This window comes from Bombina bombina, chromosome 6 (genome assembly GCF_027579735.1).
Source record: "Bombina bombina isolate aBomBom1 chromosome 6, aBomBom1.pri, whole genome shotgun sequence".
NCBI classification, from domain to species: Eukaryota; Metazoa; Chordata; class Amphibia; order Anura; family Bombinatoridae; genus Bombina; species Bombina bombina.
In genome coordinates this window covers 617,821,079-617,893,167 of record NC_069504.1, presented here as the reverse complement: position 1 = coordinate 617,893,167, position 72,089 = coordinate 617,821,079, and the positions used below count along the sequence as shown (strand labels likewise).

The 72,089-nt window shown below is 37.1% G+C and overlaps 1 long non-coding RNA gene across 1 annotated transcript; it reads left to right on the top strand.

Moving 5' to 3' along the window:
- Positions 1-17,891: 17,891 nt before the first annotated feature.
- Positions 17,892-48,291, top strand: LOC128665195 (uncharacterized). The gene is made up of 3 exons (XR_008403029.1): positions 17,892-18,088; positions 47,927-48,115; positions 48,230-48,291. It is a non-coding gene; the product is annotated as an uncharacterized LOC128665195 (long non-coding RNA).
- The last annotated feature ends 23,798 nt before the right edge of the window (positions 48,292-72,089 follow it).

Sequence of the window (72,089 nt, the reverse complement as noted above, 5' to 3'; positions counted from 1 at the left end):
GTAGTGTAGCTTCCCCCCCCCCAAGACCAATCCCCCACCCGCTCCCAGATCACTTAGATTTCCAAGTATAAATATTTTGCACCCCTTTCTCCCACTTATAAAAACATTTTTTTCTGTAGTGTAGCAGTTCCCACCTGCTCCCTCCCCGTGCACGCACCCACCCGCCTCCTCCCGTGCACGCGTGCGCGCCCCCGGTGATCCCGCCCCCAATCCTGCCCACTCTCTGAAAAGGACCGCATCGATGGCCGCCCACCTGCCTCCCACTTCAGCTCCCACCCACCAACGAATGCGGCCATCGATGCCCGGTGCAGAGAGGGCCACAGAGTGGCTCTCTCTGCACCGGAGGGGAAAAATTTGTTATTGCAGGATGCCTCGATATCGAGGCATCCTGCAATAACCGGAAAGCAGCTGGAAGCGATCAGGATCGCTTCCAGCTGCTTTCCAAACCGAGGACGTACGCCATATGTCCTCAGGCGTTAATTGTATTTTTTCTGAGGATGTATTGCGTACGTCCTCTGTCATTAAGGGGTTAAAAAAAACTAGAAATTTGACTGTGAAATAATAGCAGTCAGTTTCCTTCACACGTGTGCATTTCAGGGCCTGCCAGGGCACAGTGTCACACCAGTGCAACTCATATCTGATGTAACAGTAGTGTACATTTAAAAAAAAAAATACAATTTTGACTGTAATAGATTGAATAGCAGTTAGTTGTCTGCAAGCATGTGTGTCAGGCCTACAGAGTCTACTCTGCCAACTTCTGCCAGTGCACAGTGCCACTCATATCTGTTGTCACAGTAGCTTGCACGCATAGTACCACTAATCGGAAAAAAAATGACAGGCAGAAGCAGGCCACCCCGCAGGGGCCATCATGGTTGTGGTGCTGTGATTCCCTTTGGCCCTAGAATAATGCCCAGTGTTCAGAGGCCACGTACCCTGAACTCGAAAAGTTCTGAGGACATAGTTGACTGGCTAACACAGGACACCCAATCTTCTACAGCTTCCGCTCGAACCTTGACGCACCATCCTCCTCCAGCTTAGCTTCGGGCACCTCTCAAGTTAACACTCGCCCGCCTGCCGCCACCACCAACACTAGCACCACAGCCGCTTCACTTGATCTGTCAGAGGAGTTATTTACACATCAGTTGGAAGAAATGAGTGATGCACAACCATTATTGCCAGAGGATGTAGATAATAGGGATATGTCTCAGTCAGGCAGCATTACACACATGGACGTACGGTGTGATGATGATGATGTTGTACCCGCTGCTGCTTCCTTTGCTGAGTTGTCAGATACAAGTGAAGCGGTTGATGATGACGATGCATCTGTGGATGTCACGTGGGTGCCCGCTAGAAGAGAATAAGAACAGGGGGAACGTTCAGATAGGGAGACAGAGAGGAGGAGGAGACAAGTTGGAAGCAAGGGGAGGTCATCACAAGGAGCTAGTGGCACAGTCAGACAGCATGCATCGGCACCCGGGGTCAGCCAGACAGCACGCCAATCAACGCATGCTGTTGCCACCACCAGAATGCCGTCATTGCAGAGCTCAGCAGTGTGGCATTTTTTTTGTGTGTGTCTGCCTCTGACAACAGCGATGCCATTTGCAACCTGTGCCAAAAGAAACTGAGTCGTGGGAAGTCCAACACCCACCTAGGTACAACTGCTTTGCGAAGGCACATAATTGCACATCACAAATGCCTATGGGATCAACACATGAGTACAAGCAGCACACAAACTCAAAGCCGCCATCCTCCTCCTGGTCCAGCATCTTCAGCCACGTCAACCACTGCTGTCCTCCTTGCCCCCTCTCAACCATCTGCCACTCTGTCTCTTGCCTTGAGCAGTTCCTGATCATCTGCCCACAGTCAGGTGTCTGTCAAGGACATGTTTGAGCATAAGAAGCCAATGTCACAAAGTCACCCCCTTGCCCGGCATCTGACAGCTGGCTTGTCTGAACTCTTAGCCCGCCAGCTTTTACCATACAAGCTGGTGGATTCTGAGGCGTTCCAAAAATTGTAGCTATTGGGACACCGCAGTGGAAGGTACCCGGCCGAAATTTCTTTGCACAAAAGGCAATCCCCAACCTGTACTCGATTGTGCAAAGGAAGTAATGGCATGTCTGGCACACAGTGTTGGGGCAAGGGTCCATCTGACCACTGATACCTGGTCTGCAAAGCATGGTCAGGGCAGGTATATCATCTACACTGTGCATTGGGTAAACCTGCTGATGGCTGCCAAGCATGGAATGCGTGACTCTGCAGAGGAGTTTGAAGACAGAGTCAGAGGAGGAAGAGGAGGAAGGTGGCTTTGAGGAGGTGGAAGACCAAACACAGCAGGCGTCCCAGGGGGCTTGTTGTCACCTTTTGGGGACCTTTGGTGTTGTACGTGGCTGGGTGGAGAAAAAGACCTTCAATGACATCAGTGAGGACAAGGAACGGGACATGGCTAGCTTGGTATCCAACCTTATGCAAATGGGGAGTTTGCGGTTGTGCAAATGGACTGTTTGCGGTTGTTTGCGGTGTATTAAACGGGAAGTTTGGTCTGTCACTGTGAAGCAGGCGTAACCCTTACACTACCTGATCGATACAGCATCATACCTGATGTTTTAAAGCACGTTATTCCAAACAATTTAGGAATGTTAGGTGATTTATGCCCTTTATGGATTAAAACCAGACTCTGCATCAACTATGTAATTTTCCATGGGAGTTTTGCCATGGATCCCCCTCCGGCATGCCACAGTCCAGGTGTTAGTCCCCTTGAAACAACTTTTCCATCACTATTGTGGCCAGAAAGAGTCTCTGTGGGTTTTAAAATTCGCCTACCTATTGAAGTCTATGGCGGTTTGCCTGGTTCGCCCATTCGCGAACATTTGTGGAAGTTCGTGTTTGCCGTTCGCGAACCCAAATTTTTATGTTTGCGACATCACTATTAAACACAGATTACTGGGGTCAATTTATCAAGCTGAGTTTGCAGCTTCTCTGGCTATGTGAAGCAGTTTCACATAAGTGAGCCTGCTCCCACATAGTTAAAGGGACACTGAACACAACTTTTTTCTTTCATGATTCAGATAGAGCGTGTAATTTTAAGCAACTTTCTAATTTACTCCTATTATCAAAATTTCTTCATTCTCTTGATATCTTTATTTGAAATGCAAGAATGTAAGTTTAGATGCCGGCCCATTTTTGGTGAACAACCTGGGTTGTCCTTGCTGAACAAGTGCTGTCCAGTGTTCTCAACCAAAATGTGTCTGGCTCCTTAGCTTTCAAATAAAGATAGTAAGAGAGCAAAGAAAAATTGATAATAGGAGTAAGTTAGAAAGTTGCTTAAAATTGCATGCTCTATCTGAACCATGAAAGAAAAATTGGGGTTTAGTGTCCCTTTAAGAAGAAGAAAAAAATGCCCCTATATGACACCTCAGAACTGGCGAGATCAATCTCATTCGCTCGTTCTGGGTGATTTACATGCTCTGCTTTAGCGCAATTGGTTGCGCCAGGGCATGGAGTGGCATTGCACACAAATCCTCTTGTGCAATGATAAATTTCACCGTGAGATGAAACATCGCAAGTGGCGATTGCCGGCAGACAGGTTCACTAATTGCAAACCGGTTCTCCTGAAGGATGGCAAATTTACCCCAGATTATAGATATCTGTACTATATAAGATACCCTTAAGGAGACATACAACTAAAAAAATGTCATGATTTAGAGATAGCATACAATTGTAAAAAAAAGTATGTTACTTCTATAATCAAATGTATTATGTTCTATTGGTATCCTTTGTTGAAGAGCATACCTACGTAGGCTCTGGTGTGTGCATATGTGTGGAGAACTATATGGCAATAGTGCTTTTAGCAATGTTATACATGATGCAAACTCTGCCATCTTGTGCTCAAAAGTGTATAAAATTTATAAAAGCATTGCTGTATAACTGCTGCCATATAGTGCTCAAAACAGGTGCAGAATCCTGTGCCTATGTATGCTGTTCAACAAAGACTTTGGGCCCCATTACATATGCGGCGTTGCCCGCAAAAGCCGGCGATGCCGATTTTTGCGAGGGTTTGGTATCCTATATACAGCGCCGCATATGAATGCAGCACGTATATATTTTACCCGTCGGCTGCAATTTTTACTCCCATAGGCTAACATAGGAACGCGTCACAAATCGGTATCCAATATTCAGCGCAAGGACTTACGTGGTGAAAATAGAGAAATCTTACTCCATTTTCACCTCGCCATACAAGGCAGCCGCAGAAGGCCTTGCACTGAGTATGGGAGCTCCGTAACTCCCGAAACTGGCTGCAAAAATAAACTAAAAAAATAAATAAACACCTAACGCATGAGCAATATCTATCTGAATAGAACAGTAAATGAGGGGGCGCTCTAAGAATCTATATAAAATATAGTAAACAACCATTGTAATATACATTAACAAATTGTGTATATTAAAAAACATATATTTAAACTAAATATTTCAAACCATATCATCCAATATTCGTGGGTGATGAGAGTCCCAACAAATAAGTCCCAATTGCCAATACCAATATATGCTAATAAAATACCAACATAAAATGATTCACTACTGGGGACTATTTTTCCCTAATAGTTACGTGTATTAATACATCAAAATAAATGTAGTCCAAACATAAACCCAAAGTGTAATATATAATATGGCATGACTGGAGAATAAACATAAGAATCAAAATGCAGCTAAGTCAATAACTTTGTTTAGTCCAGAGGGAAAGAGGGAGTGGAAACGATAAATCCAGTGTGTCTCCCTCTGACGTAAACAAGTATATCTATTTCCTTTATTTGAGCACGGGATGCTCTCAAGTGGAGTGATCACAAAAGAATTTTGTTTGCCATGTTGTAAAACACTGTGTCATGATACACTATGCTTTAATGAGCCAATTCTCAAATCTCTATTGTGCTCACTCCATCTCATGAGCACCTTTCTACAGGTACGCCCTATATATTGTATTCCACATTCGCATGTGAGGACGTAAATAACACAGTCTATATGTGTCTTGATATTACAAATGTCACAAGTGGTATAGCTTGTGATGGAATTACTGCTACAAGTTATTGATTTACACATATGACACCTTTTCTTATTACATTTAAAGTTTCTTTTTGTTTACAATGGTTTTAATATATAATTCACTATATATATTAGACATATATGCATTATCATATTCTCACACTATTGTAGAGTCTTATTACTACACACATATCTAATCTATACACACACTTTACGATACACACATTTAACGAGATCCGAAGTTACCAGTACAGTGTACACTAAAAATACTCACTATCATTATCTTTAGGCCACGCCCTGCTTAGGGGCGCTAGCAATTACTATAATTCACTGCACTTAGAAACATTACATCCATTTAGGCTTAATACAAACTGTTTTAGAATCACTAATACAAATCCACTTCACACTGATTGGCATACACCCCCCCACGTGACATAATAGTTGTTCAACATCATACGATTGGTTAAACACAGTGATGTCAGAAAGTGTAACACTAGGATTGGTTAGATATCTTAACAATTACGGATCTGAGGAAGTATCATTATGTGCAGATCTTACAACTCACGCAATTTATAACAGCTCAATCTTTAAGGATTACAGACGTATTTTGAACACACATCAAAAGCTAACTACGAATGAGAGCTACTAATAAAAATGCTAACCGTAAGTACGGCAAAAACGAAAGTATGAGCATAATAAATAAATATATTCCCTATGAGGGATGATATAAATATATAGGTACATAAACAAACGAACAACAGAAATGGAGATAGGTGGTTAATATGGTAAAAACAAAGGGATTATGAATAGTACTCTTATGCATATAACCATACATGTGTCCAATACTACACATTTATATTTGTGTTGGTTTATACCAGTGTTTTTCAACCAGTGTGCCGTGGCACTCTAGTGTGCCGTGAGAGATCCTCAGGTGTGCCACGGCAGACTGACAACAGTGTAACATATTTTTAAAACTTTGCTTGTTTTTTACTCCCAGTGCAGGGGTAGTTTGTAGGAGGCATGGCATAACAGCACAATACATACAGTATGTGTGTGTTTGTGTGTATGTGTATATATATATGCTGTATTAGGCTACAATGTGTGATTTTTTTTTAAATTTTGGGATGGTGGTGTGCCACAGGATTTTTTAATGTAAAAAAGTGTGCCACAGCAAAGAAAAGGTTAAAAATCACTGGTTTATACCATATTCCTGCATCTTAGATGGTGCATACATAGATCTACATTTCATATGAAGTTTGATATATATATATGTTTATACCTGTTGGGTATTATTGTGTTCCACATATGTGCTATGTCTTTTGCTTTTTTCTTCACATTGTATAACAATGTATATGTATTTACTCTAACTATAGATTTGTTGTTAGTTACCAATTAATCAATTAATGATGTATGGTTATTCACATGCCCCTTTGAGGGTGTGTACTTGTCCACCATTGGCCAGAAGTAGTTTAAATAGGATGTCAGTTAGAAGGTGCTTTATGCCTGATGAAACAGCCAATGCTAAGGCTGAGAAACGCGTTGTATTTTTTATTCTTTTGTAACCATTGCTTGTCACTTGTTTTTATTTGTTTTTAATAAACAGCTTGTTTTAATACAAGCATTGGTTTAGCACCTTATTGAGTAGCATAGCTACTGCACCTGACATTCTACGGTTTGGAACATACCACTCACTGAGTGGGACAAGACACACCTGCATTGGTTCCAGTTTGCTTGGAGAGGGTTAGCTGGTACACCCCAAGCTACCAGCCTGCTTCTACCACTACATAAATGTTCTTGGGCTAAATGTGAGTATCCATTTGGCTTTGTCCACTTCTAATCATCATATTTGATTTGCTGATATACACATGAGGCGCCCCTCTGTTCTCTATTTTCTTCTATAGCAATATCTATCTACCTGTCACCCGCAATCCCCCACCGCAATAACTAATAAACTCTATTAACCCCTAAATCCGCCATCAAACCCACATCGGAACTAATAAATGTATTAACCCCTTAACCGACAACCCCCCCACAATGCAATAAGCCTAATTAAACTATTAACCCCTATATCTGCCATCAAACCCACACCTCAAGTAATAACTAAATTATTAACCCCTAAATCCGCCAACCCCAACACCCCAAACTACCTATTAAAATTATTAACCCCGTATCCGCCATTAACCCACAATGCAAACTACCTATTAAAATATTAACCCCTAAACCCCCAAAACCCACAACGCAATAAACCTAACAAAAGTATTAACCCCTAAACCGCCAAAGCCCACAACGCAAATAAATAAATTACTAAGACCCCTAGTCTAACACCCCATAACCTAACACCGCCTAAATTAACCAAAATTACCTAAATTACAAAATACTAAAGTTACTATTAAAATAAAAAAACTAGCACTACTTTAAAAATAAAAATAATAATAAACTAAGTATAAATTAAAGGGACAGTCTAATCAAAATTAAAATTCTGGTGTAGACTGTCCCTTTAAGCTAAAATTACAGAAAATAAAAAAATCTAAGATTACATAAAATAAAAAACAAACGGCTAGATTATGAATTTTGCGTTAGAGGTTATGCGGTGCTAACGAGCAGTTTTTGCTCACCGCAAAATTTTGCTCATTACCGCACTCCAATACCAGCGCTGCTTAAGTCAGCGGTGAGCTGGTCGTACGTGCTCGTGCACAATTTCCCCATAGGAATCAACGGGGAGAGCCGGCTGGGAAAAAGTCTAACACCTGAAAAAAAGCAGCGTAAAACTCAGTAACGCAGCCCCATTGATTCCTATGGGGAAATAAAATTTATGTCTACACCTAACACCCTAACATGAACCCCGAGTCTAAACACCCCTAATCTTACACTTATTAACCCCTAATCTGCCGCCCCCAACATCGCCGACACCTGCATTATACTTATTAACCCCTAATCTGCCACTCGGGACACAGCCGCCACCTACATTATACTTATGAACCCCTAATCTGCTGCCCCCAACATCGCCGCCACCTACATTATATTTATTAACCCCTAATCTGCCGCCCCCAATGTCGCCACCACCTACCTACACCTATTAACCCCTAATCTGCCGCCCCAAACGTCGCCGCCACTATAATAAACATATTAACCCCTAAACCACCACACTCCCGCCTCGCAAACATTAGTTAAATATTATTAACCCCTAATCTGCCATCCCTAACATCTCCACCACCTACCTACATTTATAAACCCCTAATCTGCCACCCCCAACATCGCTGCCACTATACTAAATGTATTAACCCCTAAACCTAACCCTAACCCTAACACCCCCTAACTTAAACATAATTTAAATAAGTCTAAATAAAATTCCTATCATTAACTACATTATTCCTATTTAAAACAAAATACTTACCTGTAAAATAAACCCTAAGATAGCTACAGTATAACTAATAGTTACATTGTAGCTATCTTAGGGTTTATTTTAATTTTATAGGCAAGTTTGTATTTATTTTAACTAGGTACAATAGTTACTAAATAGGTATTAACTTTTTAATAACTACTTAGCTAAAATAAATACAAGAGTAACTATAAAATAAAACCTAACCTAAGTTACAATAACACCTAACACTACACTACAATTAAATAAATTAACTAAATTAAATACAATTACCTAAATTAAATTAAAATAGCTAAAGTACAAAAAAAAAACCCCAGTAAATTACAGAAAATAATAAACAAATTACAAGATATTTAAACTAATTACACCTAATCTAATAGCCCTATCAATATAAAAAAGCCCCCCCCAAAATAAAAAAACCCTAGCCTAAACTAAACTACCAATAGCCCTTAAAAGTCTCTTTTGCAGGGCATTGCCCCAAAGTAATCAGCTCTTTTACTTGTAAAAAAAAATACAAACAACCCCCCCAGCAGTAAAACCCACCACCCACACAACCAACCCCCCAAATAAAATACTATCTAAAAAAACCTAAGCTCCCCATTGCTCTGAAAAGGGCATTTGGATGGGCATTGCCCTTAAAAGGGCAGTTAGCTTTTTTGCAGGCCCAAACCCTAACCTAAAAATAAAACCCACCCAATACACCCTTAAAAAACCTAACATTAACCCCCTGAAGATCGACTAACAGTTCTGAAGATCCGACATCCATCCTCAAGGAAGCGGCAGAAGTCTTCATCCAACCCGGCCGAAGTCCTCAATGAAGCCGGGAGAAGTCTTCATCCAAGCCAGGCAAAGTGGTCCTCCAGACAGTCAGAAGTCTTCATCCAGACGGCATCTTCTATCTTCATCCATCCGACACGGAGCGACTCCATCTTCAAGACATCCGACGTGGAGCATCCTCTTCATCCGGAGTCTTCTTACTGAATGAAGGTACCTTTAAGTGACGTCATCCAAGACGGCGTCACTTAGATTCCGATTGGCTGATAGAATTCTATCAGCCAATCGGAATTAAGATAGAAAAAAATCCTATTTGCTGATGCAATCAGCCAATAGGATTGAAGTTCAATCCTATTGGCTGATCCAATCAGCCAATAGGATTGAGCTTGCATTCTATTGACTAATTGGAACAGCCAATTGAATGCAAGCTCAATTGTTTATTCTCTTTGTATCTTTATTTGAAATGCAAGAATGTAAGTTTAGATGCCGGCCTATTTTTGGTGTACAACCTGGGTTGTCCTTGCTGATTGGTGGATAAATTCATCCACCAATAAAAAAGTGCTGTCCAGAGTTCTGAACCAAGAAAAAAGCTTAGATGCCTTCTTTTTCAAATAAAGATAGCAGGAAAACGAAGAAAAATGATAATAGGAGTAAATTAGAAAGTTGCTTAAAATTGCATGCTCTATCTGAATACCGAAAGAAAAAATTTGGGTCTACACCAGAATTTAAATGTTGATTAGACTGTCCCTTTAATTTATACTTAGTTTATTTTTATTTTTAAAGTAGTGCTAGTTTTTTTTATTTTAATGGTAACGTTAGTATTTTGTAATTTAGGTAATTTTGGTTCATTTATGGGGTGTTAGGTTAGGGGTGTTAGGCTAGGGGTCTTAGTAATTTATTTATTTGCATTGTGGGCTTTGGTGGTTTAGGGGTTAATACATTTGTTAGGTTTATTGCGTTGTGGGTTTTGGTGGTTTAGGGGTTAATACTTTAATAGGTAGTTTGCGTTGTGGGTTAATGGCAGATTAGGGGTTAATACTTTTGATAGGTAGCTTGCGATGTTGGGGTTGGCGGATTTAGGTGTTAATAATTTAGTTATTACTTGCGGAGTGGGTTTGATTGCGGATATAGGGATTAATAGTTTAATTAGGCTTATTGTGTTGTGGGGTGTTGTCGGTTAAGGGGTTAATACATTCATTATTAGTTGTAAGAGGGGGGATTGCGGATATAGGGGTTTTACGTGTCAGACTTATTTTTGGGAGGCGTGTTAGACTTTTACAGGAGCTTAGATTTATTTTTTTAGTTTCTTAGGCGCTGGCAGTTTCTAAAGTGCCGTAATTCACTAGCGACTCCAGAAATTTGTATTTACGCTCATTTCTGGACATCGCTAGTTTATCCGACTTATGGCACTTTATGAACTGCCAGCGCTGTATATGTAATAGCCCGATGTGCGAGGTAAAAGTACAGGCGGTGCGGGTTGCAGCACTTGCGCTGAAGCCTTCGCCGTATATGTAATCATGCTCTTTGTTTGGTCTAACTTTTTTTCTGGTGGTTACAACAACACTTCTCAAATATTTCCTATTCAAATAATATTTACATGGCATAGTATATGATTAAAAAGGAGATCTTAAAGAAGTATAAGAGAATTCACTCACTATTGGTAATGAATTCATTTGCTTAGGATATAAATAATTAAACTATGACCAGGGGCAGGACCGTCTTTAACACAGGGCAAAAGGGGCAGCTGCCCAGGGCCCAGTTTCTGTTGAGGGGCCCAAGAGTCCTAAAAAAAAAAAAAAATTTTTTTTTTTTTTTTTTTTTTTTATGGTTCATACCAGACTGCTGATTTGACATGGGGAACACACACATTCAGTCCTAATACTGTCACAGTCAAAAGTACTCTGCTTATATATTTTTTGTTTTTTAAACTGTGCCAGACCGTGCCGGTGTCATGTGACATGCCAAGCTATTGCCATGTGCTGTTTTAGATGTGCACTGTGCAGCACTGAATGCAAAGCCATAACTCAGCATCCAGCCATTCCCACTGCAAAAGGTCCTACTGGGGTTACCACTGTTACCAGGTAACTGCTCTGGTGGTAGGGATTGTTTCTGGGTAGGGCTGACTGTAGGCGCATGCAGCAGAAAGCTGGAGCGGCAGGCACGTGAGGATTTGAGCATCTGTGCAGCTGCATACACTGCTCTCTTCAGTCTTGAGGCTGTGTGACTCATCTCACACTGTATCCATGCAGCCTTGGACAGACAGCATCCAGTCTGCTGGTCCCCTTAGCCCTGCTCTTTCTGCTGAGGCCCTAAGATCAACTAACTGAAGTTTGTTAGGGGAACAGTGCTTTGTAGAAAGGTGTCAGTGGGAAGAATAAGTGAGTGCACCCCCCCTCCCCATGCAGCATTGTCTAGTGCAAGGTGAGAGGGAACTTGTTCCTAGCAAAGAAGTGACATGTGCTGCTGTGGCTGATGTATAGTGTCATGCTGATACTTCACACATTAATGTAAAGTTTATTTTTATAGTTTTTGTTTTCTCTCTGTCTCAGATTTTACAGCTTCCCATAGTAGTTCTGCTGTTCCAGTCAGTAAACTTATACTGCACCTCCATGCTTCCTCCTCAGTCTTTACCTTGCTTTGCTCCAGTTGGCTGCCCTAAATCTCTTTAACCAACTAACCTCACACCAGAATCAAATTCAAAATAATATTAAATGAATCCACAGTGGAGGAATTTATATATTTATTTACTTATTAGTACTGCTTAGGTCCAGTTTCACATATTGCAATTTATTTCATTTTTTTAAATGATTAGCTCAGCAGTGGATAATCCACTGTTGGGCTAATAATTAAAAAATAAATTGATTTAGTTGTTTTTTGGGATGTTGGGGTGGAGAGCGAAATTGCATGGGGGGGGGGCAAGAAAATTTTCGCCCAGGGTCCAGTCAATATTAAAGACGGCCCTGACCAGGGGGCATATTTATCAAAGGTCTGTCGGATCTGATCCGACAGTACGGATCAGGTCCGACAGACCTTGCTGAATGCGGAGAACAATACGCTCTCCATATTCAGCATTGCACCAGCAGCTCTTGTGAGCTGCTGGTGCAAGACCGCCCCCTGCAGATTCGTGGCCAATCGGACCACCAGCAGGGGGGTGTCAATCAACCCGATCGTACTCACTCGCCAGAAAACACAGGACTTCAAGCTCAGTACGGAGCTTGATAGATATGCCCCTAAAGGTTATGTTCAAAAGATGCTATATATTTTACCTATAATATTTTTTAATATAGTATTTTTTTTCCAGCAAATGAAATATTAAAAAAATAGTTGCTTAGTTCATATTAAACCTCTCCCAAGTACTTATTTCCTTTGAATGACCAAGAGAGAATATAAAATGAGAACAAAATAACATAAACTGTATAGTGGAGAAGTCAGGGTTAATAAAACAATGTAAGAGAAGGCAGATGAGATAAGGAGTTGGTGAGAAGAATAAATGATGCCCCATGCTATTGGATGAATCTGCTGTAAGAGATTTGTTTCTAACTAGTTAAAGATCATGTCAATGAAAAATGACTTCCCATTTGCAAAGCTAGTGTGAAGATAAATGAATAGAAGCTTTGCTACAAAAGATCTTGAGAAATAAACTAATTTCTCCCTTTCACTTACTCCAACCAGCTTGACTGTTCTCTCACCAAGTAACTGTGAAATCACCCTAAACCCACTGAATTTACCATAGTGTCTGGGGGGAGGGGGTATATCAAATTCCTATGTTTCAGTTAATATACAGCTGCTCTGCAAGATGTTGTGAGATGTTTGAGAATGTGGTGGGAACCTTACTGTAAAACAAGCTTGGATGACTGAGATTAATAGCTTTTTTTTAACATCCATTACTACCTATGATCATTTGCCAAAATCTATCAGTTACCCATTTCACATAAGAGACCCAGGCTTGTGGGAAGGTATTTAGATAGGATGCACTGGACGGTAAAGCAAGCCACACAAATATGTTAACTTTAAGGAACATAAAAGAGCAGAAAGAAAATGCTTTAGAGCCTTTTAGTATTGTGCTGTTGTCTGCATATACCTATGTCTTCAACACCTTAAAGCCATCTCCAGGCACAGCAATGCACTACCGGATGCTAGCTGAGCACATCTGGTGAGTCAATGATTAGAGGCATATATGCATATTATTATTATCGGTTATTTGTAGAGCGCCAACAGATTCCGCAGCACTAATAGGCACCATTTACCAGCCTGCTCCTAGTAGAGAATTGTTGCTTATGAGCGTAACTATGTATGGTTTTCAATAAAGAATACCAAAGGAACAAAGTTAATTTGATAATAGACATACATTGAAAAGGGACATTGTACACTAGATTTTTATTTGCATAAATGTTTTGTAGATGATCCATATATATAGCTTTGCTTATTTTTTAATAACATTGTGCTGATTTTCAGACTCCTAACCAAGCCCCACAGTGTCAGATGTATACATGTGTTTACAGACTACTGCTGTCTTGTTTATGTTATCTATCTTTTCATATGCAGGGAAGGGGCGGAGGGGGGGAGTGTCTGCTGTTTTTGTTTACCCAGCCCCTTTCACTGATTGTCCCAGCCTAACCTCATAAACAGTGCTAAACTGGAAGCTTCTAAGTAAGTTTTTAAAATGTTTCATACTGGGTTTTTAGATCTGTATCTGTGCATATTCTTTATAGTAGTGTCTATTACATGCCGTTATATGAAAATTGCTGTGCACTGTCCCTTTAAAGCTGCATGGTTTATCTGAAACATGAAAGTTTCATTTTGACTTTAAGTCCCTTTAAATATAATCTATATTAAATGATATTACTAGTTAGTGCCTGGTTACCAAAGCTCTCTGCTTTGATCCATTAGTGACATGAGTTACTTCACAGGATTCTGTAAAGGCAAAATTTACCTTGAGAGTTGTGCATCTTACAAAAGGACATATCCTACATATTTGTAAGTGATGGAGAAAAGTTTATTGAAAGAATAATGTCAAAATCAGAAGCATTGAAAATTGCATTATCTGTATTAATTTAAATTCATATTAAAAGTTTGCATCAGAAAATAAAAACCTATTTTACGTATGCTTTTAAAAAAAGAGTATTTTAAGGAATATCAAACAGTGTTGATTTTTTTGGGAAAAAATACATGAGCACAATAACAATCGTAGAATGAAGTAGGTAGCAATAAAAACAATCATAATTCTTATCCTTTTTTGGCAGAAAACAAAGAGTTTGGAATCTTCAGCTAAACTTAGGTTTTCTATGTGGATTGACTCACAGAGAAGTCCTCTACAGTGCATCTGCAAGACTGGGAGTTCCTGCTTGTGCTCCTGTGGAGCACTGGATAAGCACATGCACAGTGGCACAGAGCAAAAGCTTCAATTAAAGGGACATGAAACAAATTATTCTTACATGACTCAGATAAAGAATACAATTTTAAAAATGTTTCCAATTTGTTTCTTTTATCAAATTTGCTCATATTATTCTCATATTATACTTTGTTAAAGAGATATCTAGATAGGTAGTGTGCATGTTTGGAGCGTTGCATAATAGGAAATAGTGCTGCCATCTAGTGTTCTTGCTAATGTATAACATCATTGCAAAACTGCTGCCATGTAGTACTGCAGACACATGCACACTTCTTAAAGAGATGGTAAATCCTAGCATTTTTTCTAGGAGTTCCCTAGTCTAAATGGATGGTCTTCCTGGAGTCATTATGAAGTAATCAATGACTCCAGACTAGTCATCAGAAGTCATCCTGAAGGATGCCCACAGGCCAAAATATTTAAATGAGATGGCTCTAGAGTCATTCAATGGTTGTTCATGCTTGGGAAGTAATCAGTAAAGTAATCTGCTAATCATTCTGTTTTAACCTTAGCGGATGACTTTACAAGCCTGATGATGTTTGATGGTGTGCAATGACTTCTAAAGTAGTTTAATGATCATCAAATTAGCCCAGAATGGTCTCTAAAGTAATCCTGTTTGTCTCGGGATACCAGTGCTACAAATAAAGGGGACTTTCATTCATGAAGTATAAAAACTTCATGCTAAAAGTTCCTTTATTTGCAGTGAGTTTAAAGAAATGAGCTGAGTGCCTCCACCCACCCACAGCAAAATGCTATTTTTTCAATGACGTATTATGCTGAATGGCAAGCACACTATTGGCTAAGAGGTGAAAACATTACCTCATTGAGGAAATGGCATTTTAGCTTAATCGGTCAGAGGTGCTCGTTTCGGCATTTAAAGGAACTTTTGGCATGAAGCTTTTTATACTTCATGACTGAAAGTTCCCTTTAATTGTAACACTGGTAAATCCTAGCATTCCAAAAACGCTAGGATTTACCATCACTTTACTATCCTGCTTTTCAACCATGGATAACAAGAAAATTAAGACAATTTGATAAAAGAAGTACAAGAAAGTTGTTTAAAATTGTATGTTCTATGTGAATCATGAATTAAACATTTTTGGTTTTATGTCCCTTAAAGCCAATTAAACTGCTGACTATAGGATGCAATCAAGGTGTTACAGGACCTTTGTCAGCTGTCGTTAATGGGAGACTCCTTTCTTATTTCCACGTACGATTTTTTTTTAAAGTAATAGCTCTTTACATAACCACAAAACCCTGACATATCTGTTATTGGTACATTTAAATTAGCTAAATAGTACACATGCATGCACCCTCTTCTGTCTATGCATGCAGCAGCAAGCACTTCTCATTTGGCTACAGATTGCCTGTGATGTAAATGCATTTGTGTACCAAAAACTACAAATTTAAAAGCTTGCTTCATTTTCTTTTGGTAAAATAAATCTCACAACCTTGACCTGAATAGTGACGTTCCTGGGTGTGTCTAAAGTTCTCTGCCACCAAATTCTCTATGTATCTTATAGCTGCAGTTCTTTCTGTTTTATCTTTACTAATTGAAAAATAAAAATAAATATATGTGAAACAAATGCAAGGTAAAGTACACTGAAAACAGAAAATTTTATTTGTATTAAAAATATCTCTGTCACATTTGTTCTCTACTGCCAGATTCTATTTTCCAGAGACCTGCATTACTTTCTAAGGGCGGCAGCCCGCTACACACAGGGACTTTTTAGGTGCTTATTCAAAGCAATGAGTTGGGTGTGCCCATTCAATGATTAGCATGATGATTTCAATCCATTTTGGTAAATTTTAGAGAAGTGTGCACTTAGTTTTAAACCAATCAGGTATGGTTACATGTTTGTTTTATTTTCAAATACTTACTAAGGGCCAGATTACGTCTGGAGCCCAAAATTTAGCTTTTGCAAGCCCGATACTTGCGCCCCCTCATAATACCAGCACATGCAATGTGACTTTGCATTGCATGGAAGCTTTGTACTTAAAGGGACACTGAACCCAATTTTTTTCTTTCGTGATTCAGATAGTGCGTGCAATTTTAAGCAACTTTCTAATTTACACCTATTATCAATTTTTATTAGTTCTCTTGGTATCTTTATTTGAAAAAGAAGGCATCTAAGCTTTTTTATTAGTTCAGACTCTGGAGAGCACTTTTTTATTGGTGGATGAATTTATCCACCAATCAGCAAGAACAACCTAGGTTGTTCAATAAAAATGAGTCAGCATCTAAACTTAAATTCTTGCATTTCAAAAAAAGATACCAAGAAAATGAAGAACATTTGATAATAGGAGTAAATTAGAAAGTTGCTTAAAATGTCATGCTCTATCTGAATCACAAAAGAAAAAAGTTGGGTTCAGTATCCCTTTAATAGAGTGCGCTTCCATAGGCTCCATTGGGAGTCTAGTTCTCATGCCGTGAGACAATGCATGAGAACTACTGCAGTGAAGGGGGTAAGTTGCGCAGGGATGGGCAGCAGATTTAAATATGTATGTATATGCTTATATACTGTACATATATATTTATGTGTAAATATGTGTATATAAACATATTAACAGATAAATATATGTGTATATAAACATATTAACAGATAAATATATGTGTATATAAACATATTAACAGATAAATATATGTGTATATAAGCATATATATTTACATGGAATACACAGTTCCCATAGACATTAGACAACATTGTAAAGGCACTTTTCAGTGCGTTTTTTTTTCTAACACCCCACACCCACCACATTTTACCCCATAAAACTGCTTCATGCAGTTTTAAAAAAATAAAAATAAAGATTCTATTATTTTTTGTATTATTATTATTATAGAAAAAACACTAAAATTTGGGGGCAATTGGGGCACTTTTTGAAAATTAACCAGAGGCCTGACTTCTGGTTAATTTTTTGAGCACTAATGTGGTACCAATAACCATCAATATTGCTGGTTATTTATTGCGAGCCCGTAAACGGGCAAATTTGCCCTTTTTTGAGTGCGCAAAAAAATAGCGCTCCACTTGTAATATAGCCCAAAATAAGCAATGTATTAAACATCATTGAATGCAAATCTGCAATCTGTTTTTTTTTTTCATGTGTGGTTTATTCCCAAGAAGATTTATACTATAGGAGTGCTGTTATACACAATGTAGCTTCATATCACAGCATGCAAAATCCAAACCATTCATATTTAATGGAACTCATTGTTCTTATTTTTACCAGTATTACAGGGTATACTGAACCTGCAGTGTGAATAAATTCAGCCTGTGCTTCTGTTTCCTTCTGTGTTTGGTTCTACACAAGGACAAAGGGTCAAGCATGGATGGAAGAAATATTCTTCTGCTACAGAATTGATTGGTGTCATTTACACAACAGTGGCTTGGGGAATGGTTTTAGACTAGACCACCTAACCTGAAGCAGATATTTTACATTTGCATATCAGTAACAAACGGGATGTCAGTTTTTGGCAGGATTGACAAGTATATATGGATAAAGAAAAACTTCAGGTATAGCTATTAATATTTGATTATTCACCAGAGGAAAAGGAGTCATTATATCTGTATTATTATTATTTTTTTACCTCAGAGCTGTAAGACACAGATGATTAATGTATGGCATGAACAAACTGTTAAAAAAAACCTGTAACATGATGCATGTGAATTGGCAATATCTACATATCCTATATGCATATTTTATTTGAATAAAAAAAAAGTATGCAGGGTGGTTTCTAAAAAATATTGCCACGTATGAGAAAGTAAAGCCCTAAATGTATGCTGGACATTAGCCACAATAGCACAACCTTTGCATGGGAGTAAAATCTTAATTAGTCTAGAAATATTTAGGTGGTTGTTTCAAAAGGGCAGTCACGAGACAGCAGTGAGACACTTGTGTGCTGTCATTTGAGGTTCCACAGCCCTATTGGAAAAGTCCATGCCATGGTGTTGAATAACAATGTAGATAATTAATGACACTTATGAGTTACACATGCTGCAGGGTGTGCAGGGAGGAACATGTATTGTGTTTCTGGACAGTACTATTCATATTCCTCCCTGCACACCCTGCAGCATGTGTAATTTATAAGTGTTCTGTATTTTAAGGGACGGGTGGCAACCATAATTAAGACTGATGATCTGTTTGCTTTACTTACACTTGAGGTACAATACAAATAATCAATAAACAAAACTGACTACTATGGGCGAGATTACATATGCTATGTGTTATTTGCTACTGGAAGTGGGGGTAACTGATTAGTATGTGGTGCAGCTGGGGGAGCGGGTAAAATCACAGTCTAACATGTGTTAATGGCAGCTTGGGTTTATTGATCACTGTGCGTATTAACATGGAAATCAAAATTAAACTTTCATGATTCAGCTTAGTTTATTAAATTTACTTTTTTCTATTTGTTGAAGGGCATTTTGGTAGGATCAGAAGCATGCATGTGTTTGGAACACAATATGGCAGCAATGTTGCATCAATGCTTGCAACAGCTTCATACACTTTTGAGCACTAAATCAGTGTTTCTCAACTGCGTTCCTCAAGTACCCCCAACAGTCCAGGTTTTCATTATAGCTGAACTAGTGCACAGATGAATATTCAGCAGATCAGTAACCATGGTTACTAACCTGCTCTCACCCATCAGCTGATTATTTCACCTGTGCTCTAGTTCTGCTATAATGAAAACCTGGACTGTTGGGGGTACTTGAGGACTGCGGTTGAGAAACACTACAATAGATGACAGCAGTGTTTGCACAATTTTATGAACGTCAGCAAGTATTGTTGGTTTGTTTTTCAAGTGATCACAATCATAAATGGCTTCTGCCAATAATATCACTCATGCATTAAATTATTACCTTCTGAAAACAACACAAAATAATTTTAAAGACAAACAAATGGCGGTATAGCGGGTTTATTGATTACATCACTGGTTGAAGGGCCTGAATGTTAAATGATCCCTTTTAATAGTGTTTAGTGATGGAATTAAACTGTTTTCTTCAAAACATAGAGATATGAGTGTATGGGGCATATTTAACAATGTGCGAGCGGAAATGATACAAAGTATACGAAGTAGCGTATCATGTCCACTGCACATAGATAAATGCAGACAGCGTATTCTTGTGAACTGCTGGTGCAATGCCACCCCTGCAGATTTGCGGCCAATTGGCCGCTAGCAGGGGGTGTCTATCAACCCGATCATATTCAATTGGGTTGATTTCTGCCCGCTGCCTCAGAGCAGGCAGACAAATTATGGCAAGGGGCCTCAAGCTACAAATATGCCCCTATGTCTCTTGAAGGGATTTGAGCAGGAGCATTATGGGTACTGTGGGCATGTTTGTTTGTTGGGTAACAAAGTATTTTATTATTATTTTTTTAACTTTCATTTGCTGAGCAGGCAGTATATTTATCTATTTAGTGGTTGCTTATTAAAGCCTTGCAATGTGGTGGGATAATGTCAGTGTGTATTGAACATGAGCAAAACCAATATTACATCCAGAACCTTTTTGGAGTATCCAAATAAATAAGATAAACAATGTTTTATATATTCATATTTATATTATTAAAGCAATACATATATTTTCTTAATTAAAACCTACAAGCATATAACATATACAATTTGCGTTGAGAAGTTAATACAACATTTTAAATAAAAAAAACAACAATCAAAAGACAAATTTCAGAGCATAACTTTTTTCAAGTATAGACACAAACTCAACTTGTTAGAATTCTAACAAAGTGAAAGCTTTTACCCTGAATTACTATATCATTATACACACATTTCTGAATTCTAAGGCAAGATATATAGAATATGAGATCCACTTCATATTGTTGGATTTATAGCTCTAAGAAACAAACAAACAGAAAAAAACCCCAATAGATCTCTTCTCTGCTACATAAAAAGAGAGGAGAAAAAAAATACACCCTACCTTCCACCTCACACCTCTCCCTATATCAATAATGCAAGAGAAGAAAAAAAAAAAAGCAATAACTTGTGAATTCTCAAAAGGTCCTTGGATTTGAGGTTTTATTGCCTCAGGTTGAGCTGTATAAAGTCTTTCCATTTATGTAAAAACCTGTAAAATCCTGTATATACTAGGATCAGAGCAGATTTTAACATCATATTGCTCTATTACTACTTGGTCAAGGACTAGATTCTGCAGTTTTTATGGTTTGGAGCTTTTTTCTCCTTCCAACCTTTAAAATCTTATTTCTGGCCATGAGAATATTCAAATTTTCAAAAAGAGTGTTATCTCTCTATTCCTGGCCATCTTTTAGAAATATAACATATTGACATTCTAAGTTTATAGACACAACGGAAATTCTTCTAAGCAAAAAACTCACCCTTGACCAATATTGAGATTTCTTGGCTAATCAAAAAGAAAACAGTGGTGGATACCTGCTTGCGGAAAGCCACACTTAGAACAACAGCAGCTATTGCTATCCCATTTAGACAGACATGCTAGAGTGATATATGCTATATTTAATATTCTGACCTGTTACTCCCTCCATCTAGCTGAAAGTGTAGCTCTGCCTGTTCTTTGTATACTTTGTTTATCTGTGGATTTATAACACCTAATCTAAGCCATTTATGTTATCTACAGCTACTAATATCTTATAATAAAAAATAATGAGCCTTTTCCTTCTTTGTATATTTGTAGCATTTGCTAAAAAAAAACAATACATATTTAACTGCAGCCTATTGTAATACCTAATAATTATTGGCTAAATCTCTCTTGTTACACAAGTACTGGACCTAAAGTAATGCCTCACAATTATTGGCTAATTGATCTAATATTGAAAGGGCAGGCCCTAAAGTACCCCCTTTACAATGCCCCCTCACAGACCTAGGATCATTTGCATTACCTTGACATGTGTAACGGCTATTAAATTAGTGTCTTGCATTAAAATGAACGAATAGTAATTTATGAAAAATATGTATTGCTTCTTTATATCTATAAACCCTTTGAATAGTGAGGATATTCAGTTTCTAGGCAAAATGATTTCAAAATTAATGCTGAATTGTTTTAAATATGTACAAATAATCACTGAGATTCTTCAGACACACCCTAAAAATACTCACTGACTTCTCTTTATGTTATGCACAGCTAATGAACCTTCTCTTTTCTGAAGCTTGGCTGGTCTTATACAGCAAAGCATTTCTGAGAAATCTCTCCAATGATTTAAAGGTTTTCCATGTAAAGTGAAAACAATGCAAAATGCCAGCAGTTGCAATGCATCCCAGGTGCACGGTTCAAATTTGTTTTAATTGCATCATTTATCATAATGTACATTTAGATTAAAAATGTGTTTTTCTTTGCAACATGTTCACAATATATAATTCAAGTTCTGTCACTGTTTTTACTTATTCCTACAGTAAATAAAGAAATATGAATGCAGAATAGGAGCTGCCAAATTGTGTCTTGCCAGTATACTGGTTAAGCTGAATTAATGTCACAGATACTTCTGCAATAAAATTATAACAGATACAAAGGAACTCATTCAGAGTTGCAGTAAACAGAATTAATATATGAAATCCTCAATACTCCTGAGATGTGATATGGATTAGTCATACCACTGCAGCAGGGATGTGGTTAACCCTTGTTGTGCACAGACAGATAAACACATTTCTCACATCTTATGAGGCAACTAGTAATATACCAGTTTAGAATGTCATCATTGTTAATCTAGGATTAGTTTTAACATTTTTTTATATCTGGGTTAAGCTATTTTTAGCAATCAGCTTCCCACAAAAGCAGGTCTTACTTTCACATACAGGTAGGGCTAGATAAATGTAGTCATTATAAAAAAAACATAAGTCACTAATGATGCATATTAAAGGGACACTGAACCCAATTCTTTTCTTTCATGATTCAGATAGAGAATGCAATTTTAAGCAACTTTCTAATTTACTCCTATTATCAATTTTTCTTCGTTCTCTTGCTATCTTTATTTGAAAAAGAAGGCATCTAAGCTTTTTTTGAGTTCAGAACTCTGGATAGCACTTTTTTTTTAATTGGTGGATGAATTTATCCACCAATCAGCACGGACAACCCAGGTTGTTCACCAAAAATGGGCCGGCATCTAAACTTCCATTCTTGCCTTTCAAATAAAGATACCAAGAGAATTAAGAAAATTTTATAATAGGAGTAAATTAGAAAATTGTTTAAAATGTCATGCTCTATCTGAATCACAAAAGAAAAAAATTGGGTTCAGTGTCCCTTTAAGAGCAAAAAAGATGAAAATCCAGATACCATGTGTACATTCAGCACACAGGTATGGAGATTTTTGGTAACTGAACTGAGCTGTTGAATTTCTTGGATGTTATTTTCTTGGCAGTAGGCAGTAACAGATCCCACTGCTATACAATACTTCATAAAATCTACATTTAAGAAACAACCCACCCATTAGTGTCATGAAAATATATACTGTATAGTGCAAAACCACAAACTAGGAAAAAGCATAACTTTAGTATGAATTCTAGTGTTAAACTGGATTTGTAACAGAGCAGAAGTGTTTAACAGAGCATTTAAAAAAAATCTTATTAAAAAAAACAAAACACAGGAGCATGAAAACGTATTTCTTTGAATAAATGTATATGTACTGTAAATACATTGTAAACATGATAGGTTTATAGATGTATCCCAAAACATATATTATGTTGCTAGAAGTTACAAACTGAGTATTTTACATATTATTTCACCTTCCCAGTTACCAATATAAAACTATGTGTAATTCCACTGTATAGAGATCTAATTCCATTGCTTATTATTTATAATGGCATTAGCAGAACTGGTGCTTCTCTGAGCTTGACAGTGGGTGGAGTACAATTCTGTGCTGCCTATTCCTTTGCAATAAAACAAGACATTTATTGTTGCACGTTGAGATGTGCCAAACAGTAGTATTACATCTTATTGGCACATAAGACCGGCCATCTTTTAACACAGCTTTCTGTGGGCTAGAGGAGCAGCCTAGGAGACACTAGCACATCTATGGTCAGCTCTCTACAGCAAGGGGCTCATGAAATATCTTTGATAACTGGTACTTTTATTTACAAGTTGTCAGTATATTTATGAAAATCTAAGTAGTGCTCTCCAAATAATATATCAGCTTATGGCAGGGTTATAACACAAAACAAATAATAATTATCCTTAAAAATAGAAACCCTTAACTAACATGCATCTACTAGAAACCATACAATTAATATAAATACCTGAATTCTTTTATTTAGTTAATATCCATGAACATATTGAAATATATTTGCAATACCAGAATATGACACAATATTATATGTGTATCTTTAAAACCGACCTTTCATTCAGAGCTGCATTTAAAATATTACAATGAGACTAAAATCTTTCGCTTTTAACATCCAAGCAATACAATCCTAATACAATATTGATTTAAAATATCAGAACTTTCACAGATAGGTTACTTAGTCTACCAGATACAAATTTAAACAATAATACAATATACACTTCTGAATTATTATTATATATTTGCATAGATAAACAATTTAAGATTGGGATTAGTTTAACAATACATAGGCTATGAAATGCTAACTTGAAATATAAACTATTTCCTTAAATCTGCTTATTATAATTTAACTGTGGTGACTATGCATATAACTTATCTTACCAATAACATTGTATACTTTACCAAATAAACCAGTCGATATCCAGTTTCCAATGTTTCTCAACAGATCCAATTTCACCTCAGAAATTCAAAATTGGGGATATTGCATATGGAGTCCAACAGTAGCCGTGTGCTTTAATAATAACCACAGTAGTTATTCCTTCAGGATTAGCCAGCCACCTTTTCTCTCAGTCTCTATGCTTGGGGTTAAATCATCTGATTTCACCCCTCCCCTTTTTTGATTATTATCAGTCATTGGTGAGTATTGGAAATGCCCACGGAAGCCTTGTCTCGGATTGGTTCTTTGCAACTGAACATGGATTGGTTTATTTGGTAAAGTATGTTGTCAAGGAAATACATCCTTGCAACAACCAATCATCTCATGGCTGCAATTTCGCATCATAACACTAGGTGGAAGCAGACAGCACAACACAGCAATACATGCAATACTATTTCTAAACATTTTAACAACTTAATTCATTATTTCTATGAAATGGTTATTCATTTTATCATAATTTACTGCAACAACTACTCACAATATTTGTTTTGGATAAGTAATATCTTATGAATTTTCTGATCATTTTGATATGAAACACAGTATATTATATTAAAATAATGTATCCTGTTTCTGAAATTAATGGCATTTATATATCTAATATGTTTTCAGAGCCGTGTTTAAACTTTCATAACCATCTTGTATATAATCATATGACATGATTCAGGTATCCCATGCAGGCACTCCATCTGAAAAATAGACAAATTATGTTACACATAATCAAACCATGGGATTATTACAGTTTGAATCTATTTTTCCATATATCTATTCACTGCAGCAACTATTTATTTAGTATAATATGTATCATTTCAACATATATATACATATATGGGCTATTTGAATCATCTCAAATATATCTGAAACTATTGGTCTCACTCTCTTTGTTAAAAAAAAAGTATTTATTTTTATTTGTGTCATCCAAGGGCTGTGAAGTGTCTCTGTTTGTCAACTTGGTTTTTGCCCTCCTGCAGTGCTGTTAGCTTCAGAGACTGTTATCTTTCAAACATATCTGAAACTATTTGGCAAGGGGGGTTTTATAGTAAACAGAGTTGTTTTTGTCCAAAACTTGTGAGACACAAACTATAGATGTTTTTGGAGTAAAGATAGTGGTCAGCAGTTACATAGCATGAGTCACTTAACAAATTCGTGCTAATTGTCAGTTCTTTTGAAAGATGTTTTTAGCTTCAAATATACACAGACGGATCGGCTGCATCTCGGTTGGAGGAAACCCATATATGGGCATGTATCCTGATTCCAGTCTGCTAATTTCCATCTCATTATCTCTTAAATCAACAGTCTTAGACATTTATGTTTTTTTAACTGTATGGGGGTAAGGGATGCTCTGAAGCTTGTATTTTTAATTAAGGAGCAAATGGTTTAGTGTCCATTTTCAGCTTTTAGAAGGTAAATGAATTATTTGATGTGCACATCCACAGATTTATTAAATAAAGACAAACATACTTGTATATATTATTTAATAATATTTCAAATACCTTGACATAAATCCCCCTTTCCAATTCAAAAATATGTAGGACACGTATTTGAATTGGATCAAAGTTAGTGGTATTTGGTGAGGATGTTGACCGTACACATCATAGACAGTCTTCTATGTAGAAAGTCTGTCATTTTTGAGCCTTCACGTTCATCAGCTAGGCATATTTAAACTACAGTATGTCTTTAGTGCATCTGGGGATATGACACTTCATTCTCCCTCTATGACTTGTAGTTGGGACCTGGGATGACATGCCCGCAATTGATTGATATGGACCCATTTATCTATGAAACTTTCATTTTTGGGGATCCTTATTTTATAGGCCACTGGAGATATTTTGTCAGTAAAGTACCTTTCTATGAGGGAAGAAATTTCTTCTCCCTAACCTGATCTCTTCCAAAGTTATAAAGATAAACTCTTTCTAAATTCCTTTGAGCAAATGCAAAGGCATATTGCAGGTGCTTTCTTAGGTTCTCCACATATTGATGTGTATTGGCAGCGTTTATCAAGTTTTGGTCTGTTGTACGGTACAGTAGATGCTGAGGTAGAACCATTCTTCTACCAGCCATCAGTTCAAAAGGTGACATCTTGGTTGCACTACTTGGAGTTGCTCTTAATGCCATTAGGACTAGAGGTAGCTTTATATCCCAGTCTTTACCTGTTTCACTCACAAACTTTTTGAGGATTTTAACAATGGACTGGTTGTAACGCTCTACACCACCACTTGAGGCAGCTCTATAAGCAATATGGAGCTTTCTTTTAACCCCCAGTATTTTCCACATTTTGGTCATCACTTCGCTAGTGAAGTGGGTCCCCTGATCTGACTCGATTCTTTGGGGCAAACCAAATCTGGAAAATACGTGGTTGATGAGCAATGCTGCACATGTTTCAGCACTGTTGTTAGGGGCACTAATGCACTCTACGCATTTAGTGAACAGGCATGTCACGGTTAACATGTATTTGTTACCTCTTGATGACATTGTTACCGGACCAATAAAATCAATTTGTATATCTGACCATGGCATTACCATCCCCCTTTTCTGCAATGGCGCTCTATGAGTTGGTGCAGTGGGTTGGAACTGTGGGCAGATTAAACACCCTTGACAGTAGGTTTGAACATCTTTCAACATGTGTGGCCAAAAAGAGTAATCACGTAATATTTCATACATGAGTTTGGCACCACGATGACCAGATGTGGGAGCATCATGGGCATGTTGAAGCATTAGACCTCTGAACTTGGTGGGTACTACCCACTGCTGGATGCCAGTTTTGGAGGTTCTAATTAACAAACCATCCTGTAACTTGAATTGTGATCTAGATTTTATTAAGATTCTAAGATCTTCTTTGCCAATACAATCATCTTTTGAGAATGGATTGCCTTCAGGATCTTCTATGTGTTTATAGAAGATGCCTACAATGGGGTCTTCTTTTTGACTAGTGATCAGCTCCTCACTAGGAAAATCCTAACTCCATTGTACCAAGTTAGGCTCACTCTGTTGTTTTGCCTGGTTTCTGGTAATGGCTTCTACCTGAATTGCACCCATTAAGTGGTCAATATTAAGGATTTCTCCAGTTATGGCTTTTTGTTTGGCTAATGAATCCGCAAGGTCATTGCCTTCCTTATCCGGACCTAGAACTCTGGAATGACCCTTGGTCTTTTTCCAGTGTATGGTTAAATCATTGGATACCACCAGATTATCAATCTCGCAGAACAACTTGCCATGCTTGACTGGTTTGTTATTGCTTTTCTGCATGCCATTTCTTTTCCAAGTTGGCAGGTATTCAACAAAACTGTCAAGCACATAATTTGAGTCAGTTATGATCACAAATTCATGAATACCATGTTCAATAGCCATTTCAATGGTTTTGAAAACAGCAGTTAGTTCTGCAACTTGACTGGATTTTGGTCCAATGTTGAAACCTATAGATATATTTGGGAATCCATTTGCCCCAGTTATACCAATGCCAGTGACTAATCTGGGCTCATTATCAATAGTGGCATGGTAAGAACAACCATCAACATACACCCAAGGTAATGTTTGACAATGGTCCTCATTGTATATTTTATATGGGGAAAGCAATTGTTCCTCCAGAAAATCATCTTCTGATAATTCTTCCCCAGGATCTTTAGCAGAACAGTCGTGGAGCTCAGCAAGCCCTTGTGCGACTGGATTCTTTTTATTCTGCTTGTAGCGAATTTCTAGTGGCCAGCCTTGTAAGGAAAGAGTTCATGCTGTTATGCGGCTATTTGACAAATTCCCATCTCTTATTCTTTCACTTTGCAAATATAGCAAAGGCTGGTGGGCCATTTCTACAATAATTTTCTCACCCTGTATATAGCTGCAGAAATTTTGTAGAGCCCATACAGTAGATAAGAGGGCTTTTTCGTAATCGTTAAACTTTATTTCTACTGGGGATAGATTTTTGCTCGCATAAGCAATGGCTTTGTTCAAATTATCATGCTTCTGGTATAAAACAGCACTCATGCTTATATCTGTGTAACCTGTCTCAAAGAAGAAAGGTTTACCACCTTCAGGGTACGCTAAGCAAGGTGCTTGAGTGAGTTTTCTCTTCAGCTCTCTGATGGCTGTCTCTTGAGACTCACTCCAGTGCAATTTCACATCTTTCTTTAGAAGAAGTAGTAGTGGTTTAGCTAATTCCGCATAATTATCAATGAATTTGCGAGAATAATTTGTCATACCCAGGAATGATCTCAATTCCTTTAAGTTAGTTGGGTTTTTAGAATTCACTATAGCTTCCACCTTTTTCTTCTGGGGATTTAATCCTTCAGAGGTAACTTCATGTCCCAAGAAGTTTACACGAGTGCGGCACCATTGAGCTTTTTGTAGGGATAATTTGACACCTGCCCTTTTAAGTTGGCTGAGGACGTGTTTAAGCTCTGCGACGTGTTTTTCAAAGTGTGTGCTTTTGATTAAAACATCATCAACATAAGATAAGGTCCCCCTTTCCAGTGCATCAGGCATAGCCTTATGCATGAATACAGCAAATTCATGTCCAGAATTTATGTATCCAAAGGGGAGTCTCTGAAATGCATATTGGACCTTTTGGAAGGAGAATGCTAGCTTATATTGGTCCTCTTCATGTACCTTTATGGTACAATATCCCTGTGCACAATCAATGGCAGTGAATATTTTGGATCCCTGCATTTGTGCTAGGCACTGGTCAATGTATGGTACAGGCCAGCCAGACATGTATACTCGTTTGTTTAGCTGTCTTAAGTCAGCACACAAATGCCATTGTCCATTGAGCTTAAGGACACCTAGAATAGGATTATTATAAGAGCTGTGCACCTGTCTGATAATACCTCTTTCTTCTAAATTCCTTATGATCTCTGCAAGAGAATCATATGAGGCTAGGGAAAGTCTGTATTGTTTGACAAATACAGGTGGTGCATCGGGATCTGTTTGTATTCTTGCAATGTGCAAGTCTGTAGTACCACAGTCATAAGAATCCTTAGCAAAAATATCCTTGTACTCCATCAGGAGTTCTCACAGCTTTTGCCGTTCATCATCACTGGAACAGCCATTAGCTAAGGATATTTGCTCTTCGACTATTTGCTGAAATCCTGGAAAGATTTAAGGCTGTCCTATTTCATAGGCTTCTTCCAATCTAGAGGTGAGATCCCCTTGATTATAGTTTATATTGCCCCCATGACTCTGGGAATTGGGGTAATCTTGCTGTTTGATTGGCTGTTCAAACACTAGAGAGGCTTCTTCAATTTTACAGATGCCTTCCTCTGAGCTGAAGGGATAAATAGACTGAATATTAAATAGACCCTCTGGCATAGATGCAAAGGATTGTTCTATTAATTGTTCTTCAGTTAAGTATCCTTCAGCTATTAGCCCAATTACATTATTCTGGAATCCAAACGTGTAATAACTTGATTCCAGTGCATATCCTATGGTAGTTCCCTTGGATAATGTTATATCCTGTGGGGTCATGTTATGCACAACAATATGTATTGGAACAGTTCCAATATTCACCATAGGAGTGTAGGTCACTGTGACACCAAGATTTTGTATTCTATGGGAGAGGCAAATCAGTGTTTCAGAAGTTTTTAATTTCTGACCTCTCTTTACCTGTAAGGGTAAAAGAAATTTATCAGCCCCAGCAGGAATTATAACATCGCTAGATACCTGCATATTCACAGCATATGGCAATTGCTGGTTTGATTTCAGGGCTGCATTTTCATCCTGAAATACTTCAGGGTCCCCCTTTAACCTGCTCCAGAGGCAAGAATTAATCAAATCTATTTGTATGGCATATCTATGTAAGATATCATTGCCAATGTATATTTGATTATGGGGAGTATTTAAAACTAAAAACAGGTGCTTCACTGACTTATTACCAATAGAGATACATAATAAGCACGTAGCTATGATGTTATAGCTTTCAGACCTGTTATCCAGGTTGTGGACACAGTGGTCTTGGGGAGAAAGATATTTAATCACTTTAGGTTCAGCTATCTGCGCTAATAAACCTTCGCTTATATAGCTAGCTTCCTGTTTTAAACTCAATTTGGCATATTTTGTTGTACCAAGGTCATGCATTTGTATAGGGATAAATAGATCCTCTTTAACTCTCTCAATCCCTGTGAGGTATTGAGCGTGGCCTCCCCCCTTAGGGATTCTATGATCCCCCTTGTGGAGAGATATGGTTAATACATCGCCATCTAGGAAAATATTCGCTATCTTTCCAGGTGAAATTTTAAAAGTATTACCATCAGAGCCACTTAAAGGAGTCTGATCATCTATTTGTAGAATAGTGATTTCAGGTACAGAGTTATTCATGAAATGAATCTCCACAGCATCTGGTTTCTCTTCCACCACGTGACAGCTATGTCGGTTGCGAGATATACCAGATTTTTCATAATTGATAAGTCTTTTAACTTGTGACCAAATTACATTATTTATGGAATCAATTATGGTGCTTAATCGCTTCAGGAGATCACTACCAATAATTAAACGATCAGTTGGCAGATCCACTATAATGACAGGGTGTCTTATGACCTTGTTCCCCAATTTAAATTTTTCCAGGCAGTACCGTAAACTTTTAGGGAGTCACCCCCAACTCCTATTAGAGAACCGTCAAATTATCTTATTTTAGGTTTGTGGGGTGTTAGCTCATTTAGCTGTGTGTAGTACCTGTGGGATAAGATAGTTGCCTGAGATCCGGTGTCAATTAATCCCATGATAGGGTTGGAGACTGAATCTTGCATCTCAACTAATACATAATACCTTCCTGCATTTTCTACCATTTCACACATAAAGTTGGCGTTATCATACATCTGTGGGCTTCGCCACGCGTTACCTGAGTTCACCATGCTTTCCGATGCAGAAGAAGCTTCATACCTACCGGTCTCCTCTATGACAGGGTCCGCTGGATTCTTGTGTACTGCATCTGTGGAAATAAGGTTAAGGGTGTGCTGCAAAGGAAGAGTTTTGTTAACTTTTCCCGGATGAGGTTGCTTGTCACCATGTTCTCTCCGGTCTGTGGGGAGAGAACATGATTAGTATCATTGATATTTATTATTGCATTTTGTATATCTCTCCCCTCCCCTTCAGGTGATACTTCAGTATTTATGGTTGTGCCTTTGGTCCACTGCTGACCACTGGCTGTACCCCTAAAAAAGTATTGTTCGGTTGCTGAGCCGTAGAAAGTTGACTCATATTAGCGAATTGTTCGCTCAACCGATTTAACTGGGTAAACAGCATATCTACCTGATTGTACAAGTTACCTCTACCCCTGGGCCTATCTCTTGGTGCCCCATGATAATGATTCCTGGACCATTGGGTTCCCTCAGAATCAGGGCCGCTATTTCTATTCTGGCGTGGTTGCCCCTGGGGTTCAGCTTGTTCAGTATTAGTACTTTGGGGAGCATTATATACCTGGGGTGTCTGGTTACCTTGAGAATATCTTCGCTGTCTATTGTATCTACCCTTGCGCGTATACCAATTATTTGGTGAGTATTCTCTTTGTGAGTAATTATTCACCTGATTATGTCCCCCACTATGGTTATAGTCTCCCTGCGCCTCAACCCGTGTAGGGGAGGGGGCAGAGTTAAACCTCTGTGGAGATGGCCTGTTTTGACTGGCCACTTCCCCGTAGGTTTTCTGTTTAGACTCCAAATTGAGGGGTTTAGGTGACATCCTAGTTTCTGCCACAATTTTGGGTTTTGATTCCTTTTTAACCCCCTGCTCACTGGACTGCTGAATAGAGTATAATTTTGTACTCTCTTTGATCAGCCATTCCAATGAGCAGTCCTCATCAAAATCTCTAGCTAAGTTAATTTTGATGGGTGTAGGCAATGCTTCAAAAAATAAATTTACAAATTCTGAGCCATCAAATCTGGGATTATCTTCAGCCATACTGTACGCATTTTTCAATTCAGAAAGGAATTCGATTGGACTCTGATTCGCACGACACTTTAAACCATATACCGCTATTTTCGCTGCAGTTTTAGTGCGATATTGCCCGAATTCTTTTCTGCATTGTCGTTTTATCCCACTCCAGGAATGAAAATTCATATCCTTTAGTGAAGCAAAGAATTTGTGATATTTACTGTCAAATACCCAAGGCAGAAATTCAATTTTCAATATCTCACTTGTAACATTCATTATAGCTAACGCATTTTCAAAACCCTCTAAATGATCAATTACAGATGTTGTTCCCTTATTGGAAAATATAGTTACTGCACGTTGTACGAAGGTGATTATTTTATGGGAATCATATACTTTATCAGACTTACTTTGGGATTCTCTGTTAGAGTTTCCCTCCCCCGCACCAGCTGCGTTACAGCAGTCCTCTGGATTTACATCATGAGGTGACTGCCTATTTGGGAAATCTATTTCTGACCCATTAGGGGTCATTTGTCTATACTGTTCCATATATTTCTGTGCCTCGTCCCTGACGCGTTCGCTAAAGGAGTTAGCATTATCTGCATTATTCTCACTGTTAATATAAGGGTTTTCATTATGGCGATATGACCTTTTTAAATCGCTTAATTCTCTCTGGCTTTGTGAAAGCTGTTTATTTAAATCTTGTATCTGTGTGAGTAAGTCTATGTTATGCTTATCTAAGGCGGTTAGGTTTTGCGCAAATTCATCCATTTTATTTTTGGCTATTTTTAATTCCTCTTCGCATCTGCGTGAGGAACGAATACTACTTTCTAGCTCCTGTATTTGCAATCGTTTGTCTATGACACAAAACAACATTTCGTCAATAATGCATATTAAAAGGGGCCAAGATTTTAGTATTAGTTCGTCTTGCTTTTTGAGAGTCTTGCATTGATTAATCATTAATAATTCTTGGAAGAATTTATTCTCTTCATTCCACATATTATTATTAATGGTAATATTTTTAGCCCTAGTTTCAAGCATATCCATAAAATCATTTAATTCACCCGCAATATTAAACTTCCCTTTAATGTAACTTAAGATATCTTTCTTAAGGACCTGACCTTTAGTAATGGGTATTGTAATGGGACCATTTTCATCACTATGTATAGAATTAAATGAGTCACTTCTGGCTACAGACATTTTTATATTGGTTTAGTATTCAGTTAAATTAAAACGCTAATACAATTTTGCCAATAAAAAGAGAAAAAAAAATGATATATATATATATATTTATATATTTTAAATAATATTAATTTTGAAATATGAAAAATTAATATTTCGAAATATGAAAAATTAATACTTTTGATTAACTTTGAAAATATGAAAAATTAATATTTTTGATTAATTTTGAAATATGAAAAAATAATATTTTTATTAATCTTTCAAAAATTAATCTTGAATAATATTTCAAGATATTAATATCAATCTCGAAATATGAAAATCAATATTTTCAATTTTTCAAAAATTATATTTTCAAAATATTAATATCAAAATATGAAACTTTTTCTCTCTTTTATAATAATTTCTATTTACTACAAATATATGATATCAATATGATGGATTTTAATAAATTTCAGCAGTGCCTCCAATATATTATGTCAGTATATTTATGAAAATCTAAGTAGTGCTCTCCAAATAATATATCAGCTTATGGCAGGGTTATAACACAAAAAAAATAATAATTATCCTTAAAAATAGAAACCCTTAACTAACATGCATCTACTAGAAACCATACAATTAATATAAATACCTGAATTCTTTTATTTAGTTAATATCCATGAACATATTGAAATATATTTGCAATACCAGAATATGACACAATATTATATGCGTTAAAACCAACTATTAAGATATGCTATCCTTCTTATAAAACACAGAACAATTTATCTTTAAAACCAACCTTTCATTCAGAGCTGCATTTAAAAATATTACAATGAGACTAAAATCTTTTGCTTTTAACATTCAAGGCAATACAATCCTAATACAATATTGATTAAAACATCAGAACTTTCACAGATAGGTTACTTAGTCTACCAGATACAAATTTAAACAAATAATACAATATACACTTCTGAATTATTATTATATATTTGCATAGATAAACAATTTAAGATTGGGATTAGTTTAACAATACATAGGCTATGAAATGCTAACTTGAAATATAAACTATTTCCTTAAATCTGCTTATTATAATTTAACTGTGGTGACTATGAATATAACTTATCTTACCAATAACCTTGTATACTTTACCAAATAAACCAGTCGATATCCAGTTTCCAATGTTTCTCAACAGATCCAATTTCACCTCAGAAATTCAAAATTGGGGATATTGCATATGGAGTCCAAAAGTAGCCGTGTGCTTTAATAATAACCACAGTAGTTATTCCTTCAGGATTAGCAGCCACCTTTTCTCCTCAGTCTCTATGCTTGGGGTTAAATCATCTGATTTCACCCCTCCCCTTTTTTGATTATTATCAGTCATTGGTGAGTATTGGAAATGCCCACGGAAGCCTTGTCTCGGATTGGTTCTTTGCAACTGAACATGGATTGGTTTATTTGGTAAAGTATGTTGTCAAGGAAATGCATCCTTGCAACAACCAATCATCTCATGGCTGCAATTTCGCATCATAACACTAGGTGGCAGCAGACAGCACAACACAGCAATACATGCAATACTATTTCTAAACATTTTAACAACTTAATTCAGTATTCTATGAAATGGTTATTCATTTTATCATAATTTACTGCAAACACTTACTCACAATATTTGTTTTGGATAAGTAATATCTTATGAATTTTCTGATTATTTTGATATGAAACACAGTATATTATATTAAAATAATGTATACTGTTTCTGAAATTAACGGCATTTATATATCTAATATGTTTTCAGAGCCGTGTTTAAACTTTCAGAATCATCTTGTATATAATCATATGACATGATTTAGGTATCCCATGCAGGCACTCCATCTGAAAAAAAGAAAAATTATGTTACACATAATTAAACCATGGGATTATTACAGTTTGAATCTATTTTTCCATATATCTATTCACTGCAGCAACTATTTATTTAGTATAATATGTATCATTTCAACATATATATACATATATGGGCTATTTGAATCATCTCAAATATATCTGGGTCCGTAAAATTTGGAATATTTGTACCTTTGTCTTTTTTCCTATTAAAATGGCTACTCCCTTTCTCCTATGTTCCCCTGGTGAGGCCACCACCTCTCCTACCCAGGAGGTTTTCAGTTTAGCAACTTCTTTAAGATCCAAATGAGTTTCCTGTAAAAAGGCTATAGAGCAGTTCATTTTTTTTAAGTTGCGCTATCACTGTTTTACGGGGGAGTTAATACCCCCTATGTTTAAGGAAATTATATTTAAGGAATTCAAAAGAGCAGTCATTATTTTTAATTAAGTGTTAAAACATCTGAGAGGAGAGAGAGAAGAAAAAAAAATGTATATGATCATAACTGGCATCTTCCTCCTCCACCCCACTCAACCTGAACCCTATAACTAACCTTCCACTACTATTTATAATTAATCCATGTGAGGGCATTGACCCTACATACTTAAATTTTGAGGAGACGCCATCTCAAAAAATTAAAAATTAAGACTCTAATAATATATACCAAGGTCCTTATAGTATTTTATTTTCTACCAGAAATTTTTCAGCGTCTTTGCGATTATCAAAAAGATAAACTCTATCTCTAACTGTGATTTTAAACATAGCAGGATAAAGCATAGTAGCCTGAACAGGGGGTTCATCAGCTTCGTGCATAAAGGTGACATTTCCTTTCTCTTTAATGAGGTCTTGTAAGAGAAATCCTGAAAGAGAAATAATTAAATTTCTCCCCCATGAAAATTGGTTGTGATTTCCAATAATACTGCATTAATGTCACTTTATCTTGAAAATGAAGTAGTCTAGCAAGTACTGGTCTTGATCTTGCTTCCTTATTACTATTAAATGTCTGGCTACCTATTCTATGTGCCCATTCAACTAGTATACTGGGATAAGTGGGGGGAATACCCACAAGTTTGATCAAAGTTATAGAGATAAACTCTGCCAAATTCTCATTTCCTTTATTTTCGGGAAGGCCTATTATCTTAACGTTATTCCTTCTAGAGCGATTCTCTAGGTCTTCAATTTTATACTGTAGTTTTAAAATTAGGGTATATTGTTGGTTTCAATTTTAGATCTCATACCCTCACTATTGTCTTCTATATCTGAGACTCTCTGTTCAACCTCTTGGAGTCTACTAGAGTATTGTATTACTTCATTTGTTAGTATTGTTAAGTCTTGTTTAATTTCAGACCTGAGGCCTTCAAATTTAGGAGTCAAGGCATTCAAAATACTTTCAACTAAAGTTTGCATATCAATTTGTTCAGTGTCTCTGGAATGGCTGGTAGTACTTGTGTGTAATTCCACAATAGTTTCTATGACCTGTTTATTTTTTTTATCTCTCGATTTCCCAGCCATAGCTGGAGAGGTGATTTTAGTGTAAGTGGGTGAGTTGATAAATTTATCCATATAATGTGAGTGGGGGGAGAGAGAAGGGTGTAAGGAAAGGAGTGAAGTGACTTTTAGTGAGGAAATAGTAAGAAGACCCAGAAAATTAGTTGAGTAAGTTGATAAAAAAGAAATTAATTCAGTTTTATAGTGTTTATTTAGTGTTCATGGAGTGTCAACCGGCTGTGATAGGATAAAAAGGTAGTGAGAAAAACCACGAAAATTAGATAAATAAGTTAATAAGAAAAAATTAATTGAGATTAATAATGTTTCTTTAGTGCTCGTGGAGTGTCAACCAGCTATGGTAGGATAAAGGAGTCCCTATTTTAAATGATTAATTCTTGCACTACCCTTCCTTCCGGTGGATGTGCGAGATATCTTATCAAAAGCTTTAACCCCCCCAAACTTAAGTGATGACTATACCCAAAGTTTCTAGTAACACATTTTTTTTGTAACAGTGAAAACAGGGTATAAGGTTACAATCTCAAGGTCTGTTAGCGTAGACTCTTAGAATTGATATGGTGAAAGAGGGTTGGCGCTTACTATAAATCCTAAATGCCTGGCGGATATGAAACTACTCCTCCTCAGTAGTTTGGGTTAAGATAGATTGTACAAATAAAGATTACCACTGGTGCTTATAAAATAAGCTAGGATTTATACTACCATAACAGAGTGTGACTTATCTAAGTGTAAAAAGGAAATCTTGCGTGAATCAAATCTGTCTCAAAATGTATTGAAAAAAAATATATATATATAGATAGATAGATAGATAAAAGTATCTAAGGGTGTGTGACAGTGAATTTAATATTTGAGTCAGTGTATGTAGACGATATATCTAGTGTTCAAAATGTTTTCCTTTGGAAAACATATATGAAATAGATGAGTCTGTGTATACAGACAATATAGATGATGTCCGTAAATCGTGTCCTTTACAATAAATTGGGTTAAAGGGATAAGTGTGTGTTTATAAATAGTGTTCATGATACTAAATGATGTCCTTAAAATATAGATAGATAGTAATTGATAAGTCTGTATTTACAGGTGATATGTATGGTGTCCGTAAATAAAGATGATAGATATAATAGATAAAAATGACTTGTTTAATAAACTAGATAAACTTGTGACATAAACTTATGGCATTAAAATTCATAAAAATGTAATCTCAAATAAATAAAACAGAGGGTGAAACGCATAGAATTTACTCCAGACCTTTGCACTACAACTATTTTTACTCCTACAAGCTGCGATCCAGCCCCTCAAGTGGACTCTTTAATTTCTATGATTTAGGAGCAAAAGCCATAAGGAGGACGAAGGATCTGATCAGCTATAAATGGGAGAATACTACTTCATTACTACAACAGCGGATTTCCAATATTGCGCTCATACGTTGCTGAAGCAGAATCCTAACAGCTGCACTATAAACATCTTGTTAAAGATCATCTATACCTTCACACGCTAACATCCAGCGTGCACCCTCACAGCCTATTAAAAGAGAGGTGTGACTTCCAACAACCAATAACATCGGAGGCTTGTTGTTTTTGTAATAAGCCGCGAAGGAGCACAACACACAAGGATGCTCAAAGAAGCGGTACATCGGTTCCGAAGTATTTCCGATTCTCAACTGACACTTGTAAGGTACCTTACGGTTTGCCCAATAACTGGTATACACACAAAGTGGCTATATTGATCAAGTTTTATACCTTTAATATCCAATTATTTGTAAGGCCAATTGACCAAAAGAATTACTTATAGGGAGACGTCCCTATGTTTTATTTATTTGAGATTACATTTTTATGAATTTTAATGCCATAAGTTTATGTCGCAAGTTTATCTAGTTTATTAAACAAGTCATTTTTATCTATTATATCTATCATCTTGATTTACGGACACCATACATATCACCTGTAAATACAGACTTATCAATTACTATCTATCTATATTTTCCAAAGGAAAACGATTTGAACACTAGATATATCGTCTACATGCACTGACTCAAATATTAAATTCACTGTCACACACCCTTAGATACTTTTTTCTATCTATCTATATATATATATTTTTTTTCAATAAATTTTGAGACAGATTTGATTCACGCAAGATTTCCTTTTTACACTTAGATAAGTCACACTCTGTTATGGTAGTATAAATCCTAGCTTATTTTATAAGCACCAGTGGTAATCTTTATTTGTACAATCTATCTTAACCCAAACTACTGAGGAGGAGTAGTTTCATATCCGCCAGGCATTTAGGATTTATAGTAAGCGCCAACCCTCTTTCACCATATCAATTCTAAGAGTCTACCCTAACAGACCTTGAGATTGTAACCTTAGGGTAGTGCAAGAATTAATCATTTAAAATAGGGACTCCTTTATCCTACCATAGCTGGTTGACACTCCACGAGCACATACATTATTAATCTCAATTAATTTTTTCTTATTAACTTATTTATCTAATTTTCGTGGTTTTTCTCACTACCTTTTTATCCTATCACAGCCGGTTGACACTCCATGAACACTAAATAAACACTATAAAACTGAATTAATTTCTTTTTTATCAACTTACTCAACTAATTTTCTGGGTCTTCTTACTATTTCCTCACTAAAAGTCACTTCACTCCTTTCCTTACACCCTTCTCTCTCCCCCCACTCACATTATATGGATAAGTTTATGTCACAAGTTTATCTAGTTTATTAAACAAGTCAATTTTTATCTATTATATCTATCATCTTTATTTACGGACACCATACATATCACCTGTAAATACAGACTTATCAATTACTATCTATCTATATTTTAAGGACATCATTTAGTATCACAAACACTATTTATAAACACACACTTATCCCTTTAACCCAATTTATTGTAAAGGACACGATTTACGGACATCATCTATATTGTCTGTATACACAGACTCATCTATTTCATATATGTTTTCCAAAGGAAAACGTTTTGAACACTAGATATATCGTCTACATACACTGACTCAAATATTAAATTCACTGTCACACACCCTTAGATACTTTTATCTATCTATATATATATTTTTTTTCCAATACATTTTGAGACAGATTTGATTCACGCAAGATTTCCTTTTTACACTTAGATAAGTCCCACTCTGTTATGGTAGTATAAATCCTAGCTTATTTTATAAGCGCCAGTGGTAATCTTTATTTGTAGACTCTTAGAATGTCATAGAGTTATTTCAGTAATAATCAGCCAAAGATTAGCTTTATTAATCTGCTTAAAGCTTAAACCTTAGCTATTAGTGACTACGCAAAATAAACCCTCAAGTTTAGCTGAAATAAAAAGCACTCTAATTCAAATTCTTCTTTACGTGTGTGTACAATCCCTTGCCTTTTCCTGTTCTAAGGAGTACTACATTCAATCAGAGAATACATAAAAATCACACCTTTTACATTAAGGACTTGCTATAAAGTACAGCTCCAGTATATTCTCAAGCTTCACTTGTGCAGAAGCATAGGTAGAGGTTAATAACAAATACAAGCAAGAGTTAATATGCCTATGTTAAATTCACATGTACATAACAGCTTTAACAGATTTGTTGTATTCACTAAGAAAGCCAGAGACTCTAGTCTCCTCCTTGGTTTTGAGACCCTAAGGACAGTAAATAAAGCTCTCCAGATAAGGAGTCAATCCTCCTATGTGTTTAACTTAATATAAAGTTAAACAATTACCTTCCCTAGATTCTTTATTCAAAAAAAATAGAGAAATTTTCTAACATTCTTCAAGCCCAACCATACTATTTATACATATTGAATCTAACTAAAGTTCCTTAGCCTTTTTATCCTTTTAAGAACCTCTCCAAAAGTAGCCCAAGGTCTCCTATTACAGTGTGAATGATTCAGAGTTATTAGCCAGTAGTTAGTAATTAGTAGTAGCCAATAGTAGAGAAGTGCATGCAAAGACTGACAGTGTTTTTTTTTTCATCTTTCTTCTCTTTTTTTTTTTTCTCCTTTCCCCACTGTGTCCAGATTTAAAGGGACAGTAAACCTAAAAAATAATGTTATATAATTCTGCACATAGTGCAGAATTATATAACATTATTTAGGTGCTATAGCTATAAAACCGTTTTTTAACTTTTAATATTTAAAAAACATACCTCTTTTACAGACCCGCTCTCTGCTCTCTGCTGAGCGGGTCTGTTTTTTTAGTCAGCGCATCGGGCCAGCTGTATAGTCACAGCCCGGCCCGACCGCGCCATAGCATTAAGTGAAGCTTGCTCCTGCTGTCAGACAGAGCAGGAGCGAGCTGCACTTAGTCTTATGGCGCGGTCGGGCCGAGCTGTGACTATACAGCTGGCCCGATGCGCTGACTAAAAAAAACAGACCCGCTCAGCAGAGAGCGGGTCTGTAAAAGAGGTATGTTTTTAAATATTAAAAGTGAAAAAACGGTTTTATAGCTATAGCACCTAAATAATGTTATATAATTCTGCACTATGTGCAGAATTATATAACATTATTTTTTAGGTTTACTGTCCCTTTAATTAAAATTTTATTTCTGCTTCTTCCTTCCTTTTCTCCACTCTGTTTCCCTCCTCTTTATTCCCGGCAAAATATATGTCCTCAAATATTCTCTTATAAAAGCATAGGCTCCTAAATACAAAGCTTATGTTGTTTTACTAAGTGCAGTCACACTGGCTATATGATAGCAGCAAGATTTTCAAGAGGTTAGATGGCAAAAGGACATAGCAGGCAAGCGTTTTGTTAGAGAGTTAAGAAAGCAAGCATAGCAGTAGTCGACAGGCAGCATAGAAATGTCACTCTTTAAAGAATACTTGCTGTTTAGGAGATATTGCAGATGCCATCCCGGGTTCTGCCAGGAACGTCTACTCGCTGGGGACAACACTTCCAGCTCCTCTCAGTATTCCAGCTATTTACTCTCAGGTTTGGGCCTTTATGAGGGGAGTTACTTGTACCCGTGACAATCCTCGTCGGCTTTACTTGTCTCCTTTCACCTCTAGCCGCCTTCCCAGGTTCTAACTCCCTCTCGCAACACCGGTGGGAGGGAGAGTTACACAGCTAATCGCCTGGAAGCTTTAATGGGAATGCACCCCCTGCTGTTCAATGGACGCTGCTTCTGGTATCCAGCGAATTGCCTCCCCCAGGTCCCTCCAATCACTCAACGCAGCGTTTCAGCTCCCCTCAGCAGACCAGCAAGATAAAGTTGGTTACTGTCTTCAGGGGAGGGGGCTACCTTTATCCTCCGTCTGAAGCCTTTACCTCTGCCAGGTTTTCTTTAGCCTCTTCCGCCTCTAGCACCACATCTCACCTCTAGCTCCCTCACGCAACAGCGGTGGGAGGGAGATTTGTGCGACAGATCACCTGTTTGTTTACTGAGGCCGTGGTGTGTGCTAGATATTTTTATGCCTCCTCCTCGAAAGCCTTCTACTGAAGAACAGCGCCAACGTCTTTACCCCTCACGGTTGTCTTTTCCTTTTACCGCACTATCTCCCTAGTCACAGGGCTCCAGGCACACTTTCCCTTGCCTTAGGAGCTGGTGCGGGAGTAAGAGAGAGAAGCGCTCCGTGACTTGCGCTTAGCTCCTCCTCCGGATGTCCGATGCAGTTGTGACCATGAAATCTGTGTATTAATAAACAGTGGCCCAAGGTATAAAAAAGGCTCATTCCACAACTGCTGAAATCTACATTCACTAAACACCAGTTACCAAACAGTTTGTACTAGACATACTATATATTATATGACCAATAATGAAGCCTAAGCCTCAAGATAGAGAAAGTGCGCTATCAAGCTAAAAGTATACACACCACATTAAAAGATATTTAAATTTATTAAATGAAATAGACAAATTACATAAAAACATATATAGAAGTTAGCGGTAGGGACGTCTCCCTTGGATAAAAAATCAGTAGTCCGTGCAAATATTTGCAAATAGCAGCTAACAATTAATAGGATGTAAATAAATGTTAAAAAACAATCATAATCTTAAATGTATGGCATAACACTAATCATAATCACAAAAGAAAGGATTATTAATAAAAACAAGCACCAAGTCCAGAAATATAATCACAGTGCAGATGGCCGTGTGCAAATGAGCATCAATATTGTAGCATTACGGCTAGAATTTGTAACAAATTGGTGCCACAAACAGATACAATGTACTGTACCGTGAGTCAAGAGGGTACTTGGAGGGTGTTACCGAGGAAAGGAAATCTTGCGGTCAAAGCTTGGACCTCGGCTGTAGTGACTGCCGTTCCTGGAAAATAGAAGTGTACAGACCTCTGCACATGTGATTGTTTTTTAACATTTATTTACATCCTATTAATTGTTAGCTGCTATTTGCAAATATTTGCACGGACTACTGATTTTTTATCCAAGGGAGACGTCCCTACCGCTAACTTCTATATATGTTTTTATGTAATTTGTCTATTTCATTTAATAAATTTAAATATCTTTTAATGTGGTGTGTATACTTTTAGCTTGATAGCGCACTTTCTCTATCTTGAGGCTTAGGCTTCATTATTGGTCATTTCCTTGTGTCTGATACAAGCAGAGATTGTATCTTTAGAGTAAGTGTTTAGCAATACCATCCTTAGCGCGCACCAATCCACTTTTTTAATTTATACTATATATTATAGACTGTGTGTTTTCACACCATCTCTAATAAAATCTTTCTGCTAGGGAGTAGGCTGTGTATAAATATGAATTGGACTAATTCCACTCTTGTTGATACCTTTATTCGCAAACCACCAAGTACAAAACAGTTTTACTAGACATTATATACTGTGTGTTTTGATTAGAATATGTATCAACATATGACTGCAATTTAACAGCGAGAATCCAGCTTTTGTCAGAGTCTAATTAACTGCAATGATAAATACATTCAAAATGTTCTGTAAAAAAAAGGGTGAAATAGAGAATAAGGCAGCTGTGTAAAATAACCAGAGTATATAATCAAAGAAAATATTTTTTATAAAATGGTAATTGCATACTGAAAATCCATAACAATTTACTAGAAAGACAAGTTATGAGTTTCATTTTGAAAAGGCGGGAGCTTTATGTGCTGCTTTCAATAGCTCGTCCTAGCCACCAGCAGCGAAACCACACTATTTTAGTAAGCCTTCCAGAGAGAGGGTCTAATAGCACAGTCTTGCCGCTCGTGGCAAGACCCACGCTATTATAGCCACACAATCCTTTAACAACCAGTGACGTACGGTCGTTAAGGGGTTAAACATATCATATGTCAGTAATTAAGCTGTGCATTGCAAAATAAATGCTTTAAAATAATTTAACAATTTCATTTTCAATTTTTAAATCATCAATTCATCTCTCAAAAAGCCTGGTGTAACCCATGTTCCTGGTTTCCTTTGCTGTAGTCAATTAGAGACAAATATATATGAGATTTCACAGTGTATAATTTTGTAGGGCAAGCCAGGACTGACCATAGGGCATATAGGGCATTTGCCCAGTGGGTCGGGGCCAGTTGTGGGCGGGGGTTGGTTGCTTTAGCCTCACCCAGTCACCAGCATTGTTATTTGTGCATGATGCAGGACCAGTCCTGCCCTGCCTCTCACTGCCTTGCTGTGTCTGTGAGTCATTTTAGGGGTGGGTCCTGCCCCACTCAGAAATACATAAAATGATCCTCCACTCAATGACTGGCTCTGCAGGCTAATTAATGATCCGCTGCAGAGCGGTCTCTCTGCATGCAGTCCATGATTGGTCTGTAGCAGCTTCAATCACCCTCATACCTGGGTAGGTAAGGGGTATGCATAGATTAGTACTTGTCTTCATGTCTCTTGTCACCTAGTGTCTGCCTGTTGCCTGTCCTCTAGTATATACTTGTATACTGTCCCTTTTTGGGGGCTTATCTGTGTCATTGAATAGGGGCATAATTACAGGGGTCTCTCAGATCTAAATTAATACTGGCCCACATGGATTGGGGCCCCTTCAGTCAATTGCATCATTCCTTCAGGGGTAGGCCGGTATACAGTAAGTGTATGAATTTGCTTTTACAGTAATAGGGTTTCCAATATGTCTGTGGCAGTGTTGTTGTACAGAAAAATACTGCCACCATATTTGTACAGGAAGTCTATGCAAGTGCATATTCCATGGTTTGGACTAACCAATGGGGGGGAGGGGGTGATAGTAGCAAAGAAGCACCTCCTATTGATGGTTCCTGTTGATGTCTCTGTGTGTCTTTTTTTCATGTTAGGGGTGCTGTGTGTGTGTGACTGTGGATATACAGTATGCGTGTGCAATTTCTCTGTGATAGTGAATCCTATGTGTGTGACAAATTCTTAGGTTTTTTAAATGACTGTGACCACACAGGCTGATTAGCAATAAGCAGTTATAATTTATTTAAAAGTGAACTTCAAAAGCTTCTTTTTTTATTTATTTTTTTATTACAGTTCAGTTTTTACTATATAATGACAACCAGTTTGCAGAATACAGCGACACAAGTGTGTTAAAAAGTTTAAATGATTTGTAAATCAAACTAGTACATATTTCTTAGCAATTTTAGGGTATAGTTAAAAATACAGAAGGGGGGTTGGGAGTGAGCTGCTCTGTCTTAAAATACTCAGGCCTATTTTGGGTCCCAGGCTGGCCCCTGTTGCAGGGTCAGGAATCCCCAATAATAGTATTGAAGAAGCACAGTTTTAAAAGGTATTGTTTAGCAAAAGCAGGCTGAATAAATAATTCATGTACTGTATACAGTATATTAGATGTTGTTTTATCTTCATTAATTATACAATAAAATATTACAAATAAAAATTAAAAACACGCCATATCTAAATGTTGTTGTCCTGAAGTGATCATAGAAGTATGCCCATCATGTCAAAATACATATGGAATTAATATGGTCACTGAGTGTTGAGGATTTATTGTGATGACAAAAGATTAAAGTCCCACCTGTAAATTGATATTTTCCTTGTAGAGTGAACAAACAGGTTACATGAACAGAGCATTACTGTAACCTTAAGAGGTGTGAATGTGTTCAGGTGTAATGAGGTGTGAAGAGGGGTGTTATGGGTTCATTTCAGGGAGAGCTCACAGTTTCTATTTTTTAAACAGGTACTTTTCAGTTAAAAACTTGTTAGCAGCAGCAGGGTTTAACAAACTTAACAAAATAGTGTTGTGATCACTCGAGAAACTTGGCTAGAAATTACTATCTTAAAGGACCAGTCAACACAGTAGATTTGCATAATCAACAAATGCAAGATAACAAGACAATGCAATAGCACTTAGTCTGAATTTCAAATGAGTAGTAGATTTTTTTTTCTGACAATTTTAAAAGTTATGTCTTTTGCCACTCCCCCTGTACCATGTGACAGCCATTAGCCAATCACAAATGCATACACATACCATGTGACAGCCATCAGCCATTCAAAAATGCAAACACACTTATTCTTGCACATGCTCAGTAGGAGCTGGTGACTCAAAAAGTTTAAATATAAAAAGACTGTGCACATTTAGTTAATGGAAGTAAATTGGAAATTTATTTAAAATGGCATGCTCTATCTGAATAATGAAAGTTTAATTTTGATTGAGTGTCCCTTTAAAGGGACAGTCTACACCAAAATTGTTATTGTTTATAAAGATAGATAACGCCTTTACCACCCATTCCCCAGCTTTGCGCAGCCAACATTGTTATATTAAAGGGATAGTAAAGTCCAAATTAAACTTTCATGATTCAGATAGGGCATTCCATTTTAAATAACTTTCTAATTTATTTTTATTATCAAATTTGTTTTGTTCTCTTGGTATTCTTGGTTGAAAGCTAAACCTAGGTAGGCTCATATGCTTATTTCTAAGCCCTTGATGGCCGCCTCTCATCTGAAGGCATTTGACAGTTTTTCACAGCTAGAGGGAGTTAGTTCATGTGTTTCATATAGATAACACTGTGCTCACGCACGTGAAGTTATATTAAGAGTCAGCACTAATTGTCTGAAATGCAAGTCTGTCAAAAGATCTGAGATAAGGAGGCAGTCAGCAGAAGCTTAGATTCAAGGTAAAAAGTACATTTCTATAACAATGTTGGCTGTGCAAAACAGGGGAATGGTAAATGAAAGGATTATCTATCTTTTTAAACAATAAAATTTTTGGTGTTTACTATCCCTTTAATATACTTTATAACATTTAAACCTCTGCATTTCTGCCTGTTTCTAAGCCATTATAGACAGCCTCTTATCACATGTTTTTTCATTAGCTTTTGACATCAAGAGACTGCTAATATATGTGGGCCATATAGATAACATTGTGCTCTCTCCCATGGAGTTGTGCATGGCACTGCACTAATTGGCTCAAATGCAAGTCAATAGATAATAAATAAAATGTCATGTGATAAGGGGGCAGTCAGAAGAGGCTTAGATACAAGGTAATCATAGAGGTAAAAAGTATATTAATATAACCATGTTGCCTGTGCAAAACTGGGAAATGGGTAATTAAAGGGATTATCTATCTTTTTAAACAATAACTATTTTTTTTTAAAAAGTCCTCACTTTTTTTTTACTTTTGTGTGTGTGTGTGTGGTGGGGGGGGGCTTCAGGTTTTTGTGCCTACAGGCACCTGAGATGTAAATCCAGCCCTGATGAACAATCACATGATTTCCACTTTTACTTATTTGTTTACATCAGAACTTTATTCCCATATAGACAAATAAGTCCTGGCAGGAAAGAGTTAAAATGGCATGCTGTATCTGAATAATGAAAGTTTGATTTTGACTTGTTCATTTAATCTTTAGCTATGTCTGCATGTTGTATATGTTTATGCTACATTACTTTGACGTTCTAAAAAGCTTTCAGTATATGGTTAACTCTCAGTACAATGTGGGTATTAAGCAAGCAGAATTCAATTACTGCATTTGCCTGCATAATTATTTAAAATAAATCACTTCCTTATTTAAATGATCTTATTTACCTACAGTTATTTCAAATGGAGCACTTCATTATTCATTGCTTTATTTTTTTTACTATCTAATTCATTACTAAATTGACACAATTTGTTTACACATTCAATAGAAATCCAAGGTTATCTGTTTGTATATTGCCTTGGGTTTTGTAATAAATGATAGTTTATTGCAGTGATAAATAATTCAACAACTTTCTAGCACTGGGGCACATAGAAATGAATTGGTTTTATGTTTAAGGTGTTGGATTGCATGTGATATGCTCTTCCCTATTTGACATCCTATTATTCAACCTTTACCTAAAAGTCAACATTTACTTATTGCAATTTTCACTTTTCTTTTCTCTTCCAGACACACATGCTCTTCCTCATTGCAAGTGATGAAGTCCCTGAGCACTGGATGTCTCTAGGAAAGAAATTAAATCTTCTGTCTCAGTAACAGTGAACATTCATCTTGTTTGCAGTAAATGCTGTTCCTCTCTGGTCTCATCTCAGCCCTAGCTCTGGCTATCTATCTTCATTTACTGCAATGCTGAAACAGGTGATGTTGATGTTTGCCACAATGCTGTATCAGAATTTTAATTAATCTCAGACTTGCAAATTATTTTTTAACCATTTTTTCTGCATTGTGTTTTTTTTTATTCTCATTCTCTAGACATAACCACAGACAAAGACAAGATTGGGGTCTACTGCATCTTCTGTAATACTAACCAATTTGCATTTGGATGTTGAGATATTTGAAAGGGACATTATACTCATAGAATATTTTAGCAATTAAGCACTGTAGCAAAATAAATATATTAGCAATTAAGCACTGTTGCAAAATAAATGTTTTAAAATCAATAAATACATTTACAATATTTTGCAAATCAAGTGTAGTACAAACATCTAGTGGAATTCATATTCCTGTGGCCAATTAGGGACAAATATAAATGAGCAGGTGCTCTGAACTAACCAATCACTGTGTAGAATGTTGCAGACAGGTATAATTCCATGAGGTATTTTACAGCAACATTCTGTTCCCTTCATTAAAAAAAAGAAAGGCAGATGAAATGCTTAGTTTAATGCTAAATGTATACAACATTCCTCATTATGAATCATTAGGCTTACAGGAGGACCATCAGTTGGGCATGCACTTCATGTGTTCTTCTAATAAATCCACATTTCCAAACAAAAATAATAATTTAATTTTGCCCTTTGCCAAGACCTTAACATTTTCATTTTATAGCTTACCAAAAGGATCTCTTACCCTAACCTTTTTAAGTGTCTTTAAGTGTCTTTAAAGGAACATTGTACACTAGATTTGTCTTTGCATACATTTTTTGTAAATTATCCATTTATATAGCCCATCTGGGAGGGTTTTTGTAAACATGTATAGTTTTTAACGGTAATAATATGACAAGCAAAACCAATTACAAATATCATTATCAAAGATGGATAGAGGGCTTTAAGACAAGTTCTTTCAAACGTTTAGTGTCCCTTTAACTATCCTGCACCCCACTGAGAGTGTCATTTCTTCTGCTAGCTGGGTTTTTTTAGGCTATTCATTAGATGAGACTCCAGTATCAAAACTTTCAGTATAGGTTGGGATACCACAAGCTAAATCAGCTATTTCAAAGGCCAAAATAGAGGTAAAGGAGCTAATTGTAAACAATTTAATACACTTCAGCAGGTAAAATGAATCAATTTAACTAGGAGCTTCTAAGTAAGTTTTTAAAAGATTTTATACTAGATTTTTATATCAGTATCTGTGCATATTCTTCTTTATAGTAGTCTCTATTACATTCAGTTATATGAAAATTGGTGTATACTGTCCCTTCAACTGAGAATCCCATTAGGATATCATCACAGATATGCAAATGTGATTTTTTTTCCACCTCTTCCAGCAGAAGATAGCAGATTATTCCCTAAAGGGTTCAGTGTCCCTTTAAGGAAATAAGCTGAACACACAAATAGATATAATGGCCAGTTTAAGGACAATATGTTTTGATGGGAAAATGGAGTTAGCCAATAAAGGCTATTTATTTCTGAGAATTAGAGCAGTCACCATCTTGAAAAAGGCCAAAGTTAGGGCCGAAACGCGTAGAAGGTAACTGCTCCAGCTTCCTAAATCGGTAAGCCTTACTCCTATAAAGGATTGGATTGTTACTTGCGATATTGCACTATGTTGTTTTTTTTCCTTTTGCAGTTTTTTTCACTAAGGAATCTTTGCAAAAAATTTTTCACTATGGAATCTATTAAGGATAAAATGGACACTATGACCTATTTTAATTTTTCATTATTTTTTTATTTAAATTTTTATCTTTTTTCCTGTTGGGACACACATTAGGAATTTCATCTAGAAAGTTCATATCATGTCGAGGGACAATCTTTTGTGCACATTGGCTTATATTGCCAACTCTGGGACATTATATATTGAGCTTCCATTTTCACTATTGTTATATGTATTTTGTTTTAACTGATAGGGTACTCTACCGGTCTCCAGTTCCAGGGTCGCCGGTCTTCAGTTCTAGGGTGCCCATCTTCAGCTCTGCAGTCATCGGTCTACAGCTCTGCCCTCCGCTCTGGCTTGTTCCTGGAAGAAGAAAAAAGAGGCCCCTGCTTGGAAGACTTCACCACCTGGAACAGGACCTTCTCCGCTGGACTTCAGGAACCATGAGTACCAACCTGGGTGTTAGACTTAGGTTTTTTGTAACTGTAAAAGAGCTTTTTAACTTAGATCAATGCCCTGCAAAAAGTCCTTTTAAGGGCTATTGGTAGTTTAGCATTAGATTAGGGGGTGTTTTTATTTTTGTCGGAAGAACCCACAGCCAGCTACCATCCAGGGGGCTGCAGTCGAAGGGATACCTTTCACTTTTGTTGTGATCCAACCCCCCCTCCCACCGGTGCTGCATGAGAGGGTACACTCATCTCATCCTAACAGTGGCCAAATCTGTTGCTTAAGAGCTTGGAGATGCTGAGCTGAGGCCCAGGTACATGTTTATTATTGGCAGTTCTCCCCCCTCCCACTGGTGCTGCATAAGGGGGGATTTACCCTAAGTCCTTATTGGATCAACTGACACTCCCCTCAGCCCGGTGGACCTAAATCTAACCATGAGGTGGTAACTTTAAGTGGCTGGCAGTTTACCTCTCAGTGTTCTACATTATTTGTGGTATAAGCAAGCTATCACTCCCCTGGTTTGCCTTGGTCCATGCTGTTAAATCATAAAGAGCGCTCCTCTAACTTTTCTAACGGTGATGCTTGTGCCATGAATAATAACTTCGTATTCAAAAGAGTCACCAGATGTTTGTTTGGTATATTATACTCACCTACAACACCAGGAGCAAATCTACTATTTAAAATGTGTATTTAAGCTAGTCACAACACAGCAAATAAGCCCTATTGTATAAACATCATGGCCCCCTGCGGGTGAAAAAGTCTGTTAGGGGCGACTTGCCCTCTCATGCCTGTTACTATACTATGCTCCTCAAAGGGGGGGGTATTTAAGTTGCATCATTTATTAGCTAAGAACCATTCAAGGAGATAAGAAGGAGGTAAAGAAAAGAGCAAGACCCACTACTATTATCTACCTTGTGCTTAAGGTGTATGTGCCTGACCGGTTTGCTCTCATACTACAGGAACGCTTTTTCAAAACTCATACTCTCTGAAAAAGACTCTCTCTCCCTCACATGAGGGGACTTAAAGCATATGTCTCTTATATGTAAGGGCCTTGCCTTAATAATTGTCCCCGCACAGTTTCTTGGTTGTGCTTGGCTTACTAAGCTATCTGAACTCATATATTGCAGTGTTATTGTTAAAAGTTACTACTAGCAACCTGGGTTTAAAGTACATATACATAGTGGCTGTGCCCTTACAAGACAGAGACTCTCTGCTGGCTCTGTTAAAGTGTGATTTGGACTTTATTTTTTCTATAATTACAGGGGGCCATAAATGTTATCTATCCTTATATATGGGGCTTGATCTAATCACCATATTGATTTAGTTTTTTGGATATACAGTAAGTGGTTACTTAAAGCTGTTATTTCTACAAGAGTGGGTCCCACAATCTTTTGTTAAAAAATAATCTTTGTTTATCCAAGTGAATATTGCTGGGTAATGTTTAAAACTGTGTGAAATCATTTGCATACTTTTGGTGTTAAAGGGACAGTCTAGTCCAAAATAAATTTTCATGATTCAGATAGGGCATGTCATTTTAAACAATTTTCCAATTTACTTTTATCACCAATTTTGCTTTATTATCTTGGTATTCTTAGTTGAAAGCTTAACCTAGGAGGTTCATATGCTAAGTTCTTAGACCTTGAAGGCCACCTCTTTTCAGAATGCATTTTAACAGTTTTTCACCACTAGAGTGTGTTAGTTCATGTGTATCATATAGATAAAACTGTGCTCATGCACGTGAAGTTACCTGGGAGCCAGCACTGATTGGCTAAACTGCAAGTCTGTCAAAAGAACTGAAATAAAGGGGCAGTTTGCAGAGGCTTAGATACAAGATAATCACAGAGGTAAAAAGTATATAAATATAACTGTGTTGGTTATGCAAAACTGGGGAATGGGTAATAAAGGGATTATCTATCTTTTAAAACAATAAAAAATCTGGTGTAGACTGTCCCTTTAATCTCTGTGCCATTTAGGGGAGGGATTCCCCCTTTTCTTTTCCTTCAAAAACATATAGGGGAAATTGTTGAAAATCCTGCGCTAGTGATTACCTGGAAAGGGATTTGCCACTTTTTGCTGAGAGTTGATATTCTTATGAGGATAGGACAAAGTTACCTTGGTAACATGTTAGGACCTATGATACTTGAGCTTGGGCTTTGCCCTGCTGTTGACAAGTTCTTAAATTACAATAACACTGATTTCTACTACCACTACTCTAATTTATCCGTAGCAATTCTTATTGCCCCCTTTTTTTTGTTAAAATTCCCTTTCACCGCAGGGATAGCATGGTTTGATATTTTTGTACTCCTCACATTGTTATAATGTCTTGACTGCACCTGATTCTGGTTGATCTCAATAGTTAGGCAGGGTCCCTAAAACATATAGTTCCCCCTCATTGTTTGTTTTTTAAGGTGCATTATTGTTATTAAGCTCAATATCTGTGCCTTCATAACTTAGTTAAATGTGCAGGCTTAATAATCTTGGGAAAAAAGGATAGCACGGCCCTTTAATTATTTTACACTGCTAGCCCTCAATCCTTGTGTGAGACAGTTCACCAAGTTTTTGGTCTTGGCTCCCCTTCCTGGGCTAGTAATCCGCGGCTGGTCTTAATTCACCCCTTGATCACGTTTTTTCCCTAAAGCACTCCTTCACTTCTCCACTCCCCCCCCCCTCCCTTATACACTTAATCACTTTCTTTTTTAGACCCTTCCTTTTTTTTTCCTTTTTTCACTATTCTCTTCACACATGGACACATTTTTAAGCTCATCTATTCACACTAAAACCACTTCTCCAGCCATGGCTTCCAGACCCAGAGAAAGGAAGACTAAAAATTCATCTGAGACCCTTGTCGAACTACACTCTGAACCAGCAACTAATATAAGGCACAATGACGTAACTGACTCACACACTTTAGTTAACAATATTCTAGAAGTTTTAACCCCTAAGTTTGAGTCACTTAAAATAGAAATCAAACAAGATTTGCTTAATCTCTCTAATGAGGTCAGGCGGTTTTCTAAGAGAATTCAGGAAGTGGAACAGAGGGTGTCTGATCTAGAGAACCTCACAGATACACAGAACACTAAGATACAGACAAATTATGTTTCTCTGACAAAATTACAAAATAAGCTTGAAGATTAAGAAAACCGCTCAAGGAGAAATAATGTAAGAATTATTGGGGTACCGGAAACTAAACAATACTCAGATTTAATGAAATTTACTGCTGAGGTACTCCCACAACTTTTGAATTTCTCTCAGGCTTCATTACCATTAGCTGTGGAAAGAGCACACAGTTATTTCACATTTAAGGAAGCTTAATTCAAATATTGCCTTCCTACAGGAAACTCATCTCAGTGCTGAAGAGTGAAGAGTCCCTGAAACTATGATTTTCTTGGGTAAGGGAGATCTTCGCTACGCCTAGTATAGGCAAGAAAAGAGGGGTGGCTATTTTACTGGGGAAGAATTTAGTTTACAAAGTAATCTCAGTAACTCTGGATCCTGAAAGTAGGTTTGTGATTTTAAATATTAAAATAATATATTTAAATATTAAACTTGCAAATTATATATATATACACTCTGCAATATCTATGCTCCCAATAACTTTGAGGCAAGTTTCTGGGAAGCTCTGCAAGCCAATATTCTACAGCTTGGCGAAGGGAACATAATATTGGCAGGGGATTTTAATATGGCCCCACATGTCCCCCTTCATAGGCAGACAATCCCCTAATCACCTTCAGTCAAAAAGAGATAATCTGGAGGCCAAAATATTTAAAACGCTATCTAGAAATTTAGCTCTCAGAGTCATCTAGAGGCTTTAACACCCAGACTTAAGAGATTTTACATGCAAGGCCAGAAATGCCAATTCTCTTTCCAGAATTGACCTATTTCTGGTTAGCAAAAGCCTGTTAAAAATTGGGGCGTAAGCCAGAATCACACAAATATGTATCTCAGACCATGCCCCGATTATTTTAGAAATCCCTTAACATAAAACACTGTTCACCTCTTGCCGTTTTTCCCCCAAAATTTTTTATTTAATAATTCAAAGTTTAAAAATTGGTTAAACACTAAGATGACTGAATGTATCTCTCTGAACCTAGGCTCAGTAGAGAAACCAATCTCATTTTGGGAAGCTGGAAAATCAGTGGTAAGGGGGGATATTATAGCCTATATGACCGAATTTAAGAGGAAGGCCGTTTTTAGATAGAAGGAAGTATTGAAAGCACTTACTAATGTCTATAACAGATATTTAAGCCAGCCTACACCAGAGAACTGGGGGCGATATACCTCAGCTAAGGAAGAGAGGGACACTTATTTAATGCCAAAAGTAAAATTTTATCATCATGTTAATAAAGAGGGCAAAATGCTAGCCAAATTAGTGAAAAAAACCAGAGGAAATTCCACTATTGAATTAATCCAGGAACACGATACCTTATTTAAAACCCCGAGAGAAATTCTGGACATTTTTTTTACTATTATAAGGACATATATTCCCTTAGAGACTCTGACATGGCTGCACTGGAACAATTCTGGAACAATCTTAATTATCCATCCCTGACTTGTGACTCAGTAGCCATAATTAACTCTCCTATTTCTGAACAAGAGATACTCCAGTCTATTAAAGAACTGCGTCTAGACAAGGCACCTGGACAGGATGCGTTGCCAAATGAGAGCCTGGCCCCCGTCATCAGCCCCCACTTAAAAAAATATTTTCAATTACTTTTATGCAGAGAATAATCTAATCACCCTGACCTTTGCTACATCCACTACAACCCTAATTTTGAAGCAAGGGAAAGATCCCTTAAAGGAATCATATCGCCCTATTGCACTGCTCAACTCTGACTATAAGCTACTTACTACTATCTTAGCCAAGAGATTGCAGCAGGAAATAGGGACTATTATACACAAAGATCATGCATCATTTTTATCTAAATGTAACTCGGCAGCTAAGATCAGAGAGGTTTTTCTAGTTCTCGATTATTTTCATAATTCTCGAGAAAAAAATGGGCAAGATCATGTAGACTCTGCAATTGTCACATTTGATGCAGAAAAAGCTTTTGACTCAGTGCATTATCAACACCTTTTAGTCACACTTTCTCGTTTCGGTTTTAAAGATAATTTTTTTGTTCATTGTCAAACATCTGTATGGAAATTCCTCAACAAGACTAAGTGTTAACTACTTAGAATCTACTCTAATTAATCTTCAAAGAGGTATTCGGCAGGGCTGCCCGCTTTCTCCCCTCTTATTCGACCTTGCTATCAAACCACTAGCACTTAAGATTAAACAGCAAATAGAGGGAATTAAGATTGGATCCATAGAACAAAAAATAGCTCTGTACGCTGATGATGTACTCGTGTACATTTCAAATACCAGAACGGATATTCCAAAATTACTTTCACTTATACAGGGAGTGCAGAATTATTAGGCAAGTTGTATTTTTGAGGATTAATTTTATTATTGAACAACAACCATGTTGTCAATGAACCCAAAAAACTCATTAATATCAAAGCTGAATAGTTTTGGAAGAAGTTTTTAGTTTGTTTTTAGTTATAGCTATTTTAGGGGGATATCTGTGTGTGCAGGTGACTATTACTGTGCATAATTATTAGGCAACTTAACAAAAAACAAATATATACCCATTTCAATTATTTATTTTTACCAGTGAAACCAATATAACATCTCAACATTCACAAATATACATTTCTGACATTCAAAAACAAAACAAAAACAAATCAATGACCAATATAGCCACCTTTCTTTGCAAGGACACTCAAAAGCCTGCCATCCATGGATTCTGTCAGTGTTTTGATCTGTTCACCATCAACATTGCGTGCAACAGCAACCACAGCCTCCCAGACACTGTTCAGAGAGGTGTACTGTTTTCCCTCCTTTTGAATGTCAAAAAATACATTTCTGACATTCAAAAACAAAACAAAAACAAATCAATGACCAATATAGCCACCTTTCTTTGCAAGGACACTCAAAAGCCTGCCATCCATGGATTCTGTCAGTGTTTTGATCTGTTCACCATCAACATTGCGTGCAGCAGCAACCACAGCCTCCCAGACACTGTTCAGAGAGGTGTACTGTTTTCCCTCCTTGTAAATCTCACATTTGATGATGGACCACAGGTTCTCAATGGGGTTCAGATCAGGTGAACAAGGAGGCCATGTCATTAGATTTTCTTCTTTTATACCCTTTCTTGCCAGCCATGCTGTGGAGTACTTGGACGCGTGTGATGGAGCATTGTCCTGCATGAAAATCATGTTTTTCTTGAAGGATGCAGACTTCTTCCTGTACCACTGCTTGAAGAAGGTGTCTTCCAGAAACTGGCAGTAGGACTGGGAGTTGAGCTTGACTCCATCCTCAACCCGAAAAGGCCCCACAAGCTCATCTTTGATGATACCAGCCCAAACCAGTACTCCACCTCCACCTTGCTGGCGTCTGAGTCGGACTGGAGCTCTCTGCCCTTTACCAATCCATCCACGGGCCCATCCATCTGGCCCATCAAGACTCACTCTCATTTCATCAGTCCATAAAACCTTAGAAAAATCAGTCTTGAGATATTTCTTGGCCCAGTCTTGACGTTTCAGCTTGTGTGTCTTGTTCAGTGGTGGTCGTCTTTCAGCCTTTCTTACCTTGGCCATGTCTCTGAGTATTGCACACCTTGTGCTTTTGGGCACTCCAGTGATGTTGCAGCTCTGAAATATGGCCAAACTGGTGGCAAGTGGCATCTTGGCAGCTGCACGCTTGACTTTTCTCAATTCATGGGCAGTTGTTTTGCGCCTTGGTTTTTCCACACGCTTCTTGCAACCCTGTTGACTATTTTGAATGAAACGCTTGATTGTTCGATGATCACGCTTCAGAAGCTTTACAATTTTAAGAGTGCTGCATCCCTCTGCAAGATATCTCACTATTTTTGACTTTTCTGAGCCTGTCAAGTCCTTCTTTTGACCCATTTTGCCAAAGGAAAGGAAGTTGCCTAATAATTATGCACACCTGATATAGGGTGTTGATGTCATTAGACCACACCCCTTCTCATTACAGAGATGCACATCACCTAATATGCTTAATTGGTAGTAGGCTTTCAAGCCTATACAGCTTGGAGTAAGACAACATGCATAAAGAGGATGATGTGGTCAAAATACTCATTTGCCTAATAATTCTGCACTGCCTGTAAATTCCTTTGGAGCTTTTTCTGGCTATAAGATTAACACCTCCAAAACTGAATTGCTTTGGATTAAAAAAAAATAAGTTTTCTCTAACTGAGACACCATTTAAAAATGTTCGGCTAGATTTAGAGTTTTGTCGGTAACGACCCGCGTAGCTAACGCTGACTTTTTTCTGGCCGCACCTTTAAAATAACCCTGGTATTGAGAGTCCACAGAATGTCTGCGTTAGGCTCCAAAAAAGGAGCGTAGAGCATATTTAACGCAACTGCAACTCTCGATACCAGAGTTGCTTACGGACGCGGCCAGCCTCAAAAACGTGCTCGTGCACGATTCCCCCATAGGAAACAATGGGGCTGTTTGAGCTGAAAAAAAACCTAACACCTGCAAAAAAGCCGCGTTCAGCTCCTAACGCATCCCCATTGTTTGCTATGGGGAAACACTTCCTACGTCTGCACCTAACACTCTAACATGTACCCCGAGTCTAAACACCCCTAACCTTACACTTATTAACCCCTAATCTGCCGCCCCCGCTATCGCTGACCCCTGCATATTATTATTAACCCCTAATCTGCCGCTCCGTAAACCGCCGCTACTTACATTATCCCTATGTATCCCTAATCTGCTGCCCCTAACACCACCGACCCCTATATTATATTTATTAACCCCTAATCTGCCCCCCACAACGTCGCCTCCACCTGCCTACACTTATTAACCCCTAATCTGCCGACCGGACCGCACCGCTATTATAATAAAGTTATTAACCCCTTATCCACCTCACTAACCCTATAATAAATAGTATTAACCCCTAATCTGCCCTCCCTAACATCGCCAACACCTAACTTCAAACATTAACCCCTAATCTGCCGACTGGAGCTCACCGCTATTCTAATAAATGTATTAACCCCTAAAGCTAAGTCTAACCCTAACACTAACACCCCCCTAACTTAAATATAATTTAAATCTAACGAAATTAATTAACTCTTATTAAATAAATTATTCCTATTTAAAGCTAAATACTTACCTGTAAAATAAATCCTAATATAGCTACAATATAAATTATAATTATATTATAGCTATTTTAGGATTTATATTTATTTTACAGGTAACTTTGTATTTATTTTAACCAGGTACAATAGCTATTAAATATTTAAGAACAATTTAATAGTTACCTAGTTAAAATAAGTACAAAATTACCTGTAAAATAAATCCCAACCTAAGTTACAATTAAACACTATACAATCATTAAATTAATTAAATAAAATACCTACAATTACCTACAATTAAACCTAACACTACACTATCAATACATTAATTAAATACAATACCTACAAATAACTACAATGAAATAAACTAACTAAAGTACAAAAAATAAAAAAGAACTAAGTTACAAAAAATAAAAAAATATTTACAAACATTAGAAATATATTACAACAATTTTAAACTAATTACACCTACTCTAAGCCCCCTAATAAAATAACAAAGCCCCCCAAAATAAAAAAATGCCCTACCCTATTCTAAATTACTAAAGTTCAAAGCTCTTTTACCTTACCAGCCCTGAACAGGGCCCTTTGCGGGGCATGCCCCAAGAAGTTCAGCTCTTTTGCCTGTAAAAAAAAACATACAATACCCCCCCCCAACATTACAACCCACCACCCACATACCCCTAATCTAACCCAAACCCCCCTTAAATAAACCTAACACTAAGCCCCTGAAGATCTCCCTACCTTGAGTCGTCTTCACCCAGCCGAGCCAAATTCTTCATCCAAGCGGAGCAAGAAGAGGTCCTCCATCCGGTAGAAGTCTTCATCCAAGCGGGGCAGAAGAGGTCTTCCATCCGATTGAAGTCTTCATCCAAGCGGGATCTTCTATCGTCATCCATTCTATCAGCCAATCGGAATTAAGGTAGGAATATTCTGATTGGCTGATTCCAATCAGCCAATAGGATTGAACTTGATTCTGATTGGCTGATTCCATCAGCCAATCAGAATATTCCTACCTTAATTCTGACTGGCTGATAGAATCCTATCAGCCAATCGGAATTCGAGGGACGCCATCTTGGATGACGTCATTTAAAGGAACCGTCATTCGTCGTTCAGTCGTCGGCCAGGATGGATGTTCCGCGTCGGAGGTCTTCAGGATGCTGCCGCTCCGGATGGATGACGATAGAAGATCCCGCTTGGATGAAGACTTCAATCGTATGGAAGACCTCTTCTGCCCCGCTTGGATGAAGACTTCTACCGGATGGAGGACCTCTTCTTGCTCCGCTTGGATGAAGAATTTGGCTCGGCTGGGTGAAGACGACTCAAGGTAGGGAGATCTTCAGGGGCTTAGTGTTAGGTTTATTTAAGGGGGGTTTGGGTTAGATTAGGGGTATGTGGGTGGTGGGTTGTAATGTTGGGGAGGGGGGGTATTGTATGTTTTTTTTTACAGGCAAAAGAGCTGAACTTCTTGGGGCATGCCCCGCAAAGGGCCCTGTTCAGGGCTGGTAAGGTAAAAGAGCTTTAAACTTTAGTAATTTAGAATAGGGTAGGGCATTTTTTTATTTTGGGGGGCTTTGTTATTTTATTAGGGGGCTTAGAGTAGGTGTAATTAGTTTAGAATTGTTGTAATATATTTCTAATGTTTGTAAATATTTTTTTATTTTTTGTAACTTAGTTCTTTTTTATTTTTTGTACTTTAGTTAGTTTATTTCATTGTAGTTATTTGTAGGTATTGTATTTAATTAATGTATTGATAGTGTAGTGTTAGGTTTAATTGTAGGTAATTGTAGGTATTTTATTTAATTAATTTAATGATAGTATAGTGTTAGGTTTAATTGTAACTTAGGTTGGGATTTATTTTACAGGTAATTTTGTACTTATTTTAACTATTTTAGCTATTAAATAGTTCTTAACTATTTAATAGCTATTGTACCTGGTTAAAATAATTACAAAGTTGCCTGTAAAATAAATATTAATCCTAAAATAGCTGCAATGTAATTATAATTTATATTGTAGCTATATTAGGATTTATTTTACAGGTAAGTATTTAGCTTTAAATAGGAATAAGTTATTTAATAAGAGTTAATTTATTTCGTTAGAATAAAATTATATTTAACTTAGGGGGGTGTTAGGGTTAGGGTTAGAATTAGCTTAAGGGGTTAAAAAATGTATTAGAATAGCGGTGAGCTCCGGTCGGCAGATTAGGGGTTAATTAATGTAGGTAGCTGGCTGCGACGTTGTGGGGGGCAGGTTAGGGGTTAATAAATATAATATAGGGGTCGGCGGTGTTAGGGGCAGCAGATTAGGGGTACATAAGGATAACGTAGGTGGCGGCACTTTGCGGTCGGCAGATTAGGGGTTAATAAGTGTAGGTAGGTAGCGACAACGTTGTGGGGGGCAGATTAGGGGTTAATAAATATAATATAGGGGTCGGCGGTGTTAGGGGCAGCAGTTTAGGGGTACATAGCTATAATGTAGGTGGCGGCTCTTTGCGGTCGGCAGATTAGGGGTTAATTATTGTAGGTAGCTGGCTGCAACGTTTTGGGGTGCAGGTTATGGGTTAATAAATATAATATAGGGGTCGGCGGTGTTAGTGGCAGCAGATTAGGGGTACATAAATATAACGTAGGTTGCGGTCGGCAGATTAGGGGTTAAAAAAATTTAATCGAGTGGCGGCGATGTGGGGGGACCTTGGTTTAGGGGTACATAGGTAGTTTATGGGTGTTAGTGTACTTTAGGGCACAGTAGTTAAGAGCTTTATGAACCGGCGTTAGCCCAGAAAGCTCTTAACTACTGATTTTTTTCTGCGGCTGGAGTTTTGTCGTTAGATTTCTAACGCTCACTTCAGACACGACTCTAAATACCGGAGTTAGAAAGATCCCATTGAAAAGATAGGATATGCAATTGACGTAAGGGGATCTGCGGTATGGAAAAGTCGCGGCTGAAAAGTGAGCGTTAGACCCTTAGGAGCCTCTAACGCTGGTTTTCACGGCTACCGCCAAACTCCAAATCTAGGCCGTTGTTTCTTCATTTTATCTTGGAGTTAATATCTCTATAAATCCTCAAGATTGGTACAGACTTAATATTTCTCTGATCCTCACTAAAATAAAAGAATATAAGAGAAGGTGGCAAAACCTCCCGTTAAACTTTTCAGGTCATATAACCCTGTTTAAAATGGTCTTATTCCTGAAAATTCTTTATGCCTTGCAAAATGTCCCAGTTATCTTAAATAGTAGGGATTGGAGGAGTTTGAACATTACAGTGCTCTACAGTATTTTATTTGAAGGTGTAAAAGACCGCAAATTTCTATTAATAAACTTATCTTCCTAGAAAATTTGGTGGACTAGTTCTCCCAGATCTTAGCAAATACACAGCTAGATTATGAGTTTGACGTTATGAGTGAAAAAGCATTGTTATGCTTCATAATGCTGCTTTTTCCCTAACGCCGTTATTACAAGTCTTATCGGTATAGGTGTACCGCACACTTTTTTTGCCGTCACGCAATGTCAGTACTGCACTTTAAAAAAATTCCTTTTTCAATGGGACTTTCATAGCGCTGGTATTACGAGTTTGCCTGGGAGGCCAAAAAGTGAGCGGTACACCCAATAACCACAAGATCCGTACCGCCATCTAAAGTCAGTAGTTATGAGTTTTACGTTACAAAGCTGTAGCATAAAATTCATAAATAAAGTGTTACAAAGTACACTAACACCCATAAACTACCTATTAACCCCTAAACCGAGGCCCTCCCGCATCGCAAACACTAAAATTATTAACCTCTAATCTGCCGCTCCAGACATCGCCGCCACTTAAAAAATGTATGAAGCCCTATTCCACTGCTCCCCAACATCGTCGCCACTATAATAAACCTATTAACCCCTAAACCGCCACCCTCCCGCATTGCAAACATTATTTAAATATTATAAACCCCTAGTCTGCTGTCCGCCCACACCGCCACTATATTAAACCTATTAACCCCTAAACCGCCTCCCTCCCACATCACTACACAAATATATTAACCCCTAAACCTAACCCTAACGTAACCCTAAGTCTAACCCTAACCCTAACGTAACCCTAACCCTAACACCCCCTAACTTAAATATAATTTAAAAAAATAAAAATAAAACTTACAATTATTATCTAAATAATTCCTATTTAAAACTAAATAAATACTTACCTGTAAAATAAAACCTAAGCTAGCTACAAAATAACTAACAGTTACATTGTAGCTAACTTAGGTTTTATTTTTATTTCACAGGTAAGTTTGTATTTATTTTAACTAGGTAGACTAGTTAGTAAATAGTTATTAACTATTTACTAACTACCTAGTTAAAATAAATATAAAGTTACCTGTAAAATAAAACCTAACCTGCCTTACTCTAAAAACTAACATTACAATAAAATAAAAGAATTAAATTAATCAAATACAATTATCTAAATTACAAAAAAAATAAACACTAAATTGCACAAAATAAAAAACGACATTCTCAAAAATAAAAACTTACTCCTTATCTAATAGCCCTATAAAAATAGAAAAGCCCTCCCAAAATAAAAAAACCCTAGCCTACACTAAACTGCTAATAGCCCTTAAAAGGGCCTTTTGTGGGGCATTGCCCCAAACAAATCAGCTCTTTTACCTGTAAAAAAAAAAAGGGCATTTAGCTCTTTTACATTGCCCAAAACCCTACTCTAAAAATAAAACCCACCCAATAAACCTTTAAAAAAACCTAACACTAACCCTTGAAGATCCACTTACAGTTTTCGAAGTCCGGTCATCCATCCTCATCCAGGCGGCAGAAGTCCTCATCGAAGTTGGCAGAAGTATTCATCCAAGCAGGCAGAAGTCTTCATCCAAGCGGGCAGAAGTCTTCATCCAAGCGGGCAGAAGTTTTCATCCAGATGGCATCTTCTATCTTCATCCATCCGGCGCGGAGCGGGTCCATCTTCAAGACATCCGGCGCGGAGCATCCTCTTCTTCCAATGGTCGCTGTTGAATGAAGTTTCCCTTTAAGTGACGTCATACAATATGGCGTCCCTTATATTCCGATTGGCTGATAAAATTCTATCAGCCAATAGGAATTAAAGGTCAAAAAATCCTATTGGCTTTTGCAATCAGCCAATAGGATTGAGCTTTCATCCTATTGGCTGATCCAATCAGCCAATAGGATTAAGCTTGCATTCTGTTGGCTGATTTGAATAGCCAATAGAATGCAAGCTCAATCCTATTGGCAACAAGAAGCTTAATTTTCAGTAAATGGCATGATAAATCTGTTCCTAGTATCATAGATATTAAAAATTATATGAAAAAACAATGCATTATTGAGCAGTTAGATACCAACGTAACTTCTGAACGAGAAATAGCCGTCTTCTTTAAAAGATGGTGTACATTTATTAGAATCCTCTCTCCTGGAGAAATTGATGACCTAATATATCCTTTTAGATACTCAGAGATAGTGTTACTGGGAATCTGGTAAAAAGAAAGAAGGGAAAAAGTGGGGGAAAAAGAGGAAAAAAAGAAGATTTTTTTATCCCTCTCCCCCCTTTCTCTCCCTCCTCCCTCTCTCCATTTTATGTTTTAAAATTATTGGCATTGAATAGTGGCTACCTGGTTGAATTTGCCTCTAACACATTTATTTTTTATTTTTTTTTCCTTTCCATTGACAAAATGTTTTTTTTTTTTTGTTCTCTGTCACAAATGGAAATTTAAAACTTGTTGAAAAGGATTAACCTACAGGTATAATTTTGCATTACTTTTATTTTTGTATTATGTACTGAACTTTTCTACTTTTATTGTCTTATAGAGGGGCATGTCCTCTAACGTAATTTGTTTTCTTTCTTGATTATGTAAAAGACAGCACCTGGAAAATTAATACAAATTAATTGGGGGAAAAAAACAGTGTGTACAACAAAACTACTATACAGTATATATATATATATATATATATATATATATATATATATATATATATATATATATATATATATATATATATATATAGTATCTATATTCTATAAGGGCGGCGAAGGAAAGGGTTTGGCACCCCAAAACGTCACTCATGAAATAATCAACAGCAAATGCGGTCAGTCTGTTTCCTGCATTATTCCATTACCTGCACCCTGGTTGCTGTTGCATTTGTTTGTGGGAGTGCAGATGAACCCATTCTATATATAAAGTTTATATAAAGTATATACATATACACACATACAATATATGTATATATATATATATATATATGTATGTGTGTGTATATATATATATATATGTGTGTGTGTGTGTGTGTGTGTATTTTTATCTATCTATTTATTTCATCTAAATATATCTATTTATTTAATCTATCTATATAAAGCACATGTATATTGTACATTTATATATAAAAAATATCCACACGTGTACAATATATCCACTTGTCTCAAGCCTGATGAAACAGCCGATAAAGATAATAAATGCGTTGCTTGTTTTATTTAATGCTTTTAATAAATGTAAGTTTTTTGATTTTACAACTTGCTATATGTTAATTGTTTTCCTTCCATGAGTGGGTCTGCCAGAAGATTGCCGACTGTGTTGCTGGTTTATTGCTGGAGTACAGTCTGCTGGATGACTATGAGAATACAGTCTGCTTAATTTGCACAGTACTCTCTTGGTGCAACTTCACATGTGAGTGCATATACTATTATCATTTTTCATCACTCTTATCCAACTGTGCTAGACCATGTGGCACCCCTGTTTATGTTTCTGACCTACATGTAAATTGTATTGCCATTTCATACTGTCTAAAGGGATCACTTACATTACAACTTCGCTTTAGATGGCGACTCAACTTTTAACATTCTAAACAAAACAAAAGGGATCTAAAATCCCTAAAGGAGGCGCTATAAGCAGTGATAGATTTTCCAAAGTAAATGCTCGACTCAAACTAGTAATTACAAAAAACAGATAAGATAATCCTAGTAAGCAATACACATACTCTTGTTGATATTATCACCAAACCTATGACCACCTAGTAAGCTGAATGCCACAAAATGCTAAAGGTGGTATATACAGTGTATACATGCACAAGTGATACTAGGATAAAGCAGGTGGAAATAAAATATAGTGAGGTTAATATGGCTGTAGATCTCTCAATACAATGGAAGGAAATTCATCATACAAAACCAGTCCATTGAAGTATCAATGTAATCAGTCAGTTTTTTTAATGTAGTATAGATCTTGGGTAATGATGAAAATTTGTGTGACGTCCGTTCAAAACAGGCAGCACTCTAACTTCACCATAGGTGATGAGGCAATGCTATAAATGACAAAGGACGGCGCCTCTTTCCTGTCCTTTGTCATTTATAGAATTACTTTTAACATTCTGACAGTTTCAGCGAAGCATCGCCTCCCACAGTGAACTATAGTTTGACACGAATTGATGAGACTGCCTTCAAACACTGATTTCACCAGCAACTTCTATCGCAATACGGATCCCATTATAATGTAGTGCTGTTGTGACAATGCTTACAACATCTGCCCTAAGAGAGAATAATGAAAAAAAAATAACATTTTATTATCTCTCTGTCCCACCACCCACTGGCAGTGCCATTTCTTCTAAACCATGTTTACATTGCTTGGAAATATTTAGTTTATATAGGTGGGGATAAAACAGGCAAAATCTGCAATTTCAAAATGACAAAATAAAACTAAATGGGCTATTTGTAAGCATTGTAATACTCTCCAGCTGGTGAAATGGATAAATGGGAACACGTTAAAGGGGGGAAAATCACAATACACTGTTGTCTACAATTTTATACATAATTTGATCAGCTAGATTAAATTAAACGACCACTCTTCTAATGGACTGGAATAGCATAAAAATGGAAGCCAATTTCCATTTTATGTTTTTGGACAGATAAATATATTTCAAAATTCCACCAGACAGTAGTGGAGTTTGTCTATAGAATTTTGTATTCAATTCCAACTTTTCTTTTTCCCTCTCCCTTCTTATTCTATTATCAGTATATATATATATATATATATATATATATATATATATATATATATATATATATATATATATATATATATATATATATATATATATATATATATATTTCCATCTAGTGGATTTAATGATTCAGCCCAGTCAGGGCTAGAAGGCATTTAGCCCCATCTGTGTCCTATGCATCATGCAAACCACCACCTTTGCAGGTGACTCTTTACACAGCACAGATAAACTGAAAGAGCAAGGATTCACTCTGTGAAAGGTCAGCAATCCAGAGGTCGCGTGATCAAACTGGAGAGAGCTGAACAAGCCGAAGCTGAACCCACAGCCTAGAGGGAACAACAATAATCTGCCATTGGTGACAGCCAGTTGGAGGCGTTAAGATCCAGCTTGCTTTGTCAGCACTAATTCAGACATGGTGCTCAACTAACTGACACTTTGGAATACCACAATCTACATTCTAAGATACTTAGGAGAATCACGATCCACACCGACAGAGGGAAAACAATTTGGGTAAATTTGGATACATCACACTTGGAATTACCTTCACATCATTTTACACAGCAAGTTTTTGATTCTTTTTCACTGTTTTTGGAATGTATTTTTCCATTTGTACTTTTTTCCACTTTTCACCAATTTTTTACTTTTTAATAATTATTTTCACTTCAAGTTTTTCCCTGGGCCACAATAGGATAGGACTAAGCTCATAAAAGCGGACCTTATACACCGTAGACTGTATCAGAGTTTTGCTCCACATTACATCCATTCTATTGTTATTTGTATTTGTATTTTTCTATTTCTTATGGTAATTGTTGTTGTTTTTATGGATGTATTTTATTGTACACACATGGATCCATGTTTTTAATATTCCACTGTATCATCTCTATTGATTTGATTTTAGTAAATCATAAGCCATCAATAATAAATATATTTTAAATACACATTACACTTGTCACCTTAGCCTTCGGTATTAGGCTCTTTAAATATTTTATACTAAACAAAGCAAATTTGATAATAGAAGTAAATTAAAAACTTTAAAAAAAATGTATTCTCTACCTGAATCATGAAAGAAAAACTTTGGGTTTAATGTCCCTTTAAGCAATGGCTATAGAAAAGCTATGTAAACATAGCCAGCAGAAGAAATTACACTCCTAGGGATGGGTATAAGGAATAAGTAGTAAAATGTTAATTTTTTTAATGGTTCTCTTGAAGTATTGGGCTTCCATAGACAGAGATTTGCGTAAATAGAAAGTAAATAAGGTGATGAAAAGCCAAAAGATGTGGGGCGCCCTAAATATGTTAATACATAAAATGTTAATACATAAAATGTTTGATCATATACAATATAATGAAATAAAATAAAACAATATATACAGACATATAGTGTCGAAAGGGCAGAGACAGATCACTGGGAATGGGTATGGCTCTTGTCCCATAAAGTTCAATCTGAAATCCACAAAAATACATGGGTGCCACAAGGCCAAGTACAGTCTGTGAAAATTAATATGGAACGGGGAAAAGAATCTACGAGTGTAAACCTTCTCTAAAAAGATGTGGCAAAAGATGATAACAAAAAAAGGCTTTCAAAAAACATTATTATTATTATTGTTTATTATAATCCGTGTAGATACACGTAGAACAGGTAATATATATTAAATATTATCTCATCCAATCAATATGGGTTGGTGATATTTGCAACACCCCACACAGGTTTGAACTGTGCAGGAGACTATGCTGGATGACTTTAAGTATCCAGCTTGCTGTCTGAGCACCTCATTGTGGTGCATCACATATACTGAAGAATTAAACAGAGTAGAGACTGTACTTGGCTATGGGGCGCCCCTGTTTATTGTGGATTTCAGATTGTGTATAGAAAGTACAGCCCATTTAGGGCCAGATTACGAGTGGTGCGCTAACAGTTGCTTATGAGTGATATCAGGTTTATCACGGCAGTTTTCATGTGTTGGAAGTAGTGCACGTATTACAAGTTGAGAGTAAACATGATTGAATTTAACGCGCTTTGGGTTAGTGGGACTTCAGAGCTCTGGTTAATCGAATAAAAAGTTGCACAAAACACATTCAAAATACATTTAAAAGTACAGTTACACTCATAATAACACTGTCCAATTTAAAATTATTTTCAAAAATTGCATAAAAAGTTATGAGGTCTCAAAAAAGGCATGAAAAGGGCTTTAACAGAGATACATACATATACAGGTCTAAATATGTATATGTATGTGTCTATACAGTATATACAGTATATATATATATATATATATATATATATATATATATATATATATATATATATATATATATATATATATATATATATATATATATATAAAATGCATAGGAGCCCTTGAACATGATAAATCTTATTTATGCAATATTTATATTTAATAAAGTGTTTAACTGTGTATTTACTGTAAATATTTCAAATTCCAAAATTTTTCACAGATTGCTGGGTCCAATGTGCAGTGCTTGGCAAACTATTTCTACATTGAGTGGTGGTTTCAGCGTGAGGACTGGACTTCTTCCCTGCCTGCTCTCTCCATGGTGCGTTTCTCATTGCAGGGTCACTACACTTCTATTAAATCTTTCAGAGTGTGCAGGGCCAAGCGGTGCTGATGTAATCTGTAACAACCGCTTCTGAACCGCTTGGCCCTGCACACTCTGAAAGATTTAATAGAAGTGTAGTGACCCTGTAATGAGAAACGCACCATGGAGAGAGCGGGCAGGGAAGAAGTCCAGTCCTCTCGCGGAAATCACCATCTGCCCTCCCCAGCTACTACATTTAAAGTTAGGCATATGCACATCTATTAGCCACAATTCAGATTTTGCATTTTTTTGTCAGTAATTTTTCATAGTGAGTACTCAGTGGACAGATTAATATTAAGGTAGGTAGTAGGAACTAACATGGACGGCACAGATTATTTTTTCAAAGTTTAAAACTGGTTAATACTGTGTGCAGGCTGTTAAAAGAGAAGACAGCACAGTTTGGAAGAAGCAGTGCTGCTAGTGTTCTTCTTTCCTCATTTTCCTGCATAAATTAATAATAAGTTAGGGAGAAGTCCCCCAACAGCAGTAGGATGATCCTAGATGTATTTTAAAGGGACATGAAACACACATTTTTTCTTACATGATTCAGATAGCGAATAACATTTAAAAAAGTTCCCAATTTACTTATATTACCAAATTTGCATAATTTTCATGTTATTCTTTGTTAAGTAGATATTCAGATAGGTAGCATGCACACTTCTGCAGAACTACATGACAGGAAATAGTGCTGCCATCTAGTGCTTTTGCTTATGCATAACATAGTTGCGAAACTGTTGCCATATAGTGCTGAATACACTTCCACACTCCTGAACTTACCTTCCTTCTTTTAACAAATGATTAGAAGAAAACAAAGACAATTTGATAATAGAAGTCAAATGGAAAGTTGTTTAAAACTGTATGTTCTATCTGATTCATGAAAGAACATTTTTGAGTTTTATGCCCCTTTAAATAAGGAGGCTCCTATATTAGTGTAGAATTAATTTAAAAATATTGGAATGCTAATGGATATATATGCATACTGTATATATTAACTACTTTACTAGCATCAGATGCATAGAAAAAATAAATGCCATAGTGGAAGATATATTATTGAATAAGTAAAGTTAGGATAATAAGCAAAGAATTTCCCTATAAACAAAGTTTTCTTCATTACAAATTCATCTTGAACTCCTACTATTCTGCCCTTAATCTCCATAAGCAACACTACTTCTCTACTCTTATCTCTAATCTTTCTTCAAACCCAAAACGTCTGTTCTCCACTTTCAATACTCTCCTCCGCCCTCCCCCACCTCATAATACAACTTCTCTGTCAGCTCAAGACTTTGCCAGCCACTTCAATAACAAAACCGACTCCATCAGAAATTAAATCAGCTCTCAACATAATTCCATTCTCCCCCCCCCCCCCTCAAATGCTCTCACTCAACCACAACCCACATAACCTTAAACTTAGCTCATTCTCCCCTGTTACTGAGGAAGAAGTTTCGGCACTTATACTGGCTCTGTCCTCGGTCCCCTTCTCTTCTCAATCTACACATCATCACTAGGTTCCCTAATAAAGTCCCAAGGTTTCCAATATCATTTGTATGCCGACGACACCCAAATCTACTTCTCTGCATCAGACCTATCTCCTTCCTTGCTAACCCGTGTCACTAACTGTCTTTCTCACATCTCTTCCTGGATGTCCTCGCACTACCTCAAGCTAAATCTCTTCAAAACTGAGCTCCTCATTTTCCCCCCTTCTTCCAAAATCTCCACCCCCAATCTCTCTATAACTGTCGACAACTCCATCATTACCCCTAACCCGCATGCTTGATGTCTCGGGGTCACATTTGACTCAGATCTTTCTTTCACTCCTCACATTCAGTCCTTGGCTAAAGCCTAACGCTTCCACCTTAAAAACATCTCTAAAATGAAACACTTCCTTACACAAGACACAACTAAGATTTTAATCCACTCTCTCATTCTTTCCCGCCTCGATTACTGTCCTCTCTGGTCTCCCAACCAGCCGCCTAGCTCCTTTACAATCCAAAATGAATGCCTCTGCCAGAATCATCTTCCTTACACGTTGCTCTTCATCTGCTACACCTCTCTGCCAATCCCTTCACTGGCTTCCTCTTGCCTCTAGGATCAAACACAAAATTCTCACTCTGACATACAAAGCCCTCAACTGCACTATTACACCCTATATCTCAGACCTTGTCTCCAGATACTCTCCATCCCGTCCCCTTTGCTCTGCTCATGACCTACTACTCTCCTCCTCTCTGGTTACCTCGTCGCACTCCCGTTAACAGGACTTCTCCAGACTGGCTCCCATCTTGTGGAACTCTCTGCCTTGCACCACAAGACTCTCCCTTAGTTTTGAAAGCTTCAAGCGCTCCCTAAAGACTCTACTGTTCAGGGATGCATACAACCTATGCTAACCTTACTTTATACCAGTTTCACTCCTCCATTGCTATCCCCTGAACCCCCTTAGCATGTAAGCCTAAGAATCCTGCTGTTTGTAGATCATCTTCTTAAGAGCTGACTACAACAGTGCAACTCTTGGCAGGGCCCTCTACCCATTTGATCCCTATAATTGTTTTGTTGTACTCCCCCTTTGTTTATAGCGCTGCAGAATCTGTTGGCGCTCTACAAATAACCGATAATAATAATAATAATCCACAGTAAAGACATTCAGGCCTCACAACATAAATGCAACTCCAGGTGCTGATATATACATACTGAGCTTTCGCAGTCCTTAGATACACTGTTCATGTATGTATCAATGTAACAAAACAATAATTATTGCTTAAAACAGGGTATAACCACAAATACAAATAAGATATACTGAAAACAAAAAAATGTGAACTATAATACTGTGCACTATAAAATAATAAATTATAAATAAGGATATAGTCCTTGGTGTATACACGTATCTCCAGATCTTCTTATATCCAATTTCAAATGACCTCAAAAAGAATGGTAAGTATAATAGTGAAGTTCTGTGATAAAAAAATGTATGTAATGAATTTTAGTACTGTACTCACACACTCGAGAGCTCTTAGTCATATGCACATATCCCACTCCACCCCTGGCAAAACAACAGGAGACCACAGGATCCAAGAAATATACATTTATTAAAAATATAAACCTTAAAATTGGTCTCCTCTTGCCTGCCATTGGTGAAGTGGG